This window comes from Humulus lupulus, chromosome 5 (assembly GCF_963169125.1).
Source record: "Humulus lupulus chromosome 5, drHumLupu1.1, whole genome shotgun sequence".
NCBI lineage: Eukaryota > Viridiplantae > Streptophyta > Magnoliopsida > Rosales > Cannabaceae > Humulus > Humulus lupulus.
This window is the reverse complement of record NC_084797.1, coordinates 48,729,094-48,801,182: the sequence shown is the minus strand read 5'-3', so window position 1 is coordinate 48,801,182 and position 72,089 is coordinate 48,729,094.

Here is a 72,089-nt window from a genome sequence, read left to right as displayed (position 1 = left end):
GCATTGAGCATAAATTAAATAATTCAATATAGAGACGTAGGAGAAATCATAAAATCACCATAATTAATAAAAGAGAATCAATTCACTACATTAAAAACTATAGAAGGATGTTTAGTTCATGTTCACAATAAAAACAGTCATTGAATCAATAGAAAAATGCATAAAGAAAGAAGAAGAAAGAAAAACTCTAAAAGAGTCTAATTATGTGACTTAAAAACTGCTTCCAATACGTTTCTCTCTGGGACTTATAGCCTCCTCCGACCCTTTGGATGTAAAAATTATCATTCCCTTTTGAATTTGAAGTGAGAACATGTTAAGAATATCTAGATTCGTCAAAAACACGTGAGTGGGAACATGTCACAGAACATCTTGGCGACATGTCGCACGATTTCCCAAATTTAAACATTCTGGGAAGAATTGTCGACATGTCACCTAACAAGGCGCGACATGTCTCCTGGAGCACGAAATTGTGATCTTTATTTTCCTTCAAGTGGCGACATATCGCCTAAGCTCTATAATATTATGCTTCTTACTTTTTAGCGACATGTCTCCTACTATGTTGCGACAAATCATTTTCCCTCTGACTTTAATATTCCAATTTCTCTCAAAAATTAACAATTAATCACACACCTGCACATCTAAAAGAAACACATCAAATCCACATAAAAACTTGAGGAAAACAAAAGTAAAATAGCTAAGAATGAGTACATAAATTACCCACTCATCACTAATTAAGCTTAATATGATGGACTTTGATGTGATACTTAGAATGGATAGTTTGATAGGTACGACACAATGATTGACTGCAAGAGAAATGTGGTAACGTTCGCGCCAGAAGAAGAGGACTCATTTATGTTAATGGGGATAACTACCAGACAGAGAAACTTGATCATTATAGCGCTGAAGGAGAGAGAGATGCTACATAATGGGTTTATTGGGTTTCAGGCAAACGTAGTTGATCTTACTAAGATGGTGGTGCAATGAATGGAAGAAACAAGAATAGTACGATATTTCTTACATGTTTTTCTCGATATTTACTGGGTTTTCCACCGCATCGAGAGATCGAGTTCATTATTGAGTTAGCACCTGAGACTGCACTGATTTTGAACGCACCATATCAGATGGAACCAATTGAATTGGAGTCGTAGACTCAACTACAAGAGCTACTATACATAGGGTTAATTAGGTCGAGTCATTCTCCCTAGGGAGAGCCTGTACTTATTGTGAAGAAGAAGGATGGGTCAATGAGGACGTGTATAGACTACCGAGAGCTCAATAATGTGACGGGGATAGATGATTTTTTCGATCAACGTCCATTCTCCATGAAAATCTTATGCATTCAAAAAGTTGGGATAATACCTCTAATATTCGTGCTCGGCCAACCCATAGCCTTTTTATACTCTCCCAACACTCTAAAAACCTTCTCTTTTTGATTAGTATAAAGAGAAGAAAAGATAATTACCAGTAAAGTAGACTTATCTTTCAAAAAGGCATACCTCAAGTGCAATGTAAGTTGTTTCACTTCTAGTTCAGAAGGTTCTTCAATTGAAGGTTTTGTTGACTCAAAATCGTCATCACTCTTGTTTTGATGATATAAAATATTTGATTATGATCTCACCAACCACACTTTATTTTGTAGCAAAATCATTTATCTTGTTGAAAATAAGTTTATTCAAATGATCAAGAAAAGTAGCATTTTCGTAACCCAAAAGTAACAAATTTGTAACCAGAAAACCCATATCCTTTTACCAAAGCAAAAATCTTTATGGCCCAAAAACTGCAAAGACCAGATGATTGGCCTATGCATGTCTGTCGACCAGCGTGCCTCTAGGCTGGTACACTTGCTCTTCTAAGTGATTTTTCAATGGTCATATGGGACTATATTGGCCAGTTGACTGGCTGCTCACCCTGGTGAAGTCAGAAAGCTCTAAAATGCCCCAAACAACTATACATCGACTTTGGATTTGGATATAGATAGACTTACTCCTAGACTTAATACATACTTAATACCAGTTTTATATCATTTTATTAAGCTAGGAAAGGTGTTTTAAGCTCTTAGCTTGTGTAAAATATTCCAAAATACTTTTCACACAATTGAGCAAAAATTGTGAGAATTTATTGGTAAGTGTGTTTTTCTCTCTGTAGGTTCTCAACTAGTATTTATCATCCTTGGAGAGAGTGAAAACAATTGTACTTCATATTTTCTATCATCTTTGTAAAAGTGAGATTGACACTTCAACAATTCAATAAAGGTGAGGTTGGCATCGGTTTATCAACAACCATGTAAAAGTGAGATTGACACTTCAACAATTCGAAAAAGGTGAGGTTGTCATCGGTTTATCAACAACCCCATTAGATGGATGGATTCATTATTCACACTTTGAGCGAGGGGAAGGTAGATTGTTGGGGATTTCTGCCTTATTGGGAGCATTGAGAATGTCTCATAAGTCAGGTCGCCTTTGTCGACCTCCCGGGTTGGCGTCTTTGGGCACAACCCTGTTTTTGCGAGCATTGTGATTGGGCACGTCCCGGGCCACCATTCTCAGGCAATTCCTGTAGCGACCCGACTTAAAACCAATTAATTTACTAAATACTCCATATTTAAGTAAATTAATACTTACATTAATCTTTTTAAAAGAACAAAACAAAATGAAACTTCTTTAAAAACAAACATCCTTGACAATACTGCAACTCGAGATCTAAGTATTTAAAATAAATCATCTTTTATATGGATAACGTATGTAAAAATACATGTTTTAAGAATCAACATAGAAACCAAGGTTTGAAGACTTTTAAAACAATACATAAGTAGCAACCGCTTGACCCCCATGTCAACCAATCACGACATGCATATATCTGATCTAGCCTACTTCAACTCATCGCTTCAACATACTATACTTTTGCCCTTACCTGTAACACAGAGTACCCGTGAGCTAACGCTCAACAAGAAGAGCTATATAGGACACCATCTCCAAAGCTCAAACATAAAACATATTATACAAAATTTGAAGACAAACTCATCAAGTGTGAACATATACCTCTTGTAGACTTCTAGATGATAGTTTGGTTTGGATCAAACTCCTCTAATATTTGCTCAAGCCTCCAACCTTCCCACTTACACTTCTAAAAACCCAATAATCATATTTAAACTAATCACAGGTTTAAAACCAATGAATCAAAACTAATAACACCAAAGATTTGAAAATTACCTCTTGATACCTTTTGTTTCTTCCTCTAGCTTCTAAAAGAATAACAAAGAGAATAGGTGCCTGTTTAGAGGTGAAGGTTAGGATTAGAGAATGAAAGAGATTAATGTGAATTTTTTGTGAAAAAAAAATAGAGGAGAACCAAGGACGTTTTGGCCAAGTGGAGATAGAAGGAGGAGAAAACAACGTTGAGGGAGAATTTTTTTAAGAAAATGAATCTTTGAAGTCCACGTTTCGTCTTATGTACTATGATTAAAAACATGTAAAATTACCCTTTTACCCCTCCCCTTAGCTTCCCACTCAAGTTCCATAATCCCCTAATTAACTTCTTAATTAAACATTTACTACATAAACTACACTAAATTATTTACCCCAAAAATAATTACCATGTAGTAATTTTTTCTTACCTCACCCAATTGAATTATTAACTTAGGGTAACTAAATTAAATGTATGTTTTCACAAAAAATGCATTTTTTAAGATTTTTCACACAAAAATCAAATTTTTTAGACCTTAATGAAACAATTAAATAATTATATGAACATTTATATTTTGCCATAATTATGCATCTCCAATACTATTTTATCTGAGAATATACCCTTTTAAGGTTTCCATTTCGGTCTGACACTCAAATGCTCAGTTTGTCACAAAACCGCACATTTCACACTTTGGCTAACATTAACAACATGAAATTTGCTGGTCAAGCATGTATTAATAATGAAAATAATATTCACACATATATCACCACCCCATCAAAGATAGTAGTAGCTGCCCAAAACGGGGGGCATTACAGTACCTGCAATTTATAGAAGTTTCGTTCTGAAACATAAAATAGAATGGGATATAACTAGATCACTCTAGCCTTTGTCTCCCAAGTGGTTTCCTTAACACCATGATTACACCACTGAATTTTAACCAATGGCACTAACTTGTTCCTCAACACTTTTTCTTTTCAATCCAAAATCGCTGGTAGCTTTTCTTCATAGTGTAGTTGTTGATCAATGCTTAACTGCTCGTAACTGAGCACATGGGGTCATTGACGTATTTTCTCAGCAATGATACATGAAACACATCATGAACCTGAGACAATGTGGGCGGAAGGGCTAACCGATAAGCCACTTCCCCAATTCTTTCCGAAATCTCAATGATTCCATAAACCTCAAACTCATCTTTCCATTCTTCTTGATTTGAATAACTCCTTTCAATGGAGCTATATTTAACAGCACATTGTTGCCAACCTCAAACACTAGGGGTCTCCTTTTTTTTTTTGTAGTGGTGGGAAGTTTTTATCTATATTCAAGACATGGCTAATCACGGTTGGGCTAATATTGACCATGTCTTTATTCAGTCATGTGAAGATGTCTTGCTTTTTTCTTAAAAATTCGAACATTTCTTCTAAATGTTTCTTGACCTTGAAAATCATGGCCATGTCTTCTTTCTCTATATGAATCTCCTTGAGATTCTCTACAGATCCAAATTCTTTAATAAAATCCCGAAAAGCAAGAATCTATCTCCTCTTCCTCACTTTGGGCAACACCTGATTGGGCTTTTATTTCATTAATATCACAAAGTCTTTTTTCTTCCGGCTTATCCTTCTCACCATCTTTGATTATGGGGCAGCTTCCAAAAATGATATTGGTGCTCTCTCTACACTTATTTGCTTTAGTAATTGAGGAGTTGTAACACTCCTGAGATTTCCTTTGATTTCCAAAGACACACCCTACTCTGGTTTCAGTTGGGAATTTCATGACGAGATGCCATATGGACATGATTGCTTGAAGCTATACTTGTATGTGCCTCCCTATTACAACATTTTAAGCAGAGGTACAATCAACTACAATAAAAGTTGCTAGTATTGTCCTTTTTGGATGTATTTTCCTCGCGGTGATTGGGAGTCTAATTGACCTAGATGGTGTTAGCCCCTCACCTGTGAAACCATAAATTGTTTGTTTGCATGGTTCCATGTCTCAAACTAATAGCTCCATTTTTTCTAAGGATGACTAATAAAGAATATTGACTAAGCTCCATGTATTGACTAGTACTCACTTCACCATCATATTGGCTACTTGGACATCTATTACAAATGGATCTGTATGCGGGACCTAACATGCTATGAGTCCTGCTCAGAGAAGGTTATCAAGTTTCCTTCTACCCGATGTTTTTTGGGAGTTCACTCCTCAACTGTTAGCATTTAAATTTCTTGCTTGTGTCATAGCGTTCTAGCGTATGTTTCTTGTGCTTTCCCACTGTCTCCAGCTAAGTGTTGTCCTCTACAGATCTTGAGCAATGTGCCTACTAGTTGGGCTAGATGTAATGGTTGCGAACATTAACGTCCCAATGTCTATTTGTTACCTCCAATAGTAGTTTGTTGGGGGTCAACCCCTACTCTCACATATTGTCGTGGATGTCCTTGTCAAATTAAGAACTAGATCTCATCTTTTAATTGGTTACATTCGTTTGTGTTATTGACATAGTCACTTTGAAAGTGAAAAAATTTATTTGTATCTCTTCTTGACATATCTTTTTTTAGATTTGTGTTGGTCATTTGTATGGAATGGTTGTATGGCTAGCCTGAAACACGTCTGCTCGACTCTCGATCAATGTTGTGTAATTGAAAATCTTGGCTCATACTTATCGATTTTGAGCATTTTCTATCATTATTAGCAGAGTCATTGCTCGCTCGTTTCCCTCCATTCTTGATATCATTCCTTCCACCATTGTTAGGTATGTTCGAGGTATTACAAGTTTTGGTACGCTCCCCTTTCTTGTCTACTACTAATTCTTTTTCCTCTCCTTCATTGGTTATGGCACCTTCCAACTTAATATACTTATATGCTCGATCAAGGACTTCCTGGGTAATTTATACACCATTATTATGCAGATTACTCCATAGAGGATATCGTCTTTTTACTGCAACTGTTATAGCCATCATTTTCCCTTCATCGCCAAAAGATTTAGCTTAAGAGGGTGATTTCATGAACCTCTGGATGTATAATTTTAGAGGCTCGCCATCCCCTTGCCTTATATTGACTAGCTGGTTTGCCTCTGTTGTGTGTATAAGAGCAGTGTAGAACTGCTCATAGAGTTCTTTGACAAACATCTCCTGTGAGGTGTTCGTTGTAGGTTGGAATTTATAATACCAATATTTTGCGACATCGGACAAGATTGTAGGGAATGTCATGCATCGTGCGTCATTAGATACTTTTGTAAATCCATTTGAATTTCAAAATCTTCGACGTGAGACACAAGATCTTCTTTCCAAGTGTAGCTGGGCAGGATGGACATTTTGAACATGCTAGGGACTTTTTCATGAGCAATTTTGCTGATGAATGGAGTGCCTTTCCTCCAATAATTCTCTATGTTAGAAGTTTTATTTCACACTAGTTATTGAACAACTTGATTTAATGCATCCATTTAGGCATCTACTATTGTTGGTATTGCGGGTGCAGCTGCAGGGTTATGTTCATCGTGCCTTTCTCTTCGACCATTTTGTACATTCTATAAATCTTCAACTCTCCACCTCTGGTCTTCTCTTCCTAGTCGATTCAACAAATTGGAACTTCTCGATTGCCCCCTAGCATTCTGACCCTTTGGTCAATTTTTTATAGGTAAAGCAACCTGTTGTTCCAGTTGTGGCTTGTCCTAGCGACCGGATGCTCTTTTGTGACCTTGATAATATTATGAGTCTCCCTCATTCGAGTATGTCCTATTCGTGTTCACCTATAACAATTGTCTCCTTCTCTACGACCAAAACCGTCTCGGTACATAGGTGGTGGTTTTTATGGCCTGCGTTGGTTGCTGGGTCACGGGGCGTTTCTGTGCCTTGGAGTAACTTTGACCCCAAAGCCTATATCAGGTTGCCTTCCATTCCCTGGTGGGGGATTTCCTGGTTCCCGACTAGATAGAACCTATTCATTAGTGACAAGGCATCTTGGAGTTTGAGGAAACTACTCGTCCCTGTTTTTCCTATATGGCTACTCACCACGTCGATCTGATCTTTGTGGTTGATGTTTTTCATTATGTCTACTAGAAGGTTGTGGTTTTCGTTTGCTCTGGTTCATGTCATGCGACTGGTCCTCGTCTTGCGCTGCTCAAGTTTTTCCTAACGTGTCGAGTTTTGAGGAGGCTGGAAATTTTGAGGTTGCTCAAGACATTGAGGGTCCTATACAAGTCGTTGACCGAGTTGTATTATGGCTTCCAAGGAAATGGTTACATCCCTTTGGCGGCGATCCATCTCTGCTTGCCTGGCATCCAACTGTCCTCGCTACCTGTCAATTTTCTACCTTTTGCAAGATTATTGTTTCTGGAATATTCTGTTTGTTAGATTTCAGAGTAGCTAGCTCATCATGTATCATCCCTAAAGCTGCTCATAGGGTTTTAGTGTCCATCCACTCAGGGACTCCTGGGGAGGAGGTGGAGGAGGGTCCCATGGGCCCTTGGTTGTCTGGCCTGACTGATGGCTTTGATACTTTTTAGGAGGCATGGTTATCGATCAATAAGGATTGTCAGTGTTCTTAAGTTCAGCTCTCAATGAAAACACATAAATGTTTGCCATAGATTTTGCTAACGAAACTGAGTCAAATAAAAGGTAATGAAAATTCAGAACTCAACTAAAATAGTAAATGACAGAATAATTTATAGTGGTTCGGCCCCCAAGTGTTGGTAACGACCTATTCCCACTTAGATACTATTATTATTGTAGAAAATCCCAACACCCACGATTAGATGAATTAGGGTCAACTGAGTTTCGTAAGCTTGAGAGGATACAATGTTGTGTTTATAAAAGTATACAAAATGACAGCCTATAAATAATAATTAACTAATCCCTCTATTTATAGGCTTAGAAATTTACATAGCAAGGTCATGAGCCTTACGTGTCTTTTATAGCAAGTAATGATAAAATAATGAATAATTAACGATAATACATTTTAAATAATAAATATCTACTTGAACTAATCAGTTTCTGCGTCTTTTCCGTAACATACGACTATTGTTGTTTGAGCATTCCATCAACTAGATCAGTCGTGCTCTTCTGAATGAATTTAACTAAGTCTTTACCAGTTGTGTGATGAAGCTTTTTGTGAATATCTGTCTCCTGGTCGAGGGCCGACTAGCTTCATGAAATTTTATGTCGTTCTTTGGTTTCCATGTGTCCAGAATCTGTGCCACGTCATCACACTAAATTTTAGGGAAAACACTATTGCAATTATCCTTTTAAGTTTTCTACTTTGAGTTGTCAAGGTGGTAATAACATCTAACTCATAAACCCCAGCCACCTTCTTGTGTCTTGATCACTTAATAGATCATTGATAATTATTCATGGCCATCTCCCCCAAGTAACTCATCAAAGCCCCTCATGTTCCAGCATCAATAATAGTGCTAGTAATACCGCATAAGCTATTATAAAATTTTTGAGCTAACATCCACCTCTCTACCTTGATGGGGAAACCTTGTCAAGAACTCTTTAATTCTTTCCCTAGCATCATATAATGATCCTCCCTCACATTGATTAATTTTTTTAATCTTTGGTCTCAACCTAGTAGCATTTGATGTTGGAAAGAACTTGCATAGAAACTTTTGAGCAAGTTTCTCCCATGTTCCAATAGAATTTTCCAATAGAGAATTTAACCAATTCTTCGTTTATCTTGTAGAAAGAACAGAATAGTCTTAATCTGATGGCATCATCGCTTGCACATAGCTCATGGAAATTGGCAATGTGCGCAATAGGATCCACCATGTGAAGTCAACCAAACAACATTATAGATTGAACCTTTTGTAAGAGAGTTGGCTTGATCTCAAAATTAGTAGCACTAACCACTGGTGGCCTAATGCATGAATATACTCATGTGACGGTGGATAATAGCAGTTTAGTTCTATGCATAAACTCAAATGTATTCTTGAAATAACAAATGAGACAAAAATAAAAAGAAAGTATAACAAAAAAATATATTAAAAGTAGTCAAATTAGAATCAAACTAATTTTTTTATATATTTTAATAAATACAATCCTCAACAATGGTGCCAAAAACTTGTGGTGAAAAATATGTACGTAAGTGAACACAATTATAAATAAGTAATAAAGTGATAAAAAGAGTATTGTTCCCACAATGATTGTGCATTAATTACCAACTCTCTTTATTTGAATTATATTTGATTAAATAAGATTTTATTTAGAAAATTAAATTGAAGCAATTAAATAAATAAACAAATGAAAATAATTCTGGAAAAACTTGTACAATTAAAACCTAGGGTTTCTTACTTCATCATGAAAATTCTCTTTAATGTATCTATTCTAGTTTTGCAACTTCTTCTTCCTATGATGATAGTAGTTTTCTAATGTATTTTCTAATTTTACTCAAGATATAGAAAGTGAACCTAATAAGTAAATACCCTACATTACTGTAAAAAATTTAACCTATTAGGAGTAATTAAGAACTAAAACTTTACACTACACATATTATATGGGTATTCTCATCCTATAAGAATATGTTATGATCTAATTTTAGTATATTTAATTATCACTTCTCAGATTTCAAATAAAAATCATAAATCATGTAAATGGTGGTGAGCAAGCACTCATAAGCAATAAACACAAATTAGAGAATTCAGACATAGATATAAAGAAGAAAAATATAAAACTAAAATAAATAACATCAAAGATTCTTATTTGACTACATCATAATCCTAAATAATAATTTTAGTTCATAATGACAAAAGAAACCACTAATGACATATTTAATTCCATAAAAAATAAAATAAAAGAAGAATAAAAATAAGAAGTCTAGATTTGCTTCTCTTGCTCTTCTCTAGCCTATAATGAATCTTTAGGGCTCCAAAAGTCCCCGAAAATATTCTAATAAGATGTATTTATAGTGCCTGAACCTTAGAATTTGAATAATACCATAAATGCCCTAAAGTATTGCAAAACCCACAAATTTTTATCTAGGCGTGGTTGCACTAGACGACTTCAACTTGTGAAAATCCTGCAATGACTAGACATGGTATTTATATTGTAATGACCCACTAATCTAGACTAATTGGACCATTATCGAAACTATACATAAAACTTACATTTTTACGAAAATACCATAATTTATTGAGTAACTTGAAAATAAGAGTTATTTACAAAGAAACAGAATACTAAGAAGGATTATGGGATCCCATTGTTTTTAAAACAAAACATGATTTAAAATAAAAGACATTACATAATAATGCGGAAAATACACATAAAAACCATAAAAACATAAAAGGAGACTATATCCTCGAATCGAATAACGCTCGGCCCCTTGACTCCATTCATCATCGATACACATCCTCCAAGCGTCACGAATCTTACCGCCTCTAAACTTATTTTCCTGCACATAAACAGAAAGGAGTGAGCCTAATGCCCAGCAAGGAAAACCTAACACATAGTCATATACATAATTTCATAAGAAAACATAAAGACATATCATAACACATAATTCACTTATTATAATGGCCATTATTACTTGGGGTCCCATAGACTAAACAAGCTTATGCCCATGAGATTAGTGGGGTCCTACCAGCTAAATAGGCTTATGCCCACAATCCTTTTGGGGTCTTGTTAGTCAAATAGGCATATGCCCAAGCCTACAACATACACATCAATAACATATAACATATGAAAACATAACACATAAAATAGCATAATCATAAACATGTAGATTCTAGCCTATTTTCCTTACCAAAGTTACCGAGATTATGGACTGAGTTGGGATTGTTGGAACACTCCTAAAACCATAAGAAAGAGTAAGTCTAAAGAAAGGAGATGAAATGAAAGAGATGGAAAGACTAAACCATAGAAAACATACTTACCAACTTATATGCTTAAAAGCTTGGATTCCCTAACCAAAATAAGAATAAGGTTAGGGGACTGAGTAGAAGGTTTTGAGAAAGGAAATAACATAAAAATACAGAAAAGAACTAGAGTTTTGGGTTTACCTCAAAGATTGCAAGATCAATCTAACATCCACCGAAATACTATAGCACTCACTTACTTCCCAAAGTGTTTGATAAGCTTATGATGTTTAAGCTTATAGTTTTTCCCCAAACCAAGTGTTTACACTCTCACACTCACTTAACACTAGCAGCCTCTGAACTTAGAGCAAATGGTGAATAATGGCTGGGTACTAGGTCCTATTTATAGAGTTTGGGAATGAAAATATCTTGATTTTACTTGAATAAAAATAATGGCTTTTTAGGTGAAAATCATTTGAATAATCGTTCAGCAGAGGCTGAAGACTCGTTCAGAAGATGCTGGACTGTTGAAGGAGTTTGAATGGCTGAAGGGAAAAGAATTCAAATGTATTTGAATTCATGCTGGTGGAGGCGATATATCGCCCCCTATAGGCGATATATCGCCTGGACCTTTGTTCCCGAGGCGACCGTGCATCGATTCGTGTTTTCCGTATCTACGTGCTGCGACATATCGCCCCCTATAGCTGCGATATATCGGCATACGCTGAATATTTAAACATGAATTTACACATTTTTAGCTGAGTTTGAATGGAGTAAACAGCCTTGACTAAGCCCTCAACGTGCTCAAAGCTGCTGACTGACCCTATACATTCAAACTTTTACCCTTATTTAATTTAATCCTCAAAAATACTTAATCCTTAATTACCATTCAAAACATGTGCTTAAAATCCTATTGGTTGATGTCTAAACCTTATAATATAATAATAAAATCCTTAATATCAGACACATTAATCAAACCTTAGGTTATACTTAATATTCTTAAACTATAGGTTAAACTTAGAAAATCTATAAGTACTACTATGAGTGTCCAAATAACTCCCGGTCTGAACCAAAAATCCAAAGTAACAATGATAACACTAAACATACTATAATACTACTAAACAATTAGCTAAGTAAAGTTCTTGGACTCTACATATATCCTAACCCTCTTGATATAACTTGGAATTTGATGATTCAAGAAGCTATGGAACGCTAAGAAAGAGATCTACAATTTCTATTCTAGTAAGTATTTCAAGAAAGAGACAGATCATGGTCTAAATTCGGCTTGAAGTTTCAGACTTGCATTACTCAACATATACGTCACATGTTAAGCATTTTCAAATTTCCTTGAAAAATATACTAGATTTTTAGAAAATTATTTTTTCTTGAAAAATCCAGTAATTTTTAGGAATTACCAATTATCCTTGAAAAATTCGTGCTGAGCAAATTATCGATAGTTGATAAAAGTACTATGTAATCTCCCAAGGGAATTTGTTATTAAAGTACTGCTACCATATGTTTCTCGGGCCAGATCAAGTTTACTGTAATGTTCAACACATTACAATAAACTTGGGGGCAAATGTTATCCCTAAACAATCCATGGATAACACGAGGAATGAGAAAGCGACACATGGCATGACAAATCATGGAAAAATGATGAAGTATTGAAAAAAGACCAATGAGCAAAAAAGATAGGTCTAGGACCTATAGGGAAGCCGACCAAGCCTAAACCCCTGGGGTGGTTGGCTTGGCCCTAGCTCCTAGGTGTGGTCGGCCTGAGATGTTCAAAAACCCCCTGGGGGTGGTCAGCCTAACACCAAGCCCTAGGGGTGGTCGACCCATACATGCCCAAGAACCCCTCGGGGTGGTCGGCCGACCCTATCCTCCATAGGGTGGTCGGCCTACACTCCCGAAAATAGGTAAAACTCACGCTCATTCAGATGAAGAACAACAGACCTAGCACCCAAAAGATCATCAGGCCTAGCACCGAGAAGATCAGCAGGCCTAGCACTCAGAGGGTCATCAGGCCTAGCACCCAAGCTATAAAGGGTCGTCAGGCCTATTACCTAAGTCACATACACCAACCGAGACTTAGTATTTTCCCGGAAGTTTCAATCGTGCATTGTCTACCACGATCCAGAGAAACAAAGAGAAGACCCACGATTTCATAATCATGGGGAGGTTGACACGTATCTCCACTACCTAATTATCATGTACCAAACCACGATCCCAGTAATACTGATCATGTAACAACCCCTGGGTACTATAAATAAAGTACCCAGGGCTTCGTTTCAAGGGATCGCTTTTTTTGGAATTTTCGGGATCTGACGAATATTTTGAGGAGAAACTCTGGGCAAATACGCAACGAGTGAATACTTTTGTTCATCAGTGTAATTGTCTATCGAGTGATTCAATACTAAAACCTAAGTGGATTAGGTTATTACTGTTCATCAGAACAGGGCTGAACCACTATAAAATTTCTATGTGTTTGTTTAAGATATTTGTACTCTGTCGTTTATTATATTTATTTCGTTTAAAATGTGTTGTGTACTATACATACGACCGCTGACCAATTTCACAGGTCAACAATTTTCAAGTGAAAGTTTTCCACCCATACTATCTTAAAACTCCATACGCAATGTTAAATTAATCATATTCATCTTGTTTTACATGTTTCTTCTCATTTCAATCCTTATCATGTACTTGACCATTAAAACCTGGATAAATGTAAATCTATACAAACTAAAGTAAAAACACATAAATAACTCTTTAAAACTAACTTAAAATTTACCTAACATGGGGCAGATGTTGTACCCTAAAATTCGAGCCAAATAATATATAGCTCATGATTGATGTTTTCAGCTCGCAATATGCACGTCTCTTAAGCTATAATAATAATATCCTAAAAATACGAAATTATTTCCTATTTAATTAGATGTTAACTTAATATTAGGAGATTTTGAAAGATAATGTGGAATATTTTGTATTTAATTTCTATATTACAAATTGGGTAACTATCTCGTATTATTGAAGAAACTCTATGTTGACGGTGAGAACTCGTCAATGAAGTTAAGTTGGAAAAATTATCAAATTGAAATCGCTAATTGGAAAGCTATGAAAAATTCCACAATGACTCAAGAACAATGGAATAACAACAATGGAGAATTCAGTATCTCATTCACACTAATGTCTCTGCTACAGTCAAATTTCCAACCCCCCCTTCAGGTGGCCTTGGAATTCCATTTATAGTAGGCTCTAACGACCTTAGGTACATAGTGGTCCAGGGGACCAAGTGGTACAAACGTACTGTACTAGGGAAGTGGCTTCAGAGGTTGTGGCTGTACATCCCGTACAGGAACAGGTGTCAGGAGGATGTCTCCACTACTTGTCTGTACCCCTTCCTGAGGCGTGGTAGCAGGCGTGTTGGCGCAGGAGGTAGTGGTGTCGGCTCTGACCTATGGCCGTAGACGTACGGACCATGATCCTCACTGGCACTGGCATCCGTACCTGGTACCTGGTCATACAAATATGTCTCACTCGACTCGTACCGGATCTCCTAAACATGGGGATCCCGAGACGTAGAGAACGGGACCCTCGGTACAGGATGCCTGGGGCATTCTAAGGTTACCCACGGGCGTGGGCGATAAATTCTTGGCCTCGCTCTACGTCTTAGCATATGAGGCAAGACGCCTCTGGGCCATGCGTGTCACCCCGAGAAGATGGTGGGTTGATAGACCTTCAGGGATGCGCGCGCGGGGCCTTGCGCGGCCTCGCATATGGGGCGCTGTTGATGGCCTCGCGCGGTTGGAGTGGCCTAAGGGCCCCGTGAGATAGGGGGATCTTGCCCATGCGACGGTCTCACGAAACGGCCTCGCGGGATGGGCCTCGCGAGATGACCTCGCGAGACGACGGGGCTCCGCGGGACGGCCTGACTTTGCCCACGCAACGGCCTCGCGAAATGGCCTTGCGGGACGGGCCTCGCGAGATGACCTCACGAGACGATGGGGCTTCGCGGGACGGCTTCGCGAGATGGCTTCACGGAACGTGGCCTGACTTCGCCCACACAACGGCTTCGCGAAATGGCTTTGCGGGATGGGCCTCGCGAGATGACCTCGCGAGACGACGGGGCTCCGTGGGACGGCCTCGCGAGATGGCCTCGCGGGAGGGCCTGACTTCGCCCACGCAACGGCCTCGTGAAATGGCCTTGCGGGACGGGCCTCGCGAGATGACCTCGCGAGACGACGGGGCTCCGCGGGAAGGCTTCGCGAGATGGCTTCACGGAACAGGAGGTGTGGTCCACGCAACGGCTCCGCGAAATGGCTTCGCGGGATGGGCCTCGCGAGATGATGGGGCTCCGCGGAACAGGAGGTGTGGTCCACGTGAGGGCCTTGCGGGACGGCTTCGCGAGATGGCTTCACGGAACGTGGCCTGACTTCGCCCACGCAACGGCTCCGCGAAATGGCTTCGCGGGATGGGCCTCGCGAGATGACGGGGCTTCGCGGGACGGCCTCGCGGGAAGGCCTCGCGGAACAGGAGGTGTGGTCCACGTGAGGGCCTCGCGGGACGGCTTCGCGAGATGGCTTCACGGAACGTGGCCTGGCTTCGCCCACGCAACGGCTCCGCGAAATGGCTCCGCGGGTTGGGCCTCGCGAGATGACGGGGCTCCGCGGGACGGCCTCGCGGGAAGGCCTCGCGGAACAGGAGGTGTGGTCCACGTGAGGGCCTCGCGGGACGTTGGTCTTGCATTTCCTCTTGATGGGATTATGAGCATTAACACTTGCCCCCCTAGTCTGAAAGAGAGTCTTTAGGTGCTCTTGTAGACTATTCATCTGGGTTCCTATAAATAGGCCTTCATGCATGTCTTAATATTCACACCTTACTTCCTTGGCTTAGCGGTGGTTAGACCCTTGCTCCTTTCAAGAGGTAAAGGGTTCAATCCCCCACAACCACACTTTCTCTATAAATTTCCATTTTTCCATTTTTTTTAGCTAGTTTCTTGGTGTGTATATTTTTGGACTAACATACATTTCTGATTGATTCTTGCAGACGCGCATTTTCAACGCTTTGGTGCTTTTCGCCTCCCAACCTTCCTTGGACTCCGACCTCGTTCTTTCAATCGTCTGAGGTATATTTTCTTTTCTTCTCCCGTTTATTTACTTATTTGATCGGATTCAGACCAGCAACACTTGGGATGGGGTACATTAGTCCGAGCTTGTTTTGACCATATGCGCGCCCCTCCTCTTTTTTTTTATACATATACCTTGTAGTAGTCCATTTAGGGCATTTGCACCTAGGGGTATTAAGTCTGTTCCTTTGTGTTTTGTAGTCTTCCCCTTGTTTAAACGTGACCCCCTTTTTGCTGTTGGGACGTGGTTTCATGGCCAGTGAGGGCCCGTCTGACATACCCTCGAGGGCTGAGTTTATCGACCTGTCTTCAGACCCCGAGTCCCCTGAGGGCAGCCCTTATCAGGACTATGATTCTTTGAGGCAGGCCCGTATTCGCCACCTCGAGTGCATGGCTGATCTTAGGCATAAAATTTGGGTAGTAGAGAGCGAAATCGACTCGGTGTCGAGGGGAGACAGAGGACCTTCACCCCCGGGCCTTAGTGACCATATAGCGCGTCTTAGGACGGCTCTTTTCGAATTGCGGTGGGAGTTAGAGTTTATGGAGGGACACATTCCGCCAGAACCCTCCACTCCCCCTTCGCCTGATGACGGTCACGGGGCTATGAACTCCTCTCCTCAGCCCCTAGTCTCCGTTGATCCTGGCTTAGCGCTTCCGCCATCGCTCCCCCGATGGAAAACCCTTGCTAGGAGGAGAAAATGGAGGGTTAAGTGCTCTGCCTCTTCCTCACATGCTTCTTTTGACTTTGCAGATATGTCGAAGGCACGCAAACAGGTGTCCGTCCAGGAAGAAGACGACACCCCTCTATTGGCGTCCAGCCTAGTGTCTCACGTGTCTCTGAATAAATTGAAGGCAATCGTGAAACATTACCGAGCTCCTCCGGAATATGCCCTGCACGCTCCTCAAGAGACTTGCCGGGCTGACCGCCCTAAACGGGGCTTTGTGGCTTTGAGCGAACAAATTCTGAAGGCGGGTGGCACCATTCCTCTGCATCCATTCTTCGTGGCGGTTCTCAATTATTTTGATTTGGCCCCTCTCCAACTGTCGCCCAACAGTTGGCTGACCTTAAGTTTCCTCTTCGTCTGGTTTAAGGACAATGAGAAACGTGCCCCGACGGCGCAGGAGGTGCATACTTTGTATAACCTTATAGCATTGCCCAGGTGTAAAGGCTTCTACTACTTGCAAAAGGCCAACAGTGAGCTCCCCTTAATAGAGGGCTCGGTGTCCAATACCGGGCCATGGAAGCAAGATTTTTTTTGGGTAGAGGGGCCTCTCTCGGTTCGTGAAAGCTTCCGTGCTAATCCTAGTAAGTATCCTGATCCTTCCTTCTCTCTTACTAGAACTTACTGTTTTGCACTCTCGCTTGTATTGACATTGACGTGGTTCTTGTAGGGTACTTTGCGGATCCTTCGGTCATCGGGTCTGAGGCGGAGGCCATAGGCAAACTCATTGCTGCAGATTCCGCTCAGAAGAAGGCACGATCCTTTTTACGGTGGAAAATCTCACCCGCCACCAATTGTCCCCGGTCACTAACTCTAAGTTCCTATGGTCGATCACCGGGTCTAAGAAGGTTGTGGCTACGTCGGCTGGGCCATCACTGCACGAGGATGCGGTTGAGGTGGAGATGGAGGAGGCCCCCCTGTCCCTAGGGGGATGTCCTCCTCATGACCCCCACGTCCAGGACATGGCCTTTCACCCTCTGGACCCGCAGGCCTCGGCAGGATGCTACGCCCCTCCTGGCCATGATGGCGGCGATGCCTTCCCTCCGACCCCTCATGACCTCGGCGTACCGGATGCTGATTTCGTCGGGCTCGTGGAGCTCCCTGCTGATGCACCAGAATCTCAATTTTTCTCTTCTGCTGTGCCTCCTCCTGCCTCGGCGAGTGGGTCGTCTGTTCCGGTCCAACCAGATATTCCTAGCGTGGAGGCAGAGGCTTGGGTGACTAGGATGGCCTCAGTTTATGGGCAGCGTTTCGTTCCAATAGCTGCGAGTCTCCCTGTCTCCGACTGGAGGGGCCTGGGGAACGTGACTCAATCAGACCTCGGGGAGATGCTAAGGCGTGCCGCGGCCTGGGTGAGGCTTTGCACCTTGCGCTGATTAGCATTATGCACAGATGCACCTGCGTTCTTCTTTTTGTTACTTATTGTTGATGCCATTTGTTTTCTTGTGCAGGTCTATATCGTGTCTCTTCGACATGCTGACTCGACTGGCATCCTTTCCGCATCTACCACTGAAAGGGACGGCCTCATAGTCCAGGTCCAGGAGCTCGAAAACGAGCTTAGCGCAACTAAGGTCCAATTTTCAAAAGCCCAGACTAAGTATGCCAAGTCGGACTCGAGGAATGGTAAGCTGAAGACTAAGATCAAGGAGCTGAGGGGCAAGGCCAAATGCTTGGAGCGCGAGCTCAAGGGGGCCAAGGCCGCTGCATCCGGGTCGCATGAGATGGTTATCCAAATGGGGACTGAAGTTGAGGCCGTTAGGGCTGAACTACAGTCGGCTCAGGAGAAGGTCGCTTCCTTGGAGGCGGAGAGGGTCATAACCGAGCGCAAGTCTATAGACCGGGCTCTTTACAATGTGTGGAGGCAGGATCCCAACTTTGACTTCTCCTCTTTCGGCGAGCAAGCTGTTGCCCGAGCGGCCTGGTGGAGTGCCCACTACAGGAGGCCTTGAAATAGTCTCGCTCCTTTCTTGTTTTTTATTATGTAGCGTCATTACTAGTGCTACTTTTCTGTTAGTAACCCTTGTATTATCTTGAGAACTCCTTTTTTTAATGTATGAGTACATGTGATGTTGCTGTTTATTTCTTGTTCTATTGCATTTGAGGCCCTTTTATGCCTGTATGACGCGGTTTGGTTGGTTCCCTTCTTTTATTTGTCAGGCTGGAGGTCCTTTGGATCCCATGTGAGAGGGTTCACTGGGACCTCTTTTGGTGCCTCTTGGTGGTTTCTGTAAGGATATTTTGACCCCTTGGGTCTTAGTTATCCTTTTAGGTTTTTCTTGCGCGCGCTTATTATTTCTTTGCGAGAGGTGTCCCTCTCGTCCTTTTGCATAGTACTATTTCGGCAAGGGTCTCTTTTGGGACCCTTTTTGGCTAGGCGGCTTGGTGGCCGCTCTAGACTTATTAGTGTTGTCACCATATATATATATTTTTCTTTCGTAAGGCCTTTTGGCCTCCTTGATGTTCACGAGGGTAGCTAATCCTCGTAAACTCATGGGAGGCCTTGCAAGGTCTTTTTACTACTTTCTATGTTTAGGGGCTTCGTCTAGGGCTCCGATAAAATGGGTCCTTCTCGGGTCCTCCTAATGCATAGGGGGTCGTTTTTAGGCTCCTCCTAATTGAGGGCCCTTTTCAAGATCCCTTATCAGGGGGTCTTTTTTAGGAGCCTCTTTTTTAGGAGGGCGAGGGGTCCTCTCCAAGACCCTCCGTTAGAGGGTCCTTTTCAGGCTTCCCTTACTAGCTGTGTTACCGCCACCTGTCCTGCCCCCCAAGTGTTTGGTGAAATTTATTTCGGCGGACACTTTGGCTGATGCCCGGGTACTGAAGAAAAAATAACACACGAAGAGGCTAACAGTTTTACTTATAATACGTGGTTTCATTCATTATATTCGTAACATAATGGTCTCATACACGCAGTTGCAACGGTACATAGGTGATTTTCACATAAAACAAAATAAAAAGGCTCACGCCTGCTTAGGAGGTTATCTAGGTAACCTCTTTGATTTCTTCCTACCATATCAAGGCAGCGCGCTACACTTGTGCTTTTATCCGTGGGCATGGGCGCCTTACTGGTAGTACTTCCTCAGGTGTTCCGCGTTCCATGCCCGGGGTACGATGGTGTCGTCCATGCGCGCCAGCTTGTAAGTGTTTGGGGGGATGCACTGAGCAACTTGGTAGGGTCCCTCCCAATTTGCCCCCAGCACTCCTGCACCTGGGTCTCGTGTGTTTGGGAGCACCTTCCTCAGCACCAGGTCGCCGACTCTGAAAGTTCTCTCTCGCACCCTCGAATTGTAGTACCTTGCGGCGCGTTGCTGGTATACCGCCACCCTCATTTGGGATTTTTCTCTCTTCTCCTCCAGGAGGTCTAAGCTTTCGGTCAGGGCTATGTGGTTGGCTTCGTCTTCATACGCCTGCACCCTGCGGGACACGACTCGTATTTCGACTGGGAGCACAGCCTCGCATCCATAGGCCAAGGAGAATGGGGACTCCCCAGTTTTCGTGCGTGGGGTGGTTCTGTAAGCCCACAGCACATTTGATAGCACATCTGCCCAGGCTCCTTTCATCTTCTCCAGCTTTGTCTTTAGGTTCTTCTTTAGGACCCTGTTGATGGCCTCCACCTGCCCATTGGCCTGGGGGTGTACCACCGCAGAGAAGCTCCTCCTTATACCTCTTTCCTTACAGTATTCATCGAAAGCCCCTCCTTCAAATTGGGTGCCATTGTCGGAAATAATTTTGTAGGGTACCCCATACCGGCATACGATGGATTTGTTGACAAAAGAGGTGATGTGCCTAGCGGTTATCTTCACAAGGGGTTCCGCTTCTACCCACTTGGTGAAATAATCCACTGCCACCACCGCGTACTTCGCTCCACCTCTGCCTGTAGGAAGAGCGCCGATTAAGTCTATCCCCCAGATAGCGAAGGGACAGGGGCTGGGCATGCTGGTCAGTTCGCCTGGGGGTCTTCGAGGGTAATTGGAGTGCCTCTGGCACTTGTCGCATTTCTTGGCAAAGTCCTGTGCGTCTTTCTCCTTGGAAGGCCAGTAGTATCCTTGTCTTATGGCCTTCCTAGCCGTGGAGGGTCCACTTTCGTGGTTGCCGCACTCCCCCTCATGGATCTCTTGTAACACCTTCAACGCCTCCTCTTCTTCTACACACCGCAGGAGAGGCATGGAGAATCCTCTTTTGTAAAGGACCCCATCTATCAAGGCGTACCTTGCGGCCTTGTACACCAACCTCCGAGATTCGTTTTTATCCACAGGCAAGACTCCTCCCTCCAGGTACCTCTTGATTGGCTCGGTCCATAATTTCTTTGGGACGCTGATCATGTGCACATCTGCGCCTTCGATGCTGGGCTTTGGCAAGTACTCCACGGGTATTGATTCCACGACATCACCATCCTTGGTAGATGCCAGCTTTGCAAGTGCATCAGCATGGGTGTTCTTTTCTCTGGGGATTTGCTCTATAGTATATGCCCCCATTCGTCCCAGGTAGCCCTTCACCTTCTCTAAATATGCTGCCATCTTGGGCCCCCTTGCCTGGTACTCCCCCTTTATTTGGCATACCACCAATTGCGAGTCACTGAAAATATGAAGGCGCGTTACTTTCAATTCTTGGGCTAGGCGCAGGCCAGCTAAGAGCGCCTCGTACTCCGCCTCATTATTGGAGGCTTCGAACCCAAATCGGATCACGCAGTACATTCTGTGTCCCTCGGGCCCAGTCATCATGATGCCCGCTCCTGATCCTCCTTCATTTGACGCCCCATCAACATGCAAACTCCACTCCTCTACATCTCCCAGTTCATCCTCCTCAACAGGCTGCGCCCCTCCTTCACTCTGTCCTTCATTCGGCTGATGGGTGAATTCTACTATAAAATCTGCCAGCACCTGTCCATTGATGGAGGCCCTTGGGGTGTAGACAATATCAAACTGACTTAGCTCAATCGACCATTTCATTAGCCTCCCTGAGGTCTCTGGCTTATGTAGGACTTGTCTCAAAGGACTATCTGTTAAGACATCAATCGTATGCGCATGGAAGTAAGGCTTCAACTTCCTCGACGCCACCACTAGCGCATAGGCCAGTTTTTCGATCTCTGGATACCGGCTCTCCGTGTCCACCAGACGCTTGCTGATATAGTATACGGGCTGTTGTTGTTTCTTCTCTCCCTTAACTAAGGCTGCGCTGATGGCATGCTCCGACACCGCCAAGTATAGGTACAGCTTCTCGCCCTTCTCTGGCTTTGCTAACAGGGGCGGCTTCCCCAGGTGCTCTTTCAACCTGAGAAAGGCTTCCTCACATTTTTCATCCCAAGCGAACTTTCTGCTCTCTTTGAGGATGTCAAAGAATGGGAGGCACTTGTCGGTGGATCTTGAGATGAACCTATTAAGGGCTGCCACCCTTCCTGTTAGGCATTGTACCTCCTTCTTATTCTTCGGCGGGCTCATTTCTATGAGTGCCTTTATCTTGTCGGGGTTGGCCTCGATTCCTCTGGAATTGACCATGAAGCCCAAGAATTTTCCTGAGGATACCCCGAAGGTGCACTTGGCTGGGTTCAATTTCATCCGATATTTCCTGAGCGTGTCAAACATCTCACCAAGGTCTTTGTTGAGCTCTGCTGCTACTTTGGTCTTCACTAGCATGTCATCCACGTACACTTCCATATTCCTTCCTATCTGATTTGCGAACATTTTATTCACCAGCCTTTGATAGGTGGCTCCCACGTTTTTGAGCCCGAAGGGCATCACCTTATAACAGTAGAGCCCTTTGTCTGTAATGAATGATGTGTGTTCCTCATCTGCAGGGTTCATTGGGATTTGGTTGTATCCCGAGTAGGCGTCCATAAAACTTAGTAACTCATGCCCCGCTGTTGCGTCTACTAACTGATCTATCCTGGGGAGTGGGAAGCTGTCCTTGGGACAAGCTTTATTCAAATTCGTGAAATCAACGCAAGTCCTCCATTTCCCGTTTGGCTTCGGCACGAGTACTGGGTTTGATACCCACAGAGGATAGAAGGACTCACGGATGAACCCGTTGGCCTTCAACTTGTCAACCTCCTCCTTTAACGCTGCGTACCTTGTTGGATCGAGTGCCCGCCTCTTCTGCCTGACGGGCCTTGCTCCTGGGGAGATGTTCAGGTCGTGGCACATTACGCTGGGGTCTATGCCCACCATGTCCTCGTGACTCCATGCAAACACGTCTAGATTATCCTTCAAAAATCTTATCAATTCTTCCTTCACGTCCCCTTGTAGGCTTCTCCCTATCTTCAATTTCCTTAAGGGCTCTTTCGTAACCGTAGCCTCCTCTACTTCTTCTACCGGTTCTGCTCTTGCCTCATCCACGACCCGAGGGTCCAGCTCCTGCGGACCCCCTGTGGGCATGCTTATCGCCTCATGCACCACCATGGCCATCGGCTCACATGGCTTTGCAGGCGCGCGAAGTGAGGTATTATAACACTCCCTTGCTTCCTTCTGTTCTCCTTTCATACTCGCAATCCCCCCTGGAGTCGGGAACTTGACAACTAAGTGATATATTGAAGTTATGGCTTTCAATTCTCTTAGGGAGGGCCTCCCTAATACCGCGTTGAAAGCTGATGCGCAATCTACAACAAAATAGTTAGACATGACTGTGGTTTGGCGGGGTTGCTCCCCCATGGTAAGTGTCAACTCAATCATCCCAAGGGGTTGCACTGAATCCCCTGTGAATCCGTATAGTGACGACTGGCAAGGCTTTAGGTGACGAATGCCCAGTCCCATTTTTTCCAAAGCTGGGCGATATAGGATGTCCACTGAGCTCCCGTTGTCCACCAGGACTCGATGTACACGCATATTTGCCAACTGGACTGTCAGCACCAGCGAATCATTGTGGGGGAAGTGTACCCCTCGTGCATCTTCCTCAGTGAACGTTATCGAGTTGTTTTCCCCCTTAAAACTTTTCGGGGGTCGCTGTTCTAAACTCATGACGCAGGGGAGCGGACTTCGTTGAGCCTCTCTTGCATATTTATCTCGTCCCTTCCTAGAATCTCCTCCAAATCCTGGGCCCCCAAAAATGGTGCGGACCTCCCCTTGTATCTCTGGGGCTCGCTCCTGTGCCTGGGGCGCTGCGGGCTCGTTTTCTGGTCTTTGCCTTTCTCTCTTGACATAGCGGCCTAAGTGCCCCCGGCGGATGAGCTCCTCAATTTCCTCCTTCAAGTGGATACACTCTGCCGTGGTGTGTCCAATGTCCTTGTGGTATTGGCAGTATTTACTGGGGTCCCTCTTGGACCGATCCTTTCTCATTGGTGGGGGCTTCTTGAAGGGCACTCGATCTTCTTTGGTGACGTAAATATGCTCTCTGGTGTCAGTGAGGTTCGTATAGTAAGTATAGGCCGTTGGCCTATGATCACCCCCTCGTTTGGTCTTCCTCTGCGGGTCGTCTCTCGACCCCTCATACGTCCTCTTCTTCTTAGCTATATTCGGCCCGTCGTTAATTGGGCGCTTTGCGTGGGGCTCCTCCTTTCCGGCCTTCAGGTTCGCGTGGCCATCCTCCACACGGATGTACTTCTGTGCTCTTTCATAGAAGTCATCCAAGTCGGTGACTTCCCTCTTTAGCATGTTGTCCCACAACTTGCTCCCTGGGAGCACCCCAGCAGTAATGGCCATTTTTAACTCCCGGCGCGTTAGGCTCCCCACTATTGCGGCCTCCATATTGAATTGGTGAATATAGCTTTTTAGGCTCTCCTTCTCCCCTTGCTTCACGTTGGCCAAGCCGGTACCTGGCATCGTGTAGTCCCGCACGGCATGGTGCTGCTGGAGGAACTCGTCAGAGAACTGCTGCCAGGACCTGATGGACCCTGGCCTTAGCCTTTTGAACCATTTGTATGCGGGTCCTTTCAGGGTAACAGCGAAGCAATGACACCTGGCACCACTTCTAATCCCCCTCAATTTAATGAGACCGTTAAACGCATCCAGGTGGTACTTTGGATCCGTGTTCCCTTCGTAAGGGGTCATATTGGGCTCCTTAAAATTGGTAGGGAGCCGGATCGCCTGGATTTCTCGCACGAAGGGTGACTCATGGTCGAAGTCTTCCTCAAAGGCCTGGCCACCCGACGCGGTGACAATCTTGCTCCGCAAGCTCCGCATCTCCGTGTCTAAGTCCTGCCTCCTTTTGCTGAGGGAGTCCCTTAGAGTGGATGGGCCAGGATCTGCCTTTCCCTTGCCTTCTCGAGGCGCCTCAGGGGGTGTGGTCCCTTTGCCTGCCCTCTTCTTGTTGATCTCCTCCCGCAAGTCTGGGGGCGTTCTTTTGGAGGTGACCTCATCCTCACGTCGAGGGGCAGCGGTGGTTCTCGGCGCTGGCCTTTGGGCCTGCTTAGGCGGTTCGGGGTGATCATGTTGCTTTGTGCGGGGGGTGTTGCTAGTTGAGTGTCGGGTTCTTCCATCATCTACTGGCACAGTGGTCTCCCCCCCACCTTTGCCTTTTTCTTTTCTCTTAGGCAAGGTTATGCTGGACTTATCCTGCAGTAGGCCGTTAAGGACCTCTTGCATGTTTTCCAAGGTAGTTTCTAACCTTTGGTTTTTACGGTGGAGCTCACGTATCTCCTCTTCGTAAAATCGGGACTATGAACTCGAGCACACGGAGTGGACCCGGGGGTGTTTGTCAGGCCTATGGGCAGAAGGGCCCGGGTCTTGCCGGCCGGAGTTCGGTGCCCGCGGCGGTTTTGGAGGAGGGAACTCATCAGCGTGCACCGATGGCGCTCTGGGAGGACTCCCCCCAGGTGGAGCAGCCGGTGATGAGGCCACCCTGTCTCCTCCTTGAACCTCAGGGTCTTTCGGGGGCTCCACGTCCCTGGGTGGAGGAGCGTCCTTCATGGAGGCCTTCAGCTGGACTCCGTTTAAGTGAACTTCGACCTCCTGCGTCTCTCTCAGTCGCTTCGAGCGTCTCGGCATCTTCTTCTTGTCGGAAATAATGGTGGAACAGTAGCTTGAAACTAACGTTCCCACAGACGGCGCTAAACTGTTGACGGTGAGAACTCGTCAACGAAGTTAAGTTGGAAAAATTATCAAATTGAAATCGCTAATTGGAAAGCTATGAAAACTTCCACAATGACTCAAGAACAATGGAATAACAACAATGGAGAATTCAGTATCTCATTCACACTAATGTTTCTGCTACAGTCAAATTTCCAACCCCCCCTTCAGGTGGCCTTGGAATTCCATTTATAGTAGGCTCTAACGACCTTAGGTACATAGTGGTCCAGGGGACCAAGTGGTACAAACGTACTGTACTAGGGAATTGGCTTCAGAGGTTGTGGCTGTACATCCCGTACAGGAACAGGTGTCAGGAGGATGTCTCCACTACTTGTCTGTACCCCTTCCTGAGGCGTGGTAGCAGGCGTGTTGGCGCAGGAGGTAGTGGTGTCGGCTCTGACCTATGGCCGTAGACGTACGGACCATGATCCTCACTGGCACTGGCATCCGTACCTGGTACCTGGTCGTACAAATATGTCTCACTCGACTCGTACCGGATCTCCTAAACATGGGGATCCCGAGACGTAGAGAACGGGACCCTCGGTACAGGATGCCTGGGGCATTCTAAGGTTACCCACGGGCGTGGGCGATAAATGCTTAGCATATGAGGCAAGAAGCATCTGGGCCATGCATGTCACCCCGAGAAGATGGTGGGTTGATAGACCTTCAGGGATGCGCGCGCGGGGCCTTGCGCGGCCTCGCATATGGGGCGCTGTTGATGGCCTCGCGCGGTTGGAGTGGTCTAAGGGCCCCGTGAGATAGGGGGATCTTGCCCATGCGACGGTCTCACGAAACGGCCTCGCGGGATGGGCCTCGCGAGATGACCTCGCGAGACGACGGGGCTCCGCGGGACGGCCTCGCGAGATGGCCTCGCGGGAGGGCCTGACTTTGCCCACGCAACGGCCTCGCGAAATGGCCTTGCGGGATGGGCCTCGCGAGATGACCTTGCGAGACGACGGGGCTCCACGGGACGGCTTCGCGAGATGGCTTCACGGAACGTGGCCTGACTTCGCCCACGCAACGGCTTCGCGAAATGGCTTCGCGGGACGGGCCTCGCGAGATGACCTCGCGAGACGACGGGGCTCCGCGGGACGGCTTCGCGAGATGGCTTCACGGAACAGGAGGTGTGGTCCACGCAACGGCTCCGCGAAATGGCTTCGCGGGATGGGCCTCGCGAGATGACGGGGCTCCGCGGGACGGCCTCGCGGGAAGGCCTCGCGGAACAGGAGGTGTGGTCCACGTGAGGGCCTTGCGGGACGGCTTCGCGAGATGGCTTCACAGAACGTGGCCTGACTTCGCCCACGCAACGGCTCCGCGAAATGGCTTCGCGGGATGGGCCTCGCGAGATGACGGGGCTCCGCGGGACGGCCTCACGGGAAGGCCTCGCGGAACAGGAGGTGTGGTCCACGTGAGGGCCTCGCAAGATGACGGGGCTCCGCGGGATGGCCTCGCGGAACAGGAGGTGTGGTCCACGTGAGGGCCTCGCGGGACGTTGGTCTTGCATTTCCTCTTGATGGGATTATGAGCATTAACACTCTACACGCTTGAAATCCCTATAAATACACAGGGATGATTCATTGCATTTTTCAGGCCAAAAGCATTGTATCAATGCTCTACAAAAATAGGTTTAGACTGAAAACTCAAAAATCAAATAATAGTGACTCTTGGACAGAGTGGATTTTAACCACTAAACTGTGTAAAAATTGTGTGTTTGTTCTATATAAATATTCTTAATTATTGTTAGGAAACCTAATTCTCTTTGTAGATTTCATTGATTGAAAAGTAGTGTCAACAATAAGAATTCATAAATATCCATATAAAAATTAATGTATGCAGAGTTTATTGACCACTTTGATACCAATTGTTGGAAACAAATTTCCAAAATGCACACCAGAAATGTGTTCATCAGGTCCAGCTAATTTTTAAAAAAAAATTAAACCATTTGCAATATTATATCCACTATTATACATACATTAATCTAAATAGATGAAGATGTGCCGCCACCGTGACATGTGTTCCAATCTCTTTTTAATATTTATTTAAAAAATACTACATTATCTTTTAACTATTGGATTTATTCACACTATTATTGAAATCAGATGTTTGAATAAATAAATAATAATCCAAATCCAATTACAATTATCTACTATTTAATTTAATTAACCTAATAATTAATTATTTAAACAAGTAGTATCATTTAATAAATAAAGAAAATATAGTTAATTCAAAAATAATTATTATATTATTTATTATCAATTTAAAAATTTAACAAATAATAAATTAATTATTTAATCTCAATTAACTCGTAATTATATATTTTTTCAAAGATTGATTTATCATGTTTCAACACTTACCTTGAAAAGTTAACTTTTGTCAGCGTATAATGAACGTACACCCGTAAAAGATACTCTTGTCGGTGATTTTCAAGAAATGCGCTGGCAAATGTCAGAGAGATTGTCGTCGCCATTTTGGCGACGACCTTTTCCCGGTGCTTTTAATCTAGTTTTATTAGGAATAGTTTATTTTGATATTGATGTCTTGACTTTTGTTGGCATATTATGTAAGTGTGTAGGGAAAAAATAGAAAAATGTACCAAGAATAATCATAAAAGCACCGGGAAAGGTATAAGTTCACGTAATTAAATTGGCTGGTGAGGAGACTTTTTCTGGCACATTTAGGTGTGCTTGGAAAAGTCTAAAATAAGTCAGTAAAAGTATCATTTAATCAAGCAATGTCATTTTGATTTAGGGTTTTTTGGTTGACATTTGCCAGTGCAACGAAATGCGCCAACAAAAGTTTAGCAATATCAAACCAGGTTCTTGGTCTCTTTTTCTTCCCCATTTCATTTTCTCACATTCTATCAACTCTCCCTCTCATTCTCTATGTAGGCAGCTGAGAAACTCTCTCATTCTCTCAAATATCTCATTTTCATTTTCATTTTCATTCTCATTCTCCATTCTTTGTCATTCCCATTCTCTCAACTTTCTCTCTCTCACGCACCCTCGCTCTCGCTCATGCTCTCTGTCCTCCCGCCAGCACCTCCAAGCACCTCTTTCCTGAGCCACCATGTCGAGCTCTCCTATTGAGGTATTAATTATTTATATTCTTCCTTTTTTATATGTTTCTTAGATTTTTTTTGTACATAGCTGAGCACCTATCGAGACCTTGCCAAGCATCTATCCTCCTAGCCACTAGATTTGTCGAGCCTCCTTTCTTTGAGCCACATTGCATTGTTTTTTTGTTTATTTTTTTGTTACTGAAAAATAAGCTTGGTTATTTTTTTATTTTGATAAATAATCTAAATTGCATGTTTATTAATTTTTTTCAAATATAATATAAAAAATCATATTTGAAACAATTTCTTTAAAATAGATTATTGATTATAAATTTTGAAAATGGATACAATTTTTTAGTTAATTATGTGATATTTTTAATTTATGGATTGTGGAAATGTGAATTGTATGATATTTTATGATATTAAAAAAAATTATTAGACCATGAGATTATTAATGTATGTTTTTTTATTATACATAATATGGTATGTGATTTGTGTTTGAAAAATATTATTATAAAGTTTTTCATTTATAAGTAATTGATAAATTTAAATATTTTTTGAATTTGTATTATTATTTTTGTAACGTCCTACGTTTTCGGGTTCCTTTAAACGACTCGGGTCGGGATTTTTCCCCCGGGATAAGAATATTATTGTAAATAATATTATATTTTGTTTGTAAGTATTCCATGAGTTATTGCTAGCCAAAATATGAATTTTGTGATTTTAAAAGTCAAGATAAGACTTTCGATCCTGGATCGACACAAAAACCCTGATCGGGTAAAAATCTCGGAAAATAAAATGAAAAATCATGGCAATTATATTTTGGGCATAAAATACATTCATAAAAGTTAAAGTTTGGTCAAAAAATAATAAACCTAAAAGAAAATGGAAATTTTAAGGCATTTTGTGTTAAATGCCTAATTTTGCCGAAATGGGGAATTTTATTCTATGAATGGACCTTAGGTTAAATTTTATTATGTGATTAATTAAATTAAATGTGAGAGACATTTAATTTAATTAATTAATGTTAAGTTTGGTGATTAAAATTTAATAAGAGTGAAAAAAAAGGTGTCAAAAGCCAATTTGGAGTTTTCTTCTTATGAAACATTTATTAACCTTTAAAAAAAAAAATGAACGATCACATATATGGCAAAGGGTGGCCGGCCATGTGCTATTTTTGAGTGGTGTGAACCCAACTTAATAAAGATAAAATCTCATTTTAAGTAAGTCAAGTCAAGTGGGCAAGTGGGAGTAAAACACTTGAGTGTTTTTAGGATAAATTAGATAGTATAAACTATTCTAACCCCCAAAACCGACCCCCACACTCTCTCAATCACTCTCATCTGATTTTTGAAGACCCTCTCAAGTTGTCTCTCAGTATTCAACCTCAAGAACACCAAGGAAAACTTGGAGGCTAAGTTTTGGTCTAGGAAGTATTTTCCCTAAGGTAAAGCTTCACTAATCTAGGCTTTTGTAAAGTTTTAAGCATAGAGTTTCAAATAGCTAATTAACTATGTTTTTGGGGGAAGTTGGTTAGGGTTTTTGAAAGGTTTTGAAGGAGCCAAAGCTAATAGGAAAGTCCAAACCTTAAGCAAGAGCACCAAAGAGGTAAAAAGATTAATTTTGATGATTTTGTTGTAGGGTTTTTAGTTTTAAGCATTATTTTGTATATTTAATGCTTAAAGTTTCTTGTTGGTGATGTAATAAGGTTATGGTAGTTGTTTAATAATTTTTATGATGCATGTGTATTGATTTTTGAAAATGGGAACCAAAACCCCCAAGGGTTTTGTAGGATACCCTAAAACAAAACATGTTTTAAGCTGTGACTTCCAAGGGGTCAAACAGCCACTGTATATTGTTTTTGTAAAATTAAATTGTACTGTGATGTTTTTGAGATTGAGTACATAAAATTGAGCTTTTGAAACACTAAAAAATGTTTAGAAATGAGTAAGTTATGCTATTTCAAAGTTTAGGTAAAAAACTGTTTTTTTCGTATTCTTATTTTCGGTACCAAGTTTGGACAGCCACTGTATAGGGCAAATGAACCCAGTTTTTTCTAAAATTATGTGGACATATTTCTGGCATAACCTGTTATTCCACTGTAAAATTTGGTAAGAAAATATTGAACGGTGTGAAAGTTATTAATTGTCAAAGTTTGAAAAAAATAAGGACTTGAAAATAAGGTCATTTTTACCTCATTGTTGGAAAATGATTTCACCAATAAAAAATGCTCATTTTGACCTAAGATTTTACAAAGACCTAAATGGCATAACAAAAATGGAATTGGGAAATTTTGGTAACAATTGGGTAAGTAAATTTCAAGTTATGAACTAACGAAGTATGTAGTTAAAAATGTGAAAAATAGGCTTTTCACACTTAGTGTAAAAATGAGATTTTGGAACATAAGATAAAAAGTAAAATTTTTCTTATTTCAAGATATAAATTGGTAAGTCTTGAAATCATATTTTCACTAAAATTACCCCTTTGAGTTTAAATGAATTATTTTTATTAAAGAGTTTTTATTCTTTCTAAATATAAGAGATTTAATTTATTAATAGTTAATAAATTAAAAGAGGGTTTAAAACCCGATATTTTGATAAAATAATTAAATGAATTATTTTTCTAGTAAGTAAAAATTGATTAATTGCTTTTGGAAAATTAATTAGTCAAGATGAGAAATTTATAACGGTTTTCCTAATTAAGACAAATTAGACAATTTTCTTAAATCGGTGTTTAGTTATTAAAACCTTAAGAAAACTAAAAGGAAAATTTAAAGAGTTTATTTTCTTTAAAAATAATTAAGGAATTTATTTGTATTTTCTGGATATAATACCAGCTAAAAGCTTACATATTTTAACCGACTAGTCGAAAGTGCGGGTTAATAGCGATACCTTGAAAGAATAAGATTTTTAGCGGGTTGTGGGGAAATACCATTGTGATACCCGAGCCTAGGTACCGAGACATTAGGATAGGTCTCCCCGAGACTTAGGGTTTAGTCTCGAATATTTTGTATGACTTTCCTTAATAGGTTTAAAACCAAATAAGGATTATAAATCCTTGCAAATGACTTTTATTAAAATGACCAAACTGCCCAAAATAATAATAATGAATTATGAGTGCCATAATTAATCCGAGTATACTGTATGGATAACTACAGTATTGGCTAAGCGTAACTGGACTGAACGTTGGAGGGTGAAAACCTACTGAGCGCTAAGGACTCCAAGTAAGTCAACTTATATTGTATGGCTGCAACATGAAATGATTATTGTCTTGTATGTTGTAAATGTGGAAATTTCTCCTTGAGAGTTCTATTCACGGGTGAAGCTCTATACTACGAGACACCTTCACTAGGCGAGGGCCCTCGGCCACTTGCCCATCCGAACTTCACCCTCGCTATGCGAGGGTCCCCAACTAGTCGTCCGCGTGCGCCCCGTTCCATCAGGCATCAAGCCTCGCCTACACTCGGAGGAAGAATGTCAGCCTCGCTATGCGAGGGTGGGGTCTTTGTTGTGGCATCTGTGCTCCTAGCCTCGCGACGCTGCACCTGGAAGGAGGAGAGGCAGCCTCGCTATGCGAGGGTGCTACCTTGTTGCGACGCCCGAGCCATGCCCATACCTGAGGGAAAAGGGCTAGCCTCGCTACGCGAGGTACCCTCGCTATGCGAGGGTGTGGCCTCGCCACGACGCTCTTGCTGCTAGCCTCGTGTCTATGCGATCCGCATGAGCCGGCCCTAACCCTTGGCACCTTGACTTCTCAGGACATGCATAGGTTGAAGCCTCCTTGATATAGGCACGGGATCAGTTGGAGGAACTTTGTTGATATGCCAAACGAACATGGAGCATTGAACGGGAATTGATGAGGACAACTGAGTACGGAACACGTGCGCTGACACGGGGTGTACGGTTATGGAAAGAACAGAGGCACGACCCTATGATCTGCGTCTGAGGAGTAGTGGCAATACAGACCTGTACGAAGAGTAGTGGTGCCACTTGGACACCCTCGACCATACGCCAAAGCCGACAGTACTATGTCCTAGGCCACAACTCTGACACCATCAGGGTAGACACCACTACGCCCTGAGCCACTACATTATCAGAGTACCTATGTACGTCCCTGTGGCCTGGGACTTGTTTGTATCCAGGGCCAATAGAACCCCCCCTATAAATAGACTCCAACCCCTCAGGCTAAGGGGTTGGAAAACTGAATGTATGAAAAAGACTTAAGAAGTATATGTTTCTGGTTTTCATTGTTGCCTGAGTTTTCTTCTGTTGATTAGAGTTCTTTCTATCTAATTTAAAGCTTCCTGTAGTATTGCGGTTGAAGTTTTCTAACCATCAATCGTTGACGAGTTCTTACCGTCAACATATGTTAGTATAGGGATGCATGCATATATATAGGCTGTCATAGAAAGTTGTTTAGAGACATTAGTCTAGTGAGTGCAGATTTAGAAAATATGAACGGTAGAAGTCCGTCATATCCTAGACGGTTGATCCCTGTCACACTGTTTGATTTTATTTATGTGCGGTTCATTACCGCGACGAGTGGCCATGAGATGGGGATAAGCTGGTTAAACCTAGGGGCGCCAAGATAAATGGGACCTAGGGGCCCTCATGCTTACTTAATCATTGGACGGTTAGAATCCGAGCAAGTACTCTGATAAGTTATTCCCGGATAGCAGCCGTGAATATTGGCCATTCAGTGAGAGTGCCTAGAGATACTAGGGGTTGCCAAGATTGAGTGAGGCTGAACACCCTAGGGGCAACTGCTCACCAGCACCACTGATTAACATAGAAGTCTCCGTAAAACTGTGTAAATTGGATTACACTCTTGAATAAGTAGCGATGCCCTAGGTAACACGATAGTTACCCTTGATGAGAATATTTATTGGCTAGATCTTAGTGTGGGGACTCGGTTCTCTTTTACAGATTAGCAATTATGTTGGAGGGCGCGTTACGCATGAATTGTTGGAAATTGTCGAGCGTTGGTCTCGAATTATATAATATATCTGCTTGTTCTGGGATTTTTCGTAGTGCAGGATTTTTATCTAGTTATGAATTAATTTATCCTTGGTTATCAGGCATGACCATAAGTTTGCCAGGACACTTTAGCGTTCTTGAAATTGATTGTGTAGGGTCCGGATGGGTCCGGATCCCTCTTTCTCTATCTGCTTTGTTTGAAAGTTGATCTTACTAAGCGTTTTCGCTTACCTAGTTGTTTCATGTTGTAGGTAAGGGCAGGGCAGAGCAGTGAGTGCTGGAGTCTTCCTTGCAAATGTACATGTGGACCGACCTTTTGGGAAGTCGTTTAATTTTTGGAAATGTTGTGTAATTTTCCTAAACAAGGCTCACTCTACTCTTTATAAAACATGTTTGTAACTAAATGTTAAGTATGGCCATACGACTTTTAAAAAAGTTTTATTTTCTATGGGTTTTTGAGGCATTTTGTTAAATGAAAACTTTTATATTTCCGCATTATCGAGTCTTGAAAATCCGGGTCGTTACAATTTTCTTGAATATTTTGTGTTTTTGGTTGTTCTGATGTCTACAAGTTTTAATTTTTTAGATAGATCAAATAAAAGTCGTTACGCTGTTGAAATTTTTATAACACAAAATAAATACTAAATAGTGGGGTAAATAATTATATATTAAGAAAATAAATAAATAAAGTTTTAATAAGTAACAAATAGAAAACAAAGATAATATAATTTTTACTTAATATATGTAATTAATTCATTTTATCACTAATTAATAAATTATAAATTTTAAAGTGTAGGGTAAATGATTTAAGTGAATAAATAAATAAAAATTTAATTATTAAGGAATAAAAAATAAGCATAATATAATTTTCACTTAATATATACAAATAATTAATTTAATCACTAATTAATAATTATAAATTTTAAAGAGTGGACTAAATAATTATTAAAAAACTGTATAAATAAATAAAAATTTAATTAGTAAGAAATAAAAAACAAAGATAATAAAATGTTCACTTAACTTATAAAAATATATAATTTTATCATTAATTAATTAGTTAAGTATATATTGAAAAATTACATAATTTACATTTCACACATAATAATTTGCTCATAAAAAAATCATAATTTATTCATAATACATCATAATTAACAAATAATTTCTTTGGTAATTATAAAATTTTATTTTTGTTAGAGATAGGATATTATTATCACATAGTGATAATTAGAGTGACAATCATGAAATTATTACTATAGTTTTTTTCTTTTTTACTCACTAAAAGCTTTAAAACCTTTAAGGGAGGGTGAGTCAGTAAGGAATCTTAAATTTGCCTCTCCCTGAATGGGATAGGTTCTTACCCTTCTACAAATGGAGTGAAAATGCAGTTTAGGGCGCACACACACTAATGAAGTGCATTACTTATTATTCTTATACCATGTTATTATGTTTTATTAATTAATTTATGGATGAATAAAAAATGTATTTTATATAATATGTAACAAAAAATTTAATATGTAGTATGGAAACATCGAGAGATGAAAGTGGGTGTTGCAAGAGGGGACAAGGAGCTTGCTATAGCACCAAAATTTAGAAAAAGCTAGAGAAGAATACACTTACCCATCTGTTGGTCGATTTTGATCCGAATATTGGAAAAGTTGTAAAGACTTATGTGGACGCTCAATATTCCACGCCCATAAAAGAACCAAGACGTGTGTTAAGGTCCCTTACAGGCCTAAATGCATGCTTGAGCCACGAGACGCTTGGGCCACCACCCTCTCGCAACGGCCTCACATGTGTAGGACTGTGCCCTGCGAGATGACCTCCCGTGCTTAGGTGCGTGACACATAAGGGAGCCTCGTGTGCCCAGGGGCATGTCTCTTTGGCTGGCCTCGAATGCTTAGCACCATGCCCCGCGAGATGGCCTCGCGTGCCCAGCCTCGCGCCCCAGCGCCCATGGCCTCGCATCCGAGCGCGCGCGGCCTCGCCTGAAGCATCCTCGGCCTCGCGCCCCAGCGCCCGTGGCCTCGCGTCCGAGCGCGCACGGCCTCGCCCGAGCATCCTCGGCCTCGCGCCCCGAGCGTTCCATGCTGTGTGAGGCACGTGCCCTTGGGAGCCACGCCATCAGGTGGCCATGCGAGGGAGGCCTCGCGAAGGAGGCTTGCGAGCGGCATAGGAGCCATGCCATCAGGTGGCCACGTGAATGAGGCCACGCGAAGGAGGCTCGTGAGCGGCATGGGAGCCGCACCATCAAGGGGCCACGCTAGAGAGGCCTCGCATCAGGAGAGCCGCGCCACCAAGGGGCTCGAGAGGGAGGCATCTTGCCTCGCACACTTAGACATCTGGCGAGGCCACGTGCCTATCACCTATGTATGTGGGTGGCCTCGGGGTGCTTCAGGAATCTCGTGCCAAGGACCCGAGAGCCCCACCTCATTCCACGACCATTACATGCACCAAGTGTCCCATTTCCTATACGTTGAGACCCCAATGCTTAAAGGCTTTGGTACGAGTAGAGTGGAACATACTTGTACGATCTAGTACTAGGTACGGCCGCTAAGACCCTGTATGGTTAGTACGGACACCCATACCAGTGGGGTAGTGGGAGTGCTGGGATAAGAGTTGTGGCCCATACGTCTACGGCCAGGAGTCAGAGTCGACACCACTACCACCTGCGCCACTATGTCTGTCACCACTCCTCTAACATGAGTACGGACAAGTAATGGAGACATCCTCCTGACGCTTGCCCCTGTACTGGATGCAAGACCTCAACATCTGAAACCACTCTCCTAACAGAGTACTTATGTACCACTTGGTTTCCTGGACCACCATGTATCCAAGGCCATCAGAGCCTACTATAAAAAGAACCCCTCTCCCACATGGGAGGGGGTTGGAAAATTTACTGTAGCAAGTGCTCGAGAGTGAATGAAATATTGATTTCTCCATTGTTGTTCTACCATTGTTCTTGAGTTATTACTTAAATTTCTATGGCTTTCTTATTGACAATCTTTACTATGCAATTTTTTCCGACTAAACCTAGTTGACGAGTTCTCATAGTCAACAACTTACATTAAGTGGTTCAATAACTCTATGGTGCGGCATGTGCGAGAAGCAATATCCACGAAAGTCACGAGTTGGAAAGATGTGGTTTCGAGTGATATCCAGGTCATTCCGTAAAGATTATTGGTATGTATCCTACTAAATTTTAAATACTAATGAGATATTAATATAATTTTTATCAATTTTTAAACTTTTATTGTAGGAGAAATTTATTTATCCATTTGACGATCTCATCATTTCAGAAAAAATGGAAAAATTCATGATGAAGCATTTGTTTGACTGACACTATTACATGAAGCCCAAGACTGGGTTGAGGTAGGGGGAATGGTGGACAATGAGAGGGAGAAGATAAAACCTTACAAAGATGTTAATCCTTCTGGATGGGTGAATTTCTACAGCAACAAAGAATTGTTTAAATCAATTCTGATTTTTCAAATTCTAATATTGTTATCATTTCATCTTTTTAGAAAATAGAAAAGAGCATAAATGTAACACCCATATTTTAATTAGGACATATTCTTTGAATAAAAATTTGAATGTTGAATAAAATCAAACTTTTCAAATAATTCGAATCCGAGTTTCCAAGAATAATGCTAAAACATGCAATTTAATAAAATATATCCCAACAAAAATATCATAAGATTTATTTCTCAAAACTGAGATTTGCTACGGTGTTCTAGGATCATCGTCGTCCATGCCATCACATAATCAATTCTTGTCTATGGAAAGGAAAAAGAAGGTGAGCTAAAGCTAGTAAGGAGAATCAAACAAAACAATCAATATATAAGCAAACCTTACAAGCACACCATAATCTCATATCATAACAAGACATAGAATCATCTATAGAAAACCTATGCGTGCATTACGCATGTAAATGGGAGAGATACTACGAGGAAGCACTGTGGTCCTCTCTGTGAGCACTATGGTCAAAATTGTGCCTACCTTTGTCAACCTTTTACCTTCCCAAGTACTTGCCATGTAACATTTAGCATACAACATGCATTCCATAAAAACTAGCAATCAAGCAAAACATGTTTAACCTCATTACCTTGGCACGTGTGTGGAGTCTTTCAAAAAGAAGAAAGTAATCCCGTTTAACGATCAAAGGCTATCCATAAAATAACAATATCCTTATTTAGACAATATCATGCTTAATTAACTATGTTACACGCCCAAAACCTCTTTGCATGAGCTATGCAACACATAGCTTTATTCCATAAATAAATAGTATATCATTCCCATAAATCAAACTTAACCTAATACCACCACTAAACAACCTTAAAATAACCAAAATTACCTTAAGTTGATGTGTACTCCAAGCCACTATGAAGCGTCACCACCTTAGAAATTTCGAACCCTAGCCATAAGAACCATGTCTCTCCAATAACTATCAAAAGAACAAGAAGAGAATGAACTTAAAGATTAAACAATAAACGCATCATTTTACCTTAAACTAATTTTCATTTTTCTATTTATTTCTATGATAATTTATTATAGAGGTCCCCTTTACCATTCTAAACAAATGGGTTATTCTATTTGTACAGAAAGGTAAAGTACGTCCAAACCTGAGCCCTGGTTCTTTTAGCTCCAACTTTCGATTCCCACTCCCTCTTCTCTTTCTTTCTCTCTCGCTCACCTATCTTCCTTTCTCTCTTCTCCACTCGCCCACCTCTCTTTCTTTCTCTCTTCCGTTATGTGAAAATTAGAGATTCACCTCTCGATTTATAGGCTCCAAGGCCAACCATCTACACTCTCATCAAATCCCTCAAAATAAATATTGATTGATGCAAATCTTCCATCAAATAACCTAACTAGTTCCTAATTCCAATTAAATATTAATAACTTAAATCCCTCTCCATCACCCTCTAAGTGATAATTGATCTTAATTTCAAATTTCAATTCATACATTTGATTCCATTCTTATTTCTATCATAAAAATTTACTAACCTAGCCTATTCCTAGTACCAAGTTCATGATTCCATATTAACTCACCATGATTCCCTAAAATCCTCTCACTTGTCCTCTTAATTTTGAAAATCATCCACAAATGGAAAGAACAATCACTCTTTGACCATTCTTCATTTTCTTGATATCAATCACACTTAATGATTAGCAATCCCTTAGTAAATTTTGACATTAGCTTAGTAAGGTACATTGAGTTACCATATTAAGCTCAATGTCAACTAGAATAATTCTCAATCAAATCATAATCTCTTTAATTTCAATAATAATCACCAAGATTGCCATCCTTTCTTCTCATTGATTATCAAACAAATTGATGCAACCACCTCTTGATCCTTTCACACCACACACCCATGGTAGGCTTAGTCACACACACACACACATGTGCACACATTATCACATATAGTTAATTCAAAGAATAAATAAGTAAATGAAATAAAAGGATAACCAATATAGTAAATAAGACAGTATATAATAACAAGACAATAATAAAAGAATAACCAAATAAGTTATTTAAATTAAAATAAGTAAATAAAATAGTAATAAGAGAATAACCAAATAAAATAGTTATAACAATAAATAATTAAACTAAAATTGTGTGTCTGAATATTATGATCTACCCTCTATGAAAGGAATTTCTTCCTTGAAATTTGCCTCACCAAAAAGCTCAGGATACTGTTTTCTCATGTCATCCTCCAAGTCCAAGGTTGTTTCCCTTGCCGAACACTTCTTCCATGAGACCTTAACTAGTACAATCTTCTTGAATCTCAATTCCTAGATTCCCTATTCTATGATTTACAGCAGCTGCTTGTCATAGTCGAGCTCTTGACTTAACTTTAATGGCTCGTAACTCAACACGTGGGATGGGTCTGACACGTATTTTCGCAACATAGAAATGTGAACAATCTTGTGCGTATCTGCCACAGCTAGTGGTAAAGCTAAGTGATAGGCAACTTTCCCAACCTTGTCCAATATCTCCAATAGACCTATGTATCTCGAGCTTAGCTTACCCCTTTTCCCAAAACGCATTACACAGTTTATAGGTTATACCTTTAGAAACACAAGGTCACCTACTACGAATTCAACTTCCTGACGTTTTTGGTTCTGCATAATTCTTTTGTCTACTCTGGGCAATTATCATCCTCTTTCTAAATTTCTCTACCGCTTTGTTGGCTTCTCTAATTGCTTCGGGACCTAGTATCTGCTTCTCACCTACTTCGTCCCAATGAAGAGGTGACCTGCACTTCCATCCATAAAGAATTTCATAGGGCGCCATCCCAATAGTTGACTGGTAACTATTATTATAAGAAAACCCAATCAACGGTAAATAGTGACTCCACGAATTTCAAAAGCCAAGCACACATGATCTTAGCATGTCTTCCATGATCTAAGTTGTCTTGTCAAATTGGCCATCAGTTTGAGGATGACATGCGGCACTAAATTTCAGCCTAGTACCCATGGCCCTTTGTAGAGTCTTCCAAAAATTAGAAGAAAATGTTGAATCTCTATCTGATATGATGGACTTTGGTACTCTGTGAAGTCACACGATTTCCTTTACATACAACTTTGCATACTAATTCGCAGTATTAATGGTCTTAACTAGATGAAAATGTGTCGACTTAGTGAGTCGATCAATAGTCATTCAAGTTGAGTTGCGCTGCTTTGAGGTCCTTGGCAATCCTACCACGAAGTCCATGCCAACGTCTTACAATTTTTATTCTGGGATACTAATAGGAGGTAGCCACCCAGCTGGTTTCTGATGGTCGACCTTAACTTGTTGAAAATTCATGCATTTAAGAACATATTCAACTACGTCCTTCTTCATTATCGGCCACAATATGGCATCTTTAGGTCGTTATACATCTTTTTTGACCAAGGATGTAGGGAATATGGTGTGGTGTGTGCCTCTTTCATGATACTGTCCTTAATCTCCTTGTCATCGGGCACACATATCTTGTCCTTGTAACACATAAATCCCCCACTAGACATAGTGAAATTATTGTCGCCATCCTTTTGAATCAGCCCTTCTTGATTTACTAGCGCCTCATCACCTTTCTGTTTGTCTTTGATGTGCTCCAATTAGGTCGATTGTAGGGTGTGGCTTGACATACTCCCAGTCATTAGCTCGACCCCCACCCTAACAATCTCCGTTTATAGTGGCTTCTCTATCCCACTAAGTACAAAGGCTCTCCAATAACTATGCAAACTCAATGCATTTTCCATCATATTGGCTTTCCTGGGTGGTATAATATCTCGCAATCATATTCTTTTACCAGCTCCAACCACTTTCATTGCCTTATGTTTAACTCCATCTGAGTGAAGAAATACCTCAAAATCACATGGGTTGTGTATATTTTGCACTTAAATCCATAAAGATGGTGCCTCCAAATATTAAGAGCGAAAACTACGGCCACCAACTCCAAGTCATGAGTAGGGTACCCTCGCTCATACTCCTTCAGTTGTCTCGAGGCGTAGGCCACCATTTTATCTTAGATGCATTGCAATATACCAAAAATTATCCTTCTATTTGCACACATAAAACTGGAGTAGATACCAATCTTTCCTTTTGGCTTTAAAAACTTTCTTCGCATTGTTCAGTCGAAACAAACTTTTGTTGCTTTTGTGTCAAGTTCGTCAAGGGTGTTACAATCTTAGAAAATCCTTCAAAAAATCTTATGTAGTTTCCTGCCAATCCCAAGAAACTTCTAGCCTCAGACGCGTTCTAAGGTTGAGGCCAATCTCTCACATCCTCAATCTTAGCTTGATCCACTGAAACTCCATCCTTTGACAAGATATGGTCCAAGAAGGCTACTTTCTCCAACCAAAATTCACATTTCTTGAACTTAGCAAATAATTGGTGCTCTTGTATTCTTCTTAGTGTCAATCGTAGATGCTCTTCATGCTATGTTTTAGATTTTGAGTATATGAGAATTTTGTCAATGAACACCATGATAAATTTGTCCAAAATGTCCTTGAATACTCGATTTATCAAATCCATGAAGTTTGCTGGGGCGTTAGTGACTCCAAACGACATCACTAAAAATTTATAGTGCCCGTACTAAGTCCTAAATGCAGTCTTAGGAATGTCATCTTCCATAACATTCAACTGATGATACCCTAACCGTAGTACAATATTTGAGAACACTAGAGCTCCTTGTGATTGATCAAATATGTCATCAATTTGTGGTAGAGGGTACTTTTTCTTAATGGTCACTTTCTTGTGCTCTCTGTAGTCTATGCACATTCGCATGCTCCCATCTTTCTCCTTCCCAAAAAGTACCGGCACGCCCCAGGGAGAGTAATTAGGCCTTATGATTACTTTATCTAATAGCTCTTGTATTAGTGTTTTTAGCTCTGTTGGTGCCATCTGGTAGGGTGCTTTAGAAATGGGTTCCTTCTCTGGTGTAAGCTTAATCGCAAACTCAATTTCTATATTTGGCGGTAAGTCAGGTAAATATGCTGGAAATTCTTCTGAGAACTCACACACGATTCGAGAATCCACTGGCCTTAACTCAGAATCCTTGGTGGTGTCAATTACATTTGCCAAAAATGCTTGACATCATTGCGTCAACATCCTTCGAGCCTTTAGTGCCGAGATTATGGGTTTTTGAAGTATCGATGCCTCTCTTATGAAGATGAGTTGCAAACCCTCTTGCGATCTGAATACCATCATTTTCCTTTTGTAGTCGATGGTTGCGTCATACTTTGGTAACTAGACCACTAAGTCCCCTGGGCATTCCTTAACCTCAATCATTATTGGAACTGATCGTAACCACTTGGTCAATAATATCACCTCTCTCGACGTTAATGCGGTAACAAAATTTTTACTAAGAGTTTTACATGGTACTCCTAGTCTAGCGACCATTTTCAAAGAAATAATCAAATGCGTAGCTCCTGAATCAAATAAAACTCTACATGGGGTACCAACAATAGAAATCTCACTCGTTACCACAGTATTGCTGGCCATTACTTCACCTTGAGTTAGTGCGAAACACCTAATTTGGTACCAAATTGCCATTCTTCTGTTGCCCATCCTTTTCAACTTGCATTTGGGGAACATTTCTTTTTATATGACCCACATGTCCGTAATTGAAGCAAGCTCGTATGATAGCTTGACATTCTCCGTGATGTTTACGGTTGCCCTTTTGACAATTCGTTGCTTCTTTATTGGGGTTTTGACTACCGCTCGTTACCCCTTTCTGTTTATTATCCCATTCATGGCTCTAGTTGTCCTGAGCTTTCTACTTCTTTTTTGGCCTCTTTTTTAGCAGCGCTTTCCTTCCAAATTCATTCCTCCATGTGTTATGTCTCGAGTGCCCATTCTAATGTCTATGTATACGTTGTAACTACAATAGTGGCTAATTTGAAATCTCTAGAAATATTTGGTTTCAACCCTCTCATGAATCGTTGAATTCTTAGGGTCTCTAGAGGCACCATTTCCTTTGCAAACTTTGCCAATCGATCAAATTTCAGTGCATATCCTGTCACTATGGATTTTCTCTGAGTTAAAGCTACGAACTCATCCACCTTCGCTTTTAGAATTGTGGCGTTGTAGTATGTCTTTTTGAAAACTTGTGCGAATTTGACCCAGGTCATGGCGGTCACGTCCCTAGTTTGCATTACAATGTCCCACCAAATTCGCACATCTTTCTTTAGAAAATGTGACGCGCAGGACACCCTGTCGTCGACATTCAGCCACATGTGCTCCAAAATAGACTCTACCATCCTGTTGCTTTAATAGGGTTGGCATTCCCTTCGAAATTGGGTGGATGCCGCTTCCTAAATCACTAGTATACTGGTTCAAATTCTGGTATAAAGCATCCTACCAAGTGCCTTCCCTGGTACATCGGTTGTCCAATAGCCACTTGTTGTGGCGGTGCATGTACTGGAGGTTCCCTCTTCCAGCTCGATTTATTTCCTCATCTCTCAACCTTAGTTTTTCCCGTAGCCTAGCTATCTCTACATGAGGATCCTCAAATATTGGTTCCGCTGGATTTCTAGGGGCATTAGCAACATCAGAGGCATCAGCTGCATTAGGAATGTCAACAAGGGCGTTAGCTGCTCTTCTTCCCCTTCCCCTTTCTATGCTAGCTGTAGCCCATGTTGCCATTCTCGGTGCCATTGTAATATGCTATGATACACAACTTAATTTTAAAACGAGAAAATTTAAAAATGAACTCGAGGTCGACTATCTTAAGTAGAGCTTGCAGAGCACGATAGTGTCAAGCAGAATCTTGCGGAGGTTGAAGCCAAGGCCAAGGAGGATGCTGGAGAAGTGGAGAGCTTTATGGAAGAAATATTCTATCAGTGCTGGGCGTACAACCAGGAAGGGTATTTCTCATTCCTGGACGCAAAAATTTGAGGGTACTACCTTGCCATGTTCACAAACCAATTATCAAAAGTGCATGCGAAGACAGTGGAGACTTTAGGAGCTACAGCTGAAGGCGAGGAAGAAGAGGTGTCATCTTGAGAGCAAGTTACTAGTGGTCAGAGATGATGTCGGCCCTCTTTTATTTATTTTTTATTTTTTGTGCGCTTTATGCCCTTTATATTTGGGCCTTTTAGGTCGAGACAATTGTATTTGGGCTTTAAAACAAGGTTATTTTTGCATGATGGCTCGCCTAGTTAATTTTTGGATGATGACCTGGTTAATTCTAGGAGTTTAATCACCTAATCGCGTACACCTATTAGGTATAAGGCTTGGACCTAGTTTAGTTCCAAGATTTTTGTACCTAGTTAAATTCTAGTATTTTCCTTGTTATGCTTTGAATTTTCTTAACTTAGTTCGTATTCAGATTTTCTTTAAAAACTCGAGCTTTAAGAAGCCGTAGAGTAATCAATTTTCCAAATTCTATGTAGCAAAAATGTTAACATAAATTTGTTGAATGTTTCAAAGACTGTTTGACGGTTATATTCCCCCTAAGCTATCCGAAATTATAAATATTTTAGATCGCTTTTACATAATCAACTCATGCTAAATTACAATAATAGAATGAAAAAACTGGTACCACGTTTAAAATACATAGCAACCCTTTATTATTAAAATTAAAAAAAATGAAATGGCTTTAATAAATAATCATTACAAAGAACAAAATACATTAAGCAAAGGCGTCCTAATGATGATTGTAACGTCCTGTGTTTTGGGTACCTTGAAACGTCTCAAGTCGGGATTTTTCCCCAAGTTAAGAATATTATTTTAAATAATATTATATTTGTTTGGAATTTTTTCCATGAGTTATTGCAAGACAAATTATGAATTTTGTGTCTAAATGTCAAGATAAGACTTTCGGTCTTGGATCGACCCAAAAACCCTGATCGGGTAAAAATCTCAGAAAATAAAATGAAAAACTATGGCAAATATATCTTGGGCATAAAATACATTCATAAAAATTAAAATTTAGTCAAAAATAATAAACCTAAGGGAAAATGGAAATTTTAGGGCATTTTGTGTTAAATGCTTAATTTTACCGAATTGGGGAATTTTATTCCATGAGTGGACCTTAGGTTAAAATTTATTGTGTGATTAATTAAATTAAATGTGAGAGACATTTAATTTAATCATTGCGTGTTAAGTTTTGTTTTTAAAACTTAATTAGAGTGAAAATTTTTATAGGAAGTCAAATTTGATTTTTCTTCTTAGGAAATATTTATTAACATTTATATATATATAATCACATATATAAATAATGGGTGGCCGGCCATGCGAGGAAAAAATATTGGGTAGACCAAATTAATTAACTTTAATCCCATTTTTAAATATTAGGGTAAATAGGCAAGTGGATAGTAAAACACTCAAGTGTTTTTAGGATATTTTAGAGAACTCTAAACCCTTCCAACCCCTCAAAACTGACCACTCTCTCTCTCACTTTTACTCTCATATTTTTTTTAAAACTCTCTCTCAATTTTTCTCTCCATCTTCAACCTCAAGAACACTAAGAAGGCTTGGAAGCATTAAGCTTTGGTCTAAGAAGGGTTTCCGTAAGGTAAAGTTTTAGAAAACTTGACTTTCAAAAGTATTTAACAATAGATCTTTCAATAGCAAACTATCTATGTTGTTGGGGGGAGTTGGTTAAGGTATTGAAAGAGTTTTGAAGGACTCAAAGCTAGTAGGAACATGAAAACCTAGAGCAAGAACAACAAGAGGTAAAAAGTTTACTTTTTATGGTTGTTATTGTATGGTTTTTATTTTAAGCACTAATTTGTATATTTAATGCTTAAAGTTCCTTATTGGTGATGTAATAAGTCTATGGTAGTTGATCTATAATTTTGATGATGGTTGTGTGTGGATTTTTGAAAATAGGGACCAAAATACCTAAGGGTTTAGGTGAGAACCCTAAAATAAAATACAAGTTTTGAGCTGTGACTTCCAAGGGGTCAAGCATCCACTATATATTGATTTTATAAAATTTAAATGTACTGTGATGTTGTTGAGATTGAGTACATAAAATTGAGCTGTTGAAACACTAAAAAATGTTTAAAAATGAGTGAGTTATGCTATTTCAATGTTTAGGTAAAAATCTATTTTTTCGTATTCTTAATTTTGGGACCAAGTTTGGACAGTCATTGTATAGGGCAAATGAACCCAGTTTTTTCTAAACTTTGGGGGACATAATCTTGGTATAACCTAGTATTCCACTGTAATATTTGGTAACAAAATACTAAACGATTTGAAAGTTATTAAGTGCCAAAGTTGAAAAAATTATGAATTTGAAAATAATGTCATTTTTACCTCATTGTTTGAAAAATATTTTCTCCAATAAAAAATGATCCTTTTGACCTAAGCCTTTACAAAGACCTAAATGGCATACCAAAAATGGAAGTGGGAAATTTTGGTAACAATTGGGTAACAAAATTTTATGCTATGACCTAACAAAGTATGTAGTTAAAAATGTGAAAAATGAGGTTTCACACTTTTCACACTTAGTGTAAAAATAGGATTTGGAACATAAGGTAAAAAGTACAATTGTGCTTATTGCAAGATAAAAATTTGGTAAGTCTTGAAAACATATTTTGACCTAAAATACCACTTTGAGTTTACTGAGAATTATTTTTATAAAAGAATTTTTATTCTTTCTAAAAAAATAAAAGATTTAATTTATTAATAAGTTAATAAATTAAAAGAGGGTTTAAAACCCTATATTTTGAGAAAATAATTAAGTAATTTTTTTTTTCTAGTAATTATACTTGATTAATTGACTTTGGAAAAATTAACTAGTCAGTATGTGAAATTTTTAACAGTGTTCCTAATTAAGATAAATTAGGCAATGTTCTTAAAACGATTTTTAGAGATTAATACCTTAAGAAAAATAAAAGGAAAATTAAGATTTTATTTTCTTGAAAAAGAATTAAGGAATTTAATTAGTATTTTCGGGAAATAATACCGGCTTAAATGTTTTATATATTTTACCGACTGTTGAAGTATGGGTTAATAGCAGAATTTTTAAAGAATAACATTTTTAGCAGATTGTGGGAAAATACTATTGTCATACCCGAGCCTAGGTATCGAGACCATAGGGTAGGTCTCCCCGAGACTTAGGGTTTAGTCTCAAATATTTTTGTATGAATTTCCTTAATGGGCTTAAAACCAAATAAGGATCTTTAATTCTTACAAATGATTTTTAAAATAACCAAACTTCCCAAAATAATAATAATGAATTATGAAGTGCCATAATTAATCCGGGTATACTGTATGGATAATTACAGTATTGGCTAAGCATAACTGGATTATACATTCGAGGGTGAAATCTTGCTGAGAGCAAAGGACTCAATGTAAGTCAACTTCTATTGTGTGGCTGCAACATGAAACGACTATTGTATTGTATGTTAGTATAGAGACACATGCACATATATACACTGTCGTAGAAAGTTTGCTTAGAGACGTTAGTCTAGTTGACCAGTTGATTCATAAAGTTTGAAACATGAAACGTTTATTGTATTCTAAACGACTGATCCCCGTCACACTGCTTGATTTTGTTTTTGTCTGGTTCATTACCGCGACGAGTGGCCAAGAGGTGAGGATTCCTGGTTTAAATCTAGGGGCGCCAAAAATGAATGGAACCTAGGGGCCCTCATGCTTGCTTAATCAGTGAACAGTTAGAACCCAAGCAATTGCTCTGATAAGTTATTCCCAAATAGTAGCCGTGAATATTGGCCATTCAGTGAGAGTGCCTAGAGATACTAGGGGATCCCAAGTTTGAGTGAGGTTAAACACCCTAGGGGCAACTTCTCACCAGCACCCCTGATTAACATAGAAGTCTTTATCAAACCGTGTAACTTCAATTACACTCTTGTATAAGTAGTGATGCCCTAAGTAACTTGATGGTTACCCTTATGAGGGATTTACTCTTGGATAAGTAGCAATGCCCTAGGTAACTCGATAGATACCCTTCACGAGGATATTTATTGGCTAGATCTTAGTGTTGAGACTCGGTTCTATCTTACCAATTAGCATTTATGCTGGAGGGCGTGTTACGCCCGAATTGTTGGAAGTTGTCGAGCATTGGTCTCGATTTATATTGTGATATATTATATCTACTTGCTCTGGGATTTTCTGACTGCAGGGATTTACATGTTTATATGAAATAGTTGTGATATATTATATTTGCTTTCTCTAGGATTTTTCTGAGTGTAGGGATTTATCTGTTTATATGAAATAATTTGTCATTGGTTATCAGGAATGACCATAAGTTTTCCAGGACACTTGTGTGTTATTGAAATTGATAGTGTAGAGTTTGGATGGATCCGGAACCCTAATTCTTTGCATGCTTTTGTTTTAAAGTTGAACTTACTAAGCGTTTTCGCTTACCTAGTTGATTCTTGTTGTAGGTAAGAACAAGGGCAAGGCAGAGTAGTGAGTGATGGAGTCTACCTTGCGAATGTACATGTGGACCGACCTTTTGGGAAGCCGTTTTATTTTTGGAAATGTTGTGTTATTTTCATAAAATGGGCTGACTCTACTTTTTATAAAATATGTTTGTATTAAATGTTAAGTTTGGCCATATGACTTTTAAAAAGTTTTTTTATTTATATACGGGTTTTTGAGACATTTGGTGAAATGAAAACATTTAAATTTCCTCATTATTAAGTCTTAAAAATCTTGGTCGTTACAGTTGGTATCAAAGCTCGAGTTGAGCCGGTTCTGTAGACAACCCATATGTACATTTCGCAAGTACTGTCTTTTCTTATATGTTTCCTTTGCTTTCTTTTATTTTCCTCAATTCTATAAATTGTAGGTTATGGTCAATGTACCTGAGATAGGTGACCATGTGATAGGAAACCTACCCATGATCTCTAAGCTTAGGATCGATTACTATAGAATCTTTAACGATGTGAATCCGTGACACTTCGAGTACAATCAACAATATCAGTGTGTCATTTGGAAATTGACTCATTACATGAGAGAAGTTCTTGATAGGGTCAACATACACGAGCGACGGAGAGTGCGATATGCCAATACTTGTCTGAGAGGCTCGACACAGATATGGTTACATCATAGACATTGGCGGCTGGATCGCGACACGTGGAATGACTTTCGTATGCAGATCGAGCTAGCGTATGGGCCATTGATTGACCTATCTCCATCATTGATAGCATACCTCGAGGCAGAGGAGGATCCGAGAAGCCGGACAAGGATAAGGACATAAAGCTAGATATCTTGATGGATAGCCTAGATTAGGTTATGCTGTGAGAGTCTTGTTGATACTTTTTGTGAAGACCTTGCAAACCTACTAGGTTGTAGGACTTTGGTGTAGTTGTAGTAGGCAGATGTAGAAACCCGACGTGTAGTTAGGGTTCTCTTTTTGGATTTATCATCCCGCTAACTAAAATTCTATGGCATGATCTTTCATGACCATTTTGTATTGCTAGATTATATCCTTGAATATTATTACTACCTTCGTTGAGTTGAATCATTATGGTTCTTCTTTCTTATTTATGAGCAAAATTGGTATGCTCATTTATTGCTAGGTTAGTATTCTTCCCTAACATACATTGTGGTATAAAGACTTGCGATGGTGCCTAACACTTGAGCCAAGGAGGTCGAGCTGTTCATCAACAGACCCAGCTGAGAGAGCGATCGTTGACCAAGATGTAGGTCATGGTCAAGGCAGAGGAAGGGTTCGAGACCAAGGACAAAGAGTACAGTTGGAACAAAATCTGGCAACTCAGATAGAGGATCTTTGACTTTGTGGCGGCTATAGAAAGGGAAAAGGTAATATGCGTTGGTATTAACTTTTCATCCCTATGCGCTTAGGAGCTTTTTTATTTTAAATAAAACAAAAATGGCAAGGACAAGAGCTTAGCTCAGAACGCGCATCCCGCTAAAGCTCCAAAACAAGCTGCTAAAGTTCGCGAGATAGTCGAGCAAATGAATAATTTTCAAAAGGATAGCAGAGATGCGCCCAAATTGAAAGAAGGCAAAATAGACAGGAGGACTTTGATGCCCTCCAAGATGAAAGGTTTAACACCCTTTTTGGGACAACTCCCCATGCCACCCAATATTTCTCAGAACAATGAAATACCACCTGAAAACAATGGAGAATAGAACCTTGACCGACAGGTTGTCATTGAGCAATCCGTACTACCAGTAGAAGCACCAAGAGATACCCGAGCGAAACCTATATCAGAAAGGTTCGGAAAACAGAATCCACGTATATCCGAGGGGAGTAGTGACCCATCAATTGAAGAGGAATGGATCAATATTTTGGAAAGGATCTTCGACTTCATTGGAACTATCAAGAGAGAGAAGGTAGTTTGTGCGACCTATATGTTGAGAAAAGATGCCCGAATCTGGTGGGACGTAGCCAAGAAAGGGCATAATGTTGCCGATATAGAATGGATAGAGTTCTTGACCTTGTATAATGGCAAGTACTTTAGTAAAGGCAGTGAACGAGCACAAAGTGAATGAGTTCACTAATTTGAAGCAGAAAGCATCGAGCATGCAGGACTACGTTAAAAAATTTGACCAGTTGTCTAGGTTCGCAAAGAACCAGGTGAACATTATTATGAAGGGCCTATGCAGAGACATTGCCATGTGTGTAGACACTGGTAGAACTGGCCCGGAGACGTATGCCAAAGCTGTGGAATGGGCTCTTCACCAAGAGTCTTGGGCCGTGTCAGACAAGCCAGAACCATAGAAGAACGAAGACAGGAGGTACACTCCCAACAACCCCAGACAATTTCAGGCCAATTGAAATGGCCTAAGGGGAAAGTTCAACCTGAGGTCCGGCCAGAACTCGGGGGGAATAAGCAATCCAAGAGACACAAGGCTGATTTTTGGGGGAAATAACAAAAGAAAATGGGGACCTCCCAATCAGGCGATAGCTAGTCCAAAAAAATAGCCAAGACATGAGTTTGAATAATGGCCACTGTGCAACAAGTGTAACCGACACCATCGGGGCGAGTGTGGGGTATATTTTAACTGTGGAAATCCAGAGCTCTTTGAAAAAGAGTGCCAAATGCCAGCCAAGGGCAATGAAAATGACCAGTAGAAACAAATTGGAGCTCCGCCTCGAGTTTATGGACTTACACAGAGTGACAGAAGCTGGACCATCTGATATGCTGCAAGGTCAGATTTCTATCACCCAAACCTCTGCATATGCATTAATGGATATTGGTGCATCACATTCTTTTGTATATGCATCCTTTGTGAAAAAAATAAACAGAATGCCTGAACCTATGCTTGTTATTTGTGGGGTATCCTTGCATTCGAGAGAGGATATGTTGCTGCGAACATGGGTTAGAGTCGTACCGATTTGGGTTGAAGGTTGTGAGTTGACAGTGGATCTGTTAGTCTTGGACCTATATGAATACGACGTCATATTTTGGATGGATTTATTAACCAGATGTGTAGTCGTTATCAATTGCAAGCACAAAAAAGTGGTCTTCACCCTAGCAGGAGAAGAACCATTCAAAATCAAGAGTACGTCAAGAGAAAAGAAGTGTCCCATGATTTCTGCGATGAAGGTGAGAAAAATGTTGAGTGACGGATACATTGGTTTTCTGGCAAACATAGTGGATATGGATAAAGAGACGGGCCAACAACCTTCTGATGTACTGGTTGTGTGCAAGTTTGCTGACGTATTTCCTGAAGATCTCCCAGGGATTCCACCAGACTGAGAGATCGTGTTTGAGATAGAGCTAATTCCAGGAACTGCACTGATCTCAAAGAATCCTTACAGGATGGCGTCAGCTGAACTTAAGCAGTTGCTATGGAAACTACAAGAGTTACTAGACAAGAAGTTCATAAGGCCAAGCCATTCTCCGTGGGGAGCCTCTATCTTTTTCGTGAAGAAGAAAGACGGCTCGATGAGAATGTGCATTGACTATCTGGAGCTGAACAAAGTGATGATCAAGAGCCGATATCCATTTCCCAAGATTGACGATCTTTTCGATCAACTACAAGGAGCGTCAGTATTTTCCAAAATAGACATGCGATCAGGCTCTCATCAGCTCAAGGTTAAGGAGATAAATATACCAAAGACGGACTTCAGAATGCGCTACGGTCACTATGAGTTCTTATTAATGTCCTTTGGACTAACCAATGCACCTGCAGCATTCATGGATCTCATGAATCACATATTTTGTGAGTATTTGGATATGTTCGTCGTCGTGTTCATTAACGATATTCTATTGTACTCAAAAAGCCAGGAAGACCATGCAACGCATCTAGAACTGGTCCTCCAGCGTCTGGGAGATGAAAAGCTTTACGCTAAGTTTTCGAAGTGCAAATTCTTGCTAGAGAAAGTTAGTTTTCTGGGGCACATAGTGTGGGAGACAGAATTTCAGTAGATTCCGCCAAGATAGAAGTTTTTAAGCAGTGGGAACCTTTTAAAAATGCTCATGAGGTTAGAAGTTTTCTTGGGTTAGCAGGATATTACCGGCGATTTGTGGAAGGATTTTCCAAAATAGCTGCACCAATGACTGCCCTCACCCGCAAAAACATAAAGTATGAATGGACTGATAAGTGTGAGAAGAGATTTCAGGAGCTGAAAACAAGATTGATGACTGCCCCAGTGCTGAAAATCCCTAATGGTACAGAGGGATATACTATTTATAGCGATGCCTTAGGCCATGGGTTGGGAGCAGTGCTGATGCACAATGGAAAAGTAATTTCTTATGCTTCTCGATAGCTAAAGAATTGCGAGAAGAACTATCCCACTCATGATCTGGAGCTGGCAGCAGTGGTTTTTGCATTGACAATTTGGAGGCATTACCTTTATGGGATACACTGCAACATCTACATTGATCACAAAAGCCTGAAGTATTCTTTCACTCAGAAGGAACTGAATATGAGACATCGTCGATAGTTGGAGCTGTTCAACGACTACGGCTGCAACATTCTGTACCATCTAGGAAAAGAAAACAAAGTGGCAGATTCATTGAGTCGATAGCCAAGTGCTTACGTGATGACAGTGAAAGAGATTTCGCCGCAGTTACGAGCCGACCTTGCTACATTGGACTTAGAGATAGTAGTCGGTCAATTGGCTAACCTCTCTATCGAGCCTTCCATTATGGAAGCTATAAAAGGTGGGCAGTTAGTCGATCCTTGGGTTCAAGGATTAATGTACGAAGTGAGGAACGAGGGGCGACCATGATTCAACATCTCCGAAGATGGAGTATTGGGGTTCAAGGGAAGAATATTTGTTACGAACCATGACGAGATCAAGAAGAAAATCTTTCTCGAGGGACATAATGCTCCTTATGCCATGCATCCGGGTACCACAAAAATGTACCAAGACTTGAAGAAGTACTTTTGGTGGCATGGGATGAAAAAGGAGACGGAAGAATATGTGGCACACTGCTTAACATGTCAGCAGACAAAGGCTAAGCATCAATGGCCAGCTAGATTGTTACTTCCCTAAGAAATTTTAGAATGGAAGTGGGAGACGGTCACTATGGACTTTGTCACAGGTCTACCAACCACTCCCAAGGGGCATTATGCCATTTGGGTTATTTTAGATAGACTGACTAAGTCTGCTCATTTCTTGCCGATCACGATAACCTATGGGGCACATAAGTTAGCAGATATTTACATTGCACAAATAATGAGACTTCATGGTGTACCCAACTCCATCGCATCAGATCGCGACAGACATTTTACCTCAACATTCTGGAATACAATCCAAATGAGGTTGGGTACTAAACTGAAGTTCAACACTTCTTTCCACCTGCAAACAGACAATCAAAGCGAATGAACAATTGAGACCCTGGAAATATGCTAAGAGCCTGTGTGCTCGACTTTTAAGGGTCATGGAATGAGAAGCTTCCACTGATAGAGTTCGCTTACAATAATATATATCATGATTCCATCAAGATGGCTTCGTATGAGGCTTTGTATGGAAGGAAATGTCGATCACCGATTCATTGGCACGAGACCAGTGAAAGAATGTTTCTTGGATTGAATGAGGTTGATCAGATTACCGAGGACATCTGACAGATAAGGCAACACTTGCAAACTTCGGTTGATCGACAACGCAAATATGCCGACCGACGTAGGAGACCCCTGGTGTTTGAGGTTGGAGAAAATGTGTTGCTGGATGTAGCTCCACTACGAGGGGCTATGCGGTTCGGGAATAAAGGAAAGCTTAGTCCAATGTTCATTGGACCTTTCAAAATCATAGAGAGGATCAGGGAAGTAGCTTATCGTTTAGCTCTTCCGCCTCCCCTTTCTAATGTGCATGACGTGTTTCATGTATCCTTGTTGAGAAAATACATGCACGATCCCTCGCATGAACTCAACTATGAGCAGCTGAGTATTGGTCCTCAAATCGTCTATGAGGATAAGCCGGTGATGATTCTAGACCGAAAGGAAAAAGTGTTAAGAAACAAGACGGTGCCGTTGGTAAAGTTGCAGTGGTGTAACCATGGTATTGAAGAGGCAACCTAGGAAACATAAGACAAGATGAGGGATTTGTATCCTCATTTGTTTCAAGTTTCGAGGACGAAACCTCCATAAATTATAGGTATTGTAACGTCCTGTGTTTCGGGTACCTTGAAACGGCTTAAGTTAGGATTTTTTTCCGAGTAAAGAATATTATTTTAAATAATATTATATTTGTTTGGAATTTATTTCCATGAGTTATTGCTAGCCAAATTATGAATTTTGTGTTTAAATGTCAAGATAAGACTTTCGGTCTTGGACCGACACAAAAAACCGGATCGGGTAAAAATCTCAAAATATAAAATGAAAAACTATGGCAAATATATTTTGGGCATAAAATACATTCATAAAAATTAAAGTTTGGTAAAAAATAATAAACCTAAGTGAAAATGAAAATTTTAGGGCATTGTGTGTTAAATGCTACCTTAGGTTAAAATTTATTGTGTGATTAATTAAATTATATGTGAGAGACATTTAATTTAATTATTATTTGTTTATTTTTTTTAAACTTAATAAGAATGAAAAATGTTATAGGAAGTTAAATTGGATTTTTTTTCTTAGGAAATATTTATTAACATTTATATAATATATATATATATAATCACATATATAAATAAAGGGTGGCCGGCCATGTGAGGGAAAAATATTGGATAGACCAATTTAATTAAGTTTAATCCCATGTTTAAATATAAGGGTAAATAGGCAAGTGGATAGTAAAACACTCAAGTGTTTTTTAGATATTTTAGAGAAGTCTAAACCATTCTAACCCACCCCCCCCCCTCCCAAAAAAAAAAAATAAAAACTAACCACTCTCTCTCACTTTCACTCTCATCTTTTTTGAAAACTCTCTCTCAAGTTTTCTCTCCATCTTCAACCTCAAGAACACTAAGAAGGCTTGGAAGCATTAAGCTTTGGTCTAAGTAGGGTTTCCCTAAGGTCAAGTTTCAGAAAACTTGACTTTGTAAAGTTTTTAACCATAGGTCTTTCAATAGCTAACTATCTATTTTGTTGGGGGAAGTTGGTTAAGGTATTGAAAGTATTTTTAGGGACTCAAAGCTAGCAGGAACATCAAAACCTAGAGAAGAACAACAAGAGGTAAAAAGTTTACTTTTTATGGTTATTATTGTATGGTTTTTATTTTAAGCATTATTTTGTATATTTAATGCTTAAAGTTTCTTATTGGAGATGTAATAAGGCTATGGTAGTTTCTCTATAATTTTTATGATGGTTGTGTGTTGATTTTTGTTATGGTGAGAACCCTAAAACAAAATACAGGTTTTGAGCTGTGACTTCCAAGATGTCAAGCATCCACAAGTTTCTGCCATCAACACTAGTCAAGATTGGAAATTTTTAACGGTTTTCCTAATTAACATAAATTAGGCAATTTTCTTAAAACATTTTCTAGAGATTAAAACCTTAAGAAAAATAAAAGGAAAATTAAGATTTTATTTTCTTGAAAGATAATTAAGGAATTTAATTAGTATTTTCGAGGTATAATACCGGCTAAAATCTTTTATATATTTTACCAACTGTTGAAAGTATGGGTTAATAGCGGAACTTTTAAAGAATAAGATTTTTAGCAGATTGTGGGAAAATACTATTGTGATACCCAAGCCTAGGTATCGAGACCATACAGTAAGTCTCCCCGAGGCTTAGGGTTTAGTTTCAAATATTTTTGTATGAATTTCCTTAATGGGTTTAAAACCAAATAAGAATCTTCAATCCTTATGAAGTGCAATAATTAATTCGAGTATACTGTATGGATAATTACAGTATTGGCTAAGCATTACTGGATTATACATTGGAGGGTGAAATCTTGCAGAGAGCATAGGACTCCAAGTAATTCAACTTTTATTGTGTGGCTGCAACATGAAACAACTATTGTATTGCCTGTTAGTATAGAGACACATGCACATATATACACTGTCATAGAAAGTTTGCTTAGAGACGTTAGTCTAGTTGGTGCTGATTTAGAAAATATGAACGGTAGATATCCATCATATTCTAGACTGTTGATCCCCGCCACACTACTTGATTTTTTTTATGTCTGATTCATTACCGCGACGAGTGGCCAAGAGGTGAGGATTGCTGGTTTAAATCAAGGGGCACCAATAATGAATGGGACCTTGGGGCCTCATGCTTACTTATTCAGTGAACAGTTAGATCTCAAGAGAGTGTTGTGATAAGTTACTCCCAGATAGTAGCCGTGAATATTGGCCATTCAGTGAGAGTGCCTAGAGATACTAGGGGTTTCCAAGTTTGATGAGGCTAAACACTCTTGGGGAAACTGCTCACCAGCACCACTATTTAACATAGAAGTCTCCGTAAAATTGTGTAACTTGATGGTTACCCTTGTGAGGGATTTACTCTTGGATAAGTAGCGATGCCCTAGGTAACGCGATAGTTACCCTTGATGGGGATACTTTTTGGCTAGATCTTAGTGTTGAGAATCGGTTCTCTCTTACAAATTAGCATTTATGCTTGAGGGCGTGTTACGCCCGAACTGTTGGAAGTTGTCGAGCGTTGGTCTCGAATTACATTGTAATATATTATATCTGCTTGCTCTAGGATTTCCTGAGTGCAGGTATTTATAGGTTTATATGAAATAGTTGTGATATATTATATTTGCTTACTTTGGGATTTTTCTGAGTGCAGGGATTTATCTGTTTATATGAAATAATTTGTCATTGGTTATCAGGCATGACCATAAGTTTGCCAGGACACTTTTGCGTTCTTGAAATTGATTGTGTAAGGTGCGGATGGATCCGGAACCCTAATTCTCTGCATGCTTTTTTTTTAAAGTTGAACTTACTAAGTGTTTTCTCTTACCTAGTTTTTCCTATTATAGGTAAGAACAAGGACAAGGCAGAGCAGTGAGCGCTTGAGTCTACCTTGCGAATGTTCATGTGGACTGACCTTTGGGAAGGCGTTTTATTTTTGGAAATGTTTCTTTATTTTCATAAACTAGGCTCACTCTACTCTTTATAAAATATGTTTGTATTAAATGTTAAGTATCGCCATACGACTTTTAAAAAGTTATTTTTATATACGGGTTTTTGAGACATTTTGTTTAATGAAAACATTTATATTTCTGCATTATCGAGTCTTAAAAATCTGGGTCGTTACACTGATAATACTTCCCGAGATGTAAAGCGTTCCAAGTTTATGGAACCAATTCTCTATTTACCAGAGCTAGTTTGAAGTTTCCATCACGTAAGATATCCACGATCTGATAGGGCCCTTCCTAGTTCGGTCCCAGTACATTGTCTTTAGGATTTTTGTTTACTAGAAGCACCCTTTGGAGCACCAAATGCCCTAGCTCGAGTCTTCATCCTTTGACCTTTGAATTGAAATTTGCTGATAATGGGAAAGTTGCAACTAAGATTCTTTCCACTGCTTTTTAATTAGGTCTAGGGATGTAGTATGCAGGTCATGATTCTGATCTTGAATGAAGGTCCTTTCCCTATGTGACGTCACTAAAGCCTCAAATGGGAGCATAACCTCACTTTCAAAAGTCAGAGAGAAGGAGGTATGTCCAATGGAGGTACGATGTTAGGTCTTATAGGCCCAGAGCACTTGCGGGAGCTGTTCAGGCCATAACCCTTTAGAATCTTTTAGTAGCTTCTGTAAGCTCGCCTTTAGGGTTTTGTTTACTGCCTTGACTTGCCCATTTCCTTGAGGGTATGTCGCTGAAGAGAAACTTTTTATTATGTTGTACTTCTCCCAAAAGGCCATGAATAGGATGTTGTCAAATTGAGTTCCATTATCAGACACAATCTTCTTTGGGAGTCCAAAATGTCATATTTTACTTTTCACGACTAAATCTATTACTCTCTTTGAGGTTCTAGTCGCCAGAGGCTCAACCTCAACCCACTTAGTAAAATTTTCGGTTGCGACAACAGCATAGCAAACTGATCCATTTCCAGTAGGCAACAAGCTGATTATGTCAATCCCCCATATAGCGAATATCTAGGGTGAGGAAATCATAGCTAGCTCCATGGGTGAAGCTCGGGTAATGGTGGCAAAACATTGGCCTTTGCTACACTTGAGGACATATGAGGTCGGGTCCTTTTTCAACGTGGGCCATAAATAACCTTGCCTTAGTACCTTTAGAGCAAAGTTTTTCCCCCCAGCGTGGTCCTCGCAAAATCCTTCATGGACTTCTCGGAGGATAGCCTGCGCTTCGTCAGGCAAAACACACCTTAGGAGGGGCAAAGTATGACCTTGCTTGAAGAGAATCCCCTCAACCATAATGTACTAGGAGACCTGATACAACAATTTTCATGTATTCTTTCGATCTTTTAGCAGCTTTCAAGTTGGGAGGTATTCAAATATGGGAGTCATTCCGGTCGGTTCTTCACAAATCACTCCGACCTCCACTGTCTCTTCATTGATGCTTAGTTTATCCACGAAATCTACGGGTGCCACATTTAATGTGTCCACTACTTTGGTTGTGGCAAGTCAGGCTAAAGCATCTGCATTCATATTCTTCTCGTGGGGGACCTGTTCGATGGAATAAAACTCAAATTATGATAGTTTGCCTTTAACTTTAGATAGATAAGATGTCATTTTGATTCCTCGAGCTTTGTATTATCCCAATGCCAGATTAACCATGAGTTGAGAATCGCTAAAGCATTGAATTGCTCCTGCTTTTACCTCATTCTCTACCTGAACTCCAACCAATAATGTCTCGTACTCCACTTCATTGTTGTAAGCGTTGAAACTGAATCTAAGAGTCGTATGGAAGTGATGTCCTTCAGGTGAGATTATGATTATTCCAGCTCCAGATCTGTTATTGTTTGACAATCCATCAACGAAGAGTTTCCAAAATTCTTGTACTAGTTCCCTCATCGGTTTTTCCTGGAACCCCATACATTCAGCCATGAAGTGAGCGAGGGCTTGGCCTTTGATTGTTTTTTGTGGTTTAATAGTATCTCGAACTGACTGAGGTCTATGAAGCACTTTCACAAATGTCACAATGTCTCAGGCTTTTGGAAAACCTACCTTAAAGGTTGATCAGTTAAGACGTTTACAGTGAGGGACTAGAAATACAAGCTGAGCTTTCTCGAGGCCAGAATCAAACAGAATGCAAGATTTTCATATAGAAGATATCTAGATTCATCTCCCAAAAATCTCTTACTCACATAGTACACTAGTTTTGATTTTATATTTTCTTCTCAAACTAACATAGCGCTAACTGCATTTTCAGTTATGGCTAGGTATAAGTACAAACATTCCCCAACAACTAGTTTTGATAACATGGGGGGTTCAGTGAGAAGTCTTTCGATCCTAAAATGCCTGTTTCATTCTTCTGTCCATTCAAACCATCAATTTTCTCTGCGCAAGTTGCAGAAGGGAAGACATTTTTCCTTTGACGTTGATACGAACCAGTTTAAGGCCACGACCTTTCCAATTAGGCTCTTTACTTCTTGTTGTGACCTTGGTGAAGGCATTTCTAATAGCGAAATGATATTCTCTAGGTTTGCTTCGATCCCCCTCGCGTTGACCATGAATTCAAGAACTTCCCTGACGGAACTCGAAAGGTATATTTTTTGAGGTTCAACTTCATGTTGTACTTTCTCAGCACGCCAAGACATTTTTCCAGATCGGATACATGTTGTACTTTGACTTGATGAGCATGTCGTCGACATACACCTCCATGTTATTCTCAATCTTCTTGATGAACATCTTATTGACAAGCCTTTGATATGTTACACCAGCATTCATCTCGATCTGGTGTGCTATTGGTCTGTGGGATTCATCTCGATCTGGTTATATCTAGAATACACTTCCATGATGGACATGAGCTCATGGATGACTGTGGCGTCGACTCGTTAATCTATTCTCGGTACTAGTAAGCAGTCTTTAGGATAGGCTTTGTTGAGGTCAGAGAAATTGATGTGGGTCCTCCTCTTTCTGTTTGGCTTTGGTACCAAAATGGGGTTGGCAATCCAATTTGGATATTAAGCGTACATAATGAACCCGCATTTCAATAAGTGATCTACCTCTTTCTCCAGAGCTTACCCTCGCTCTTTTCCCAAGAGAATACGTTTATGCACCCTTGCAGGCACATTTTTGTCCAGGTTTAAGGTATGCATTATTACGCTTGGACTAATTCCTACCATATACACATTTGACCAAGCAAAGACGTCAAGGTTTTTCCTCAAAAACTCGACCATTTCTTTCTTTCTTTCGGTTCTAAGATTTTTTCCAACCTTTACTACTTTCGATGGTGCTAGTAGGTCTAGAACAATTTTCTCTAGCTCCTCTAAAGCCTGGAGCTCAGAACTGTCTTCACCTAATCTTGGGTCAATTTCTTAGGGATGGGCGATCTTATTTCCTGCTTCCTGAGGTTCTTCCGCCTCTTTGGTAATTACCATTTCCTGACGTTCCTAATTTTCTTTAATCATTCCCTAGCAGCGAGTTTATCTCCTCTCTTGGTACATATTCCCGAGGATGATGGAATTTTCATGGCCAAGTGGCCAACTGAAGTGATAGCTTCAAACACCATCAGCTCATCACTATGAGGGAATTGGACATGGCGGGTGTCTTCTTCCATTAAAGTGATTGGTTGTTTATCCAATCATTGTTGTTGAGATAACTTGGTGTCGTCATGTGTTTTTCAACTCCTGGATATATATCTTCTTAACTCCATTGCTCATTCCTGCCAAATGAGGTCCGCCTGCAATGGTGACTATGTCCCTCCTTTAGCAGGGGAGGGATGGTCTGATTTTCCTAAGTTGGTTGAGCTTGTGCTGGAATGACTTGGTTACTCAGAGCTGGTTGAGGGTTCTACCTTGTCAGTTGGTTAAGAGTGCGTATTGGGCTAACGGTCTTGCCCGAATGAGATTCTCGATCTCATCCTTTAAATGACGACAATCATCTGTATTGTAGCTAATATCATTGTGGTATTGACAGAATTTAGTCGGGTCTCTATTTGCGCTTTGATGCCTTACAGGTTCTAGCTTCTTCCATGGAAGGCAAGTAGAATTAGCTAAATAGATATGCTCTCACGTATCTGTTAGATTAGTATAGGTGATGTAGATGGAGGTATATTTCTCCCAAATTTTATTCATCATAGGCCCACTTTGGTCACCCTCACCATTTCCTTTTCGTTTATTCCCCCCCCCCCCCCCGCCTGGTTATTTTGGACAGCGATTTGAGCCATAGCTACATCATCCGCCACCACTCCATCAGGCTGAACAAGGGTTTGCCTGGTTCTTGCGGCAATAGATTGTTCCTCTTCTAGATTTTTCCATTCTTGAGCTTGAGCCAAGAATTCATCTACAATTTTCACTCCTTTCCTTTGGAGATCCTTTTAATGATTTTCACTTTTTGATTCTTGCTCTCATGGCCATGAGCTTGGCACTATCATCAACGTCTCTAGCTCGGGTCGCAGCATTAGTGTAACGTCCCAATTTCCCTAATAAGGCTTAGTGCCTTGATTAGGGGGGAAAAGGGCAATAATTGAATTATTACGTGATTATATGAATTACGTGATTTATATTATCATATGACAGAATTTTCATGTTTAGGTGTGTTAAGCATGTATGTGGGCCCGTTTCTTATTAGAAAGGCACTTCTGTGATTTTGACCCGTTGAGGGCATATTTGTATATATATGTGTGTGCGTGTGTGTTTTATGAATAAGCCAACATTATTATGTGAATATATTTGAGTTATTCAGCACAAGACGATCCTAGGGTGCAAGTTAGTGATTTAGTCACAACGAGGAGTAATACCCGGCTCGGGGCGAGCCAAGGGGTATCTTGGCTAATCTAGAGAGTCACCAGACCTCATTGTTGCATGAGTCATATTTTGGGAGAAATAGTGATATTTCAGATTTAGCGAAATCTTTTAAGGAGATTTGGGTATAAAGCGGGATTAGAGAGTGAAAATGACATGTTTGCCCTTGTAGGTTGTTGAGAGAGAATTGGTCATTTGGGACGGTTCAAATATAAAGTTAAGGCTAAGTTCATTAACTCAGAAAACACAAACCTCTCCCTCTTTCTTTCGTTCTCTCTCCCATTATCTCTAAGCTCGTTAGCATTTTCGAATGAAACTCTAGTTTTAGAGCTCAGAATCAAGCGAGATTAGAAAAATAGCGATTCTAGGGAAGATTAGAAGTTAAATAGTTTGAAAATTCAGTTGAAAATCAAATTTATCAGAGGTAATTCGAGCTTTCAAATTTCTGAGTTTTGGTTTTTAAGTTTCTTAAGCATTGCTTGGATTTTGTGATTTTGAGAGTGTCATAATTCAATTTCAAGTTGGGTTTTGCTGCTTGTGATGTATTGATGATGTTTTGGGACTCAAGTATGGGTTTGGTACTGCTTTGGGGTGATTTTGAGGGAATTGGCTCAGGGGAAATGTTTGAGAAACTGAGTTTGCAGGGACTCGTCGCGGCCCTCATGAATCAGAGGCTAGGGCAGTTCGGTGAACCGCTGTGGCGCCGCGATGCTTGTTGAGCTGAGCCGTGGTCCGTGTCCAAAAAAAAAATAAGGTCAGGGCTCCCAAACATTAGGAGAGTCGCGACGCTTGTGAGGGGCATCGCGGATCAAATTGGGGATTTTGGAAAAATTATGGTTTGGATGGTGGGAACGCAAAACTTAGGGCTTGGGAAGGGTTCAACAACCCGATTTAGTAGAATTTGAGGTCCTAGAGGCTAGGATTCGGTCCAAAAGTCTTAATTTACATGATATTGATGGATATCTCTTATTATGGTTGTGACTAGGGTACTGCTAAGGCTGGGGAAGTGATCGTGCTCAAGGGTCATTGTTAATTAGCTTGTGCTTGGACCAGAGGAATGAAAAATGCACCCAATACATGATAAATGTGATGAGGGCTTGGCCCAATTGTTAAATATGGATATGATTAAAGCTTAGGCCCTGTGAATGAGCATGATTATGATTATGCCTTTGATTGTTTGATTAATCATGCATGAATGATTTGTATCAGGATAATTATTAAATGATTTGTGCTTGTCTGCATTATCTGATTGAAAGCATTGACTTATAAGTCAAGCAAGGAAATAGCGCACTGAATGCTGGTCGAAAGCATTGACTTATAAGTCAAAGGTGCACGTGGAGCACATGCCGATATGGTTAGGCCTAATTAGGAGCATGATATATGCTTGATCGACCCTATGGTCGTTTGGAAAATAAAGCGCAAAGTACGTTGGGCCAGCTCTAAGGCTGGTTATACAGAGGATAGGGCAATGGCTCCTATGTTACTCTATATGTAATGTCCTGAATTCGTTATTAAAGCTAAGAGTCTTGATTATTGTGCCTGGAGGGCATAATTAGATTTATATGAGGAATTAATTGAATAAATGTGTGACTACGTTGCATACAAGATTTATATGGTAATATGAATATATGTGCATGTTTATGTGTATTAAATATGCATCTGCGCCCGTTCTTGTTAATAAAGGCAAATTTGTCATTCTTTCTAGTTGAGGGTATAAATGTGCTTCTATCTGTTAAATGTTTGAGACCACATTATTATGTTGATATATTTGCAGTGTTCGGCTCGAAGTGTTCCTAGTGAGCAGATTAGCAGAATAGTGACAACGGGGTCCAATACCCGGCTCGGGGCGAGCCTACGGGTATTTCGGGAACATAGTGCGTATTTGGGATTTATTGGCTGACGGGCAATTAATTGGTGATTAATTGGGCATGCAGGGATTAATTGGGAATTTATAGGACTATTTGAGGATTTGCAGGAAATGTGGAAAATGAAGGAATGGCCCTTGGTTGTACTAGAAGGCTAGAGTTGATCTACTGGGCGTTTTGGTTATTTTCAAACTAAGGATAAACTTCATTAAGCCTAACCTCAGCAGAACACTTAGGAAAGAAACTGAACATTCTCACTTTCTCTCTCAATACTCGGTTCTCTCTCTCTCCCTTGGTGTGCCTTGGAGTCCTTTGAAGTTTGGAAGCAAAAGCCCGGATTTGGTGAGCTTGGAAGGGATATAGAGTTTGGGATTGAATCAAGGGCCAGCCTAGGGTTGTAATTTTCAGTGGGGAGGTAAGTAAATTCCTCTGTTCTTAATTAATTTCAAGTATGGTTTTGGTGTTCATGAGTTTTTGAATTCAAATTTGGATTTTTGGTTTTGGCAATGTTTTGACATAATTTTGGGTTTATATATTGTTTATGATGTTTAGAAATACTTGTGGGGTTCAATTCTGGATTTAAGTTATATTGACGTGAATTCAGATGGTTTTAGATCGGAAAAAATGTAGGGGAAACAGTGGAAATTTCTAGATTTTACGATCGAGTCACAACCCTGTTCATCAACCATCACTTCCCATGTCAGCGAAGAGGCTTGGATCCTTTGAAATTTTCCCAGGCGCTGCGGCGCTGGTAGGGCAATAATAATTGATTGATTTAGTTCTATGAGGATTTTTATGTGATCCTGACTGTGGATTTGTTTGTCAAATAAGGGACAACCATGGATTGTAAGAAATGATGGTGACTTCTGAGTTTAAAAGGAAAAGATCTAGTTGCGGTTGCGGGATGCCTAGCTATTGAGGAGGGTACCTTTAGGGTTATATGAATTAGACCAGATGAAAATTTGATCGACCAGTAAGGTTTAAGATGGTTTCACGAGGATTCGATGGAATTTTTGTCGCATTTAGGAAATTGAGAGTGCTATGGGATTAAGGCAGGAATAGTATCAGTATCACGGACATCATGAAGAATGACATTAGGTTAGTAGAAAGAATTAAAGGTTTTGTTGAAGAAGTATTTGACTTGAGGGTCTATCAGACGAAGCATCTCATCATGGGACACGTCAACAACGTTTGCTCGATTGCGAGGATAGGACAATGCTCTCAAGAATTTACCCTCGATCTGGTTTTTACCGGCTGGGGATCAAGGAAAGAGACATTTCAAGAATTACTGCTTGCACCATGTTGGATGTGATGGATTATCAGCGAAGGGTCTTAAACTGACCAATGCTTCAATGATCTAAATAAGTTCGACAAGTAGAGAATACATGAATGCAATGGACAAATTGTATTAAGATTGATTAAGGATGTCTCGGAGTTCTCCCATTTAGAATTAGAATGCGAATAACAACTTCATTGATACTACTGAGGCTGAGGCAGTAGGGATTATAGGTAGGCTTCTGAAGGGACAAGTTCTGATTCCTCTAGAGGATATTTAATGTCACATTATGGGAAGTGATGGGATCATGTATGATGTAATTAAGATAGAAACCATAAGGAAATTTTCTCAAGGAACGCCTTAGGGGTGAGAAGCACGGTGTGACCAGTAGGACACATTCGCTACTACTTAAAGCATCTACGAAGACAATCATACCCTGGACTAAAGTAATATAAGAACCTAAAGTTTGTCCCAATGGATAGTCACGTATGGAAGTTTTAGAAGTTGAATTAAAGGCTGATTAGCATGCCATGGTATTAGAATATGCATGTGATGGATGAATACAGGAGGACGACATGATGTATACTGTCCTTGCTTAAAACATGAAATTATAGTGCGGTGTGTCAAAGACTAGGGTGCGCTCGTGTGTAGACTGAAAAGGTGACTATTCGTTCTTCATGGTTGATGAAGGGATAAGAACATAGATGTTCTACACAGGGCTTTGAGTTGACAGTAATTCCAGATAGCCACAGTGGGGGTGAGGTGACAACACTTATGAAAAAGAAGTACGTTCACTAGCATGGAAGTTAAAGCATTTTGTCACCCATAGGGGGGTTGACAATGAGACAAGGGCGCTTGTGGGAACTAGTGAAAGACCCACATTGGAGTCCTTATTACCTAGTGAAGATTAATGTGGAGGCTGACACCTTGAGTGGGAAAAGTTCATGCTAGTTGTACGATTCGCCATGGACTATAGTAAAGTCAGATGGGGTAACGACCATGATTGAAATAGAATTTGCAGTTGATAGTTGGTAGATATACCTCTATGAACAATGAAATATAGAAAGAAGATCTTGTAGGAATGGTTACTAATCTTACTATTTTAGCAAGGATAAGTTATGATATAAGGATTGAACAAGTGATATGAAGGATGTTGGTGTTGAGGTGGACATTCTGGATGAGTCTTGTACTACCTCTTCAACGACCCCAATTACTAATAAGGCCTAGGCCTTGATTAGCGTGTCGGGAGGGCATAATTGATGTAGATATATGTCTAAATGGTTAAATGCATGATTATGTTGCATGCACGATTGGTATGACTATATGGATATATTACATGCATGTTTATGAGTATTAGATACGCATGTGGGCCCTTATAGCTTATCAAGGCATCATTGTAATTTTGGCCTGTTGAGGGCATAAATGTAATTATATATGATAAATTGTTGAGACCACATTATTATGTGGATATATTTGCACTATATAGCTTGAGATGGTCCTAGTGAGCGGATTGGCGAAATAGTCACAGTGGGAATTAATACCCGGCCCGGGGGAGCCTGGGGGTATTTTCGAGAATTTAGAGAATATGTTGGGAATTAGAAGATATTGAATAAATAAATGGTAATTAATTGGATGACGAGATTAATTGGTAAATATTAGGAACATTTGAGGAATCAGCGGGAATGGAGGAAAATAACCATTTTACCCTTGGATTAATTAAGGACTAAGTATTATATGCGAGGGCAAAATAGTCTTTTCATAAAAGCGATATGCTCAGAATTATTTAGGATTAAGGCAGAAATATGTGGAAACAACTTAGGCTCTCTCTCTCTCTCATCTCACTCACGTTTTCTCTCATCTCTCTCACTCACTTGGTGTGCTTTGATGCTAAGCAAGAAAGAGCGAGGAACTTAGGCTTAATCTGGGAATTCACGGAAGTAAAAATTAAGGGAAAGGAAGATTAAACTGGGGCTTGGAAGATAGGGAGTTCAATTGGGAATTGAAGGAAAACAGGAGGATTCAAGCTAGGAAGTAAGATGGAACTTGTGTGGATTCAGCCAAAGTTGAGGTAAGTTTTGATCTCTTAATTTGTTGATGAATTTTGTTTAATTGAGTAGAATTGAGCTGAGCAATCTTGAAGCTTAGAGTAGGTCAAATTTTGGGTTCTTGGGTATGTATTGAGTGATGTATTCTAGTTGAATTGAAACTGTGATTGAAGTATAATTGCTAAGGTTTTGGTGTCCAAAATGGCTAAATTAATCTAGAATTCGTAGCTAGTTTGGATGTGGTTGGTGAGGTTTGTTTTGGTAAAAATTATGGGTTAAGTGTTGAGGTTCTTCGCTGGGAAGAATGAGGATAAAACCTAGATTTTCTGGGTCCGTGGAGGGCGTGCCTCGACCCACTAAGCCAAGTCACGACCCGCCTAGGGATTTTAGCATTAGAATGGTTTCTAGAATTGGTAAGGCTCAGGGGTTCGAACCTAGGCGCTCGGGAAAATTTCTACTACCCGGTTTAGTAGAAATTGAGGTCTCAGAAGCTGGTTTTTATCTCCTAATATTTATTTGTATTGGAAGTTGATGGATGCCCATTGTCCTTTGTGACTAGGTTTATCGCCAAGGCTCGGGGCTGTGGATCGTGCTAGGAACCATTTGATTTTCTCCGCTTGGAATTAAATGTAAGAAAACTGCACCATTGTGTGACTATGCTGGGACTAAGATTCCCTGTATTTGAATACATATGTTGTATGACTGTGATAGTGCCATGTGAGCATGAAATATACGACCTAAAAGAGTCAGGGCTGATAATTTGCGCACAGGATGCAGCTCGGCCATTGTGAACTGGGGCCAACTAGATAAACATTGGACTCGGCCTAAGCAAGTCAGAGACAGTTGGTTAAACAGAGGGTGCGACCTAAGGGCATCGACCAGGAGTATTGTATGATGATTGTGATAAATTGTCGAATATATATATTTTTAATGTTGTTAATCTGATGCTTATGGCTTGTTGAATATATGAATGAATGACTGGTGATTCATTTACTATCGTTACTGATTAGTTGTCTGCTATGGCTTGCTGGTTGTCTGGTTAAGTATCTTGTGAATTATTTAATTATCTTTATTGATGATGTTATGCTATTTAATGTTTTCTTGCTGGGCTTTGGCTCACGAGTGCTATGTGGTGCAGGTAAGGGAGTTGGTTGCTGGACCAGCCATGAGTTTGAGAGCTTCAGGGGTGGTGTGTACATATGCGGCTTGCCCGATCACCACGGTCGAGGTAGCTTGGGAGGAACTAGGGTTAAACCCTGTTTTTACTGCTTAAAATGGCTAAATTGTATCTATTTTTCTTTTATTAACTTGTAAATTGGTTTTTGGAATCCCATGTATGAACTTAATATTTTAATGAAGAATAACCATTTTGTAGACCAAATCTTTTATTACATATCCTTGACATAGTTTTTCTTTTTTAATTATACATTTGAAGTTCAAACGACTTGCATAATAGGTTAAGCACTATTTTAAACACACAATGTAACGATCTTGTTTATCCAGGGCATTACAACTTAGCATCAAAGTCGTCTAGGTTTAAGGGTTCCTGAAGACTGACTGAGTGTGTACACTTGCGGTTAGGTATCTAATGACAAGATTATGCGATTAATTGTTTAAATTGAATTTATATGCCTTATCTACTTATTGGTACATGGAAAGAATGATGTGTATGCGTATATTTGGTTGCAATGAAATTTGATAACTAATGCATAGTAATGTAGAATGGTGTTTGATATGCTTAATGTGTGTATGATTATTGTGGTTGTTTGGACCTGCTTGTGGGATGGTTCTAGATATGAACATCAGGGCTGAGGGGTTTAGCCAGTGATTGCAGACTAATTCAGATTGTATGTGCTCAAAATTTGTTGAGTGGACCTGGTAGTGTTATAGTGAGGTTTGCAGATGATAGCTAGGGTTAGAATCCTCCATCTGCCCTTGGAATTCGCAGCAGACGTTTGCTGGTGTGCGAGTAAATTTGTGAAGTCAGATATAGGAGATTAGGTGGTTAAAACAGTGAGTTTTGCTGGGGGGAAATCCTACATTGTATATCATGAGAGTTAGGGCACCGATGTTGGTTTAACCTGAGGGTGGAGACAGATATGAATTACTATATGGAAGGCTTTAGAAGCATTATCCTCTAGTTTTGAGAAAGGTTTGGATTTGCTCAAGAATTGATTAGTGGATGGGCATAGCTAATTCCTTCCTTGATATTATGAAGATGGTAGGTCATGATTAGAGTAGTTGCACCATGCATTTGCGGCAGAAAAATGCCCGAAAGTGGTACTCAGAACCAAACTGTTGTCATGATGGGTTGGGAGGAATTCAGACAGTGGTTTGATAAAAGAGATTACTATGACGTAGTTTGAATTGCAGAGACTAATGAGTTTATGAACTCGATTCAGAATGGTATGACAATGACAAGGTATGTCAGTAAGTTTGGTGGGTTGGTCAATCCTCTTTGGAAGTTGATACAAGCAAACGTAATCAGAAATGATGATTCATTTAAGGATTAAACTCTGGGATGGCCAAGAGCATCAGGGTCGCTACAGTGCATGGGATTTTTATCTGTGCTTGGGCAGTGGGGAGGGCCATGTTATTAAAGACATAAGAGAAGAGGTATGGGGCGCGAATGCCGTAGGGCAAGAAATGTAGATGATGTATACCCATTTGTGGGATTAAGTCAGGGGCAGATTCCTAGTAACCAGAAAAGAAGGACCCCTGATAGCTCTACTACTCCTGGTTTTGGTTTTGGCAGGAAGGGATATAGTTTATAGGTTAACCGCCAGAGTGGTGATGAAGTTTGGTGAAGTTATTTAGTGTGCGCTAGATGCGGGAGGCGCCATCTAGGAAGATGCCAGGTAAGGGCATCTTTTCTACATGGAATGGTTCAATACGTTAGGGCGGATTTCTCGAGATTAGAGAATGAAAGACTAGAATGCCTTGTTACATGCAGAGCCCGAGGCTAGCTCCTCAGAGGTGACCAGTTGACTAGGTAGTCCTCGCTCTTGATTATATAATGTGTTGGAAGAGTTCGGTGTTGCGTATATCCCATGAAAGATTGAAATATGAAGTACATGCCTCAAGAGTTTTATACAGAGGGGCTTGAGATATTAGTGCTTGTTGGTGGAGAGTTAGCAATTTCTAATAGAAGAATTGGAATACAAGTAGTAAAGGGGTTCATAGTGAAAGTGATTGAGCTCGTCATATGAGAGCCTTGATATGAGCCTGAGTGGGAGCTAATTTGTTAGATAAGGGACAACCATGGATTGTAGGGGACATCACTTGAAGTATATTAGTTGGACTTAATGGAAACTGGGTTGGCCAGTAGGGTTTCAGATGGGCACGCAAGGAGTTGTTGGGTACTTTTCATGCTTTGGGTATGATAGACTCGATATCAGGGACATCATGAAGAATGATATTAGCTTAGCGGAAAGAAATAACAGTTTAGTTGAAGAAGTATTAAACTTAAGGATAGATTAGACGGAGCATCATATCATGGGATTCATTGACATCACCTGTTAAGGATGAAGAGTTTAAATGCACGGTTACAAGACAGAACAATGTCTTCAGGAATTGATCTTCGATCTGGTTATTACCAGCTAAGGATCAAGGAAAGAGACATTTCAGGAATCATTACTGTTACCAAGTGGGATGCGATGGATTACCAGTGAAGGTTCTTAACTGGCCTATGCTTCAAACAACACAGATAAGTTCGACAAGCACAGAGTACAAGAATGACATGAATGAGTCACATCCAGGTTCGTTAGGGATATGTTGGACTACTTCCCAATTAGAAGCAGAATGTGAATGACTACTACATTGATGATACTAAGATTGAAGAAGCAGGGTCTCAGGTAAGGCTCCAGAAGGTGTCAGCTTCGATTTCTCCATGGGTATTCAAGGTCACGGTTCAAGAAGAGAAGGGATCAAGTATGAAGATATTCAATCAGAAGTTATAAAGAAATTACTGAAGAGCGCCTGAGGGGTAAGAATTATAGTGAGATCGAAGGACACGTCATCTATTATCTGAAGTATTTTTGAAGACAGCTACACCCGAGATTGGGATGATAGAAAAACTTAAAGTTAGACTGAATGGGTAATTTTGTATCAGATATTCAGAAGGAATAATTAGGATTGGTAGTACCCTAGGATATTGGAATCCGTGTGCAATGGATGTATACGGAAGGGTAACGTGAAGGACATTGTCTTTGTTTATGAAATGAAGTTGTAAAGCAGTGCATCAAAGGCTGAGACGCGTCAAGATATAGAGTAAAGGAATGGTGGTTTGTACTTTGCTGTAGGTGAAAGAATGAGAACCTAATCGGTATACATGGAACATTACGTTGATTGTGATGCTGGATAGCCACGATTAAGGTACATTGTAGGCATCCACGGGTTAGAAGTGAATGCATAACATAAGGGAAT